The sequence below is a fragment of the Passer montanus genome, unplaced genomic scaffold (genome assembly GCF_014805655.1).
Source record: "Passer montanus isolate IOZ18808 unplaced genomic scaffold, ASM1480565v1 scaffold86, whole genome shotgun sequence".
NCBI classification, from domain to species: domain Eukaryota; kingdom Metazoa; phylum Chordata; class Aves; order Passeriformes; family Passeridae; genus Passer; species Passer montanus.
This window is the reverse complement of record NW_024373923.1, coordinates 1,257,155-1,312,650: the sequence shown is the minus strand read 5'-3', so window position 1 is coordinate 1,312,650 and position 55,496 is coordinate 1,257,155. Positions and strand designations below refer to the sequence as shown.

General features: G+C 44.2%; 3 protein-coding genes and 1 long non-coding RNA gene across 10 annotated transcripts; 2 read left to right on the top strand and 2 right to left on the bottom strand.

The window, feature by feature from the left end:
- Nucleotides 1-1,164: 1,164 nt before the first annotated feature.
- Nucleotides 1,165-4,883, top strand: IER3IP1 (immediate early response 3 interacting protein 1). Its single transcript, XM_039733348.1, has 3 exons — nucleotides 1,165-1,350; nucleotides 3,056-3,157; nucleotides 4,000-4,883. The coding sequence occupies exons 1-3, from the start codon at nucleotides 1,260-1,262 to the stop codon at nucleotides 4,053-4,055; spliced, it is 249 nt and encodes an 82-aa protein (XP_039589282.1). The 5' UTR covers nucleotides 1,165-1,259; the 3' UTR covers nucleotides 4,056-4,883.
- A 67-nt stretch (nucleotides 4,884-4,950) lies between these two features.
- On the bottom strand, nucleotides 4,951-7,496 carry LOC120513696. The gene is made up of 3 exons (XR_005630330.1): nucleotides 7,299-7,496; nucleotides 5,332-6,580; nucleotides 4,951-5,016 (listed from the first exon to the last, which is right to left on the bottom strand). It is a non-coding gene; the product is annotated as an uncharacterized LOC120513696 (long non-coding RNA).
- Nucleotides 7,497-7,521: 25 nt separating this feature from the next.
- Nucleotides 7,522-21,032, top strand: HDHD2 (haloacid dehalogenase like hydrolase domain containing 2). Of its 3 annotated transcripts, none has more exons than XM_039733347.1 (8): nucleotides 7,522-7,661; nucleotides 7,839-7,907; nucleotides 9,641-9,773; nucleotides 12,169-12,377; nucleotides 14,547-14,631; nucleotides 17,828-18,044; nucleotides 18,762-18,825; nucleotides 19,919-21,032. In XM_039733347.1, the coding sequence occupies exons 3-8, from the start codon at nucleotides 9,673-9,675 to the stop codon at nucleotides 20,020-20,022; spliced, it is 780 nt and encodes a 259-aa protein (XP_039589281.1). In that variant the 5' UTR covers nucleotides 7,522-7,661; nucleotides 7,839-7,907; nucleotides 9,641-9,672; the 3' UTR covers nucleotides 20,023-21,032. The 3 variants fall into 3 exon arrangements, with proteins under 3 accessions (XP_039589281.1, XP_039589280.1, XP_039589278.1); XM_039733346.1 differs by having other exon boundaries at nucleotides 7,529-7,661; nucleotides 9,638-9,773; XM_039733344.1 differs by lacking the exon at nucleotides 7,522-7,661 and having other exon boundaries at nucleotides 7,719-7,907; nucleotides 9,638-9,773.
- A 1,824-nt stretch (nucleotides 21,033-22,856) lies between these two features.
- On the bottom strand, nucleotides 22,857-51,976 carry KATNAL2 (katanin catalytic subunit A1 like 2). 5 transcript variants are annotated; one of them, XM_039733364.1, is made up of 17 exons: nucleotides 51,818-51,950; nucleotides 45,857-46,009; nucleotides 45,190-45,260; nucleotides 44,623-44,789; nucleotides 42,556-42,595; nucleotides 42,015-42,138; nucleotides 40,933-41,028; nucleotides 40,314-40,412; nucleotides 39,467-39,544; nucleotides 36,244-36,342; nucleotides 35,597-35,660; nucleotides 34,239-34,357; nucleotides 32,087-32,178; nucleotides 30,463-30,573; nucleotides 24,800-24,962; nucleotides 23,598-23,700; nucleotides 22,857-23,269 (listed from the first exon to the last, which is right to left on the bottom strand). In XM_039733364.1, exons 3-17 carry the CDS (start codon nucleotides 45,252-45,254, stop codon nucleotides 23,130-23,132), a joined length of 1,560 nt encoding a protein of 519 aa, XP_039589298.1. In that variant the 5' UTR covers nucleotides 45,255-45,260; nucleotides 45,857-46,009; nucleotides 51,818-51,950; the 3' UTR covers nucleotides 22,857-23,129. The 5 variants fall into 5 exon arrangements, with proteins under 5 accessions (XP_039589298.1, XP_039589297.1, XP_039589300.1 ...); XM_039733363.1 differs by lacking the exon at nucleotides 45,857-46,009 and having other exon boundaries at nucleotides 51,818-51,970; XM_039733366.1 differs by lacking the exons at nucleotides 45,190-45,260; nucleotides 45,857-46,009 and having other exon boundaries at nucleotides 51,818-51,976.
- Between the last annotated feature and the right edge of the window lie 3,520 nt (nucleotides 51,977-55,496).

The window sequence follows — 55,496 nt, the reverse complement described above, 5'->3', positions numbered from 1 at the left end:
GGAGGAGGAGGAGGAGGAGGAGGAGGAGGAGGAGGAGGAGGATGAGCCTTGCTCCCGCTCCGAATCCGAAGGGCACTTGCTGCACGGCGAGTGGAGCTTCCCACGTCACAGCCTGCGCTGCGAGGTCCACGGGGCTCCGAGGGATCCACGGACCTGAGAAACCCACGGGGCTCCGAAGGACCCGCGGACCTGAGAAAACCACGGGGCTCCGAGGGATCCATGGACCCGAGGGATCCATGGATCCGAGGGGCCCAAGGGGCTCCTAGGAACCCACGCGGATCCATAGCCCCGAGGGATCCACAGGGCTGCACGGGGTCCGTGGACACGAGGGATCCATGGACCCAGTGAGCCCAAGAGGCTCTGACAGATCAATGGGCCCAAGGGATCCAGAGGTCTCTGAATGACCAATGGACCCAAGGGATCCACGGCGTTCCAAGAGATCCACGGGCTGAAGGCATTCACGGACCCAATGGACCCAAGGGGTTCTGATGGAACCACAGCGCTCTGAGGCACCCATGAACCCGAGGGATCCACAGTCCCGACAGACCCAAGGTGCTCCGAGGGACCCACGGGGCTCTGGGGGACCCAGGGACTCGAGGGCTCCACGGGGCTCCAAAGGACCCATGGCCGTGAGGGATCCACGGATCCAATGGGCCCAAGGGGCTCCACGGGACCCGCGGGGCTCCGAGGGATCCACGGAGTCGAGGGATCCACAGGCATCCAGGTGATCCATTGACCTGAGGGATCCATAGATCCGACGGACCCGAGAGGCTCCAGGGAATCCCGGGGGCACCGAAGGACCCAGGGGGCTCTGCCAGGTCCAGGGGCCGGAGGGGTCCGCAGGGCTCCCGGGATCCCCGAGGCGCTCCGCTGGGCTCGGGGTCCCGAGGGATCCGCGCGGAGCCCGCAAGCGCCCGCGGCTGTCCGCACCGAGGCCACGCCCCCTCTAGGCCACGCCCCTCAGGGGGCGGGAACAGCGCGGCGGGGAGGCCACGCCCTAACAAAACCACGCCCCCCATCCACGCCCCCCATTGGGCAGGGCGCTTCGAGCCACGCCCCATGTGTGTCCCGCCCCGTGAAGCCACGCCCCTCCCTGCGCTGCCGCGGAGAGGCCACGCCCGTCAAGGCCACGCCCCAGCGCTTGGGTGAGGCCACGCCCATCCGGCCGCGGCCGTGAGGCGAGGCCCCGCCCCCCGCCCGCCACGTCTCGCTCGGCGCCGCCGCCGCTCCCGGTGCCGCTCCCGGTGCCGTGCCGGGCCATGGCCTTCACGCTCTACTCGCTGCTGCAGGCCTCCCTCCTCATCGTCAATGCCGTGGCCGTGCTGCACGAGGAGCGCTTCCTCCGCCACGGTGAGCTGCGAGGGCCGCCCGGCCTGTGGTGGAGGGTGGGGGGGGTGGCCGCGGCCCCCGCCGCCGCTCCCTGCCGGTGCGGATTTGGGAATCGCGGTGCGTTTGGGCTATGGGGATGAATTCCCGGCCGCTTTCCTTGTACCTTTGTCTCTCTTTTTTTTTTTCCTATTTTTTTATTTTATTTTTTTTTCCCCTGTAATTGTCCTTTTTTCCTGTTCATTTTTAACTGTTTCACGGCCCTTGGTGCCGCGCCTCGGAGCGTTTGGTGTCGTGTAAAGGTTTCGTTTTTCTTGTTGTGCCTGGCTCTTGATGAGATGGCGACTCTCGGTCCGTGGGATTCCCAGGGCTGGGCATCCTTGCCCTTCAAAAGAAGCCAAAGCCCTGCAAAACAGAGAAAATGCACCGACAAAGATCTGCAAAGCCCTGGGGAAAAAAAAAAAAAAAGGCCAATGAGCCACGGTTCCTAGTTCACTGGTGTGGAGAATCCTGACTTCTCCACGTCAGGCTGAGCCAGGATTTTTGGCAGGAGTGCAGAGGGGCATCCCTTCCTCCCGGCTGGATTTGTGTCAAGGGATCTGCTCAGCTGGGGTTTGGGCTTTTCTTTTGCTCTCCTGACGAGCAGCTGGAATTATGAAAGGGAGACGTGGGAGCTGGTGGGATGGGTGAAGCCACTTGTCAGCCTCTTGAGACTTGGGAATGCAGCTCCAGGCTCATCCCAGTGGGAAGCAGCTGCTGGCAAGGCTGGTGAGAGAGAGGACTTGCCCACCACCCTCAGTTTGGTGCCAGGGAGAACAAAAATCACTCAAAAGTGGCCTTTGGAGAAGGAAACTTGGGCAGTGGAGTTTGGTGTGGTGAGAGCTGCTCCTCCCCAAAATGGTAAGGGCTGTGACCAGCAGGTCTTGGAAGTCCCTGGACACATCCCTGGTCCCATCATGCTGTGTCTGGGCATCATAAAACTTCAGGACATCTGCTACACTCAGAAAAGTTCCCAATTTTTCCCCCTCAGAAGTTCTAGCTTTTTTTTTACAGCAGTTGCAAAATCATCACCCCGATTTTGGAATTTGTGCTGGCTGTTTTTGCCTGCTGTGGCCCCTCTCTCAGTGCTGAAGCATCATCGCTTCACACCCAGCACTTATTTGCTGTTTTGCTTCCAGTACTACGAACAGGTTGCAGTTGGTTTAGGGTTTATTTTGACAGCTGTTTTTATTTTTTAAGGCCAGATGAACTCACCTGTTAGTCTGGGCATGCAGGGAACAGTGGTGTATTAAAAAGGTGAGGGGTTTTCTTTACAGAAACATCTCCTAATGTGAGGTTTAACAGCTTTCAGCCACTGTGTTAAAATTTGCTCGTGAAATAAGATTGGGCTGTCTCTCTGTGAACAGGTTGCAGTTGGTTTAGGGTTTATTTTGACAGCTGTTTTTATTTTTTAAGCCCAGATGAACTCACCTGTTAGTCTGGGCATGCAGGGAACAGTGGTGTATTAAAAAGGTGAGGGGTTTTCTTTAGAGAAACATCTCCTAACGTGAGGTTTAACAGCTTTCAGCCTGCTGTGTTAAAATTTGCTCGTGAAATAAGGCTGATTGGGCTGTCTCTCTGCGTTAGTGTAAGCTACATTCAGGATAGATTGCTCGTTAAAATTGCAGCATTTGTTGTGTGGTTTTGGGGTTTTTTTCCTAAAGCGTGTGTCTGTTTTTATGTGACCCAGTTGGCTGGGGAAGCGATCAAGGGATTGGAGGATTTGGAGAGGAACCAGGAATTAAAGCACAGCTGACAAACCTCATTCGATCGATACGAACCGTTATGAGAGGTAAGGGCACAATATTTACCATTATTATTATGATTATGTTGATTGTTGTTATTATTATTATTATTACAATCTGTAGTGTCTTGTTCCTGCACTAATCTTTACTTCCTCCAGGCCTGGACTCTGTGAGAGGGTGCAGGCCTCACTAAAGTGCCCTAATTCTGGTAAAAGTGCAAAAACATTCCCTGGCTCTGGCTTGTGTTTCTCCTGCTGAGCTTTTGCCTTCCCTTGGAGTTTGGCAGCTGGGAGGAAGTGTGGTGATCAACCAAAGTGTGCAATTAGCGTCAGTCACTTTGTCTGAATCCATCTTTGTGGGAAGTACCTGTGAGGGAAAGGTAATTCCAGGGTTTCTGAAAGGCAAGCCAGAAGATGGGGAGAAAATACACTTAATTTGTAAGTTACTGACAGTTCTTCCTTATGAAGGACACCAAAAATTCATTTTGTAGATGATGGTAGAGGGGGAGTAACAAATCTTAGCCTGTCTTGCCTACCACTGAGTAAAACCCAAAACATTTATTCTAAAGCACAGTAAAGCCAAGGATATAAGCTGAATTTTAGATAGTTTACTTTCATTTGGAGAAAGAGTTATTTGTGTTGAAGTGAAAACAGAACTAAAGGCTCTGGGTTAAAGTTAAAACAGAAAAATATTTCTGCTGTTGCTTTCTACCAATGTCTTTCAGCCTGGCTCCTTCCACTGCTTCCAACTTTACACAGGAAAATGAAACTATTTCTAAAATTTTGACTGGTTCTGCTCCTTCTGCCAAGGTTATATGAAGTTCTGTCATTTTGGCAACGTGGAAAGCAAAGTTTTCACTATTAAGTTCTCTTTTTTTCCCCCTCTGCAGTGCCATTAATAGCCCTGAACTCCATCACGATTGTTCTCCTCCTGCTGTTCGGCTGAAGACACCCCTAGAAACCCTCTGGATATCCAAAGAAGCCAGTTGCTGACCACCACTGCTCTGAATTCCCTGGGATCCAGCACGGTTTAGCTGTCAATCTGACGTTCAACTTAAAATAATAAAAGACACTGTTTCTATTTATCCCATTTCCTAATGTTCCCTTGCAGTTTCATTAAGCAGGATCACGGGATCAATGCAACAACGCTGCAAACACGTTGGACTGTGACCAGTTCTGTTGCTGCCTGTTCGTAGTGCTGATTAATTTACTAGAGTAAATGCCATAGGATGTTGCAGTGACTGGCAATGGGATGCAGCTTTTAAATGCTTTGTTACTCAGGGATGAATTTCCTTCAGTACGCTCTCCAATTCGTTTTTAAATTGAGGAAGACGACAACGTGTTTGTTTTCATTTCAATTGCTACCATGGAACTGTTTAAGAGAATATGAATTAGGCTGTGAAAGGGTGTCATAAAGAATACTTGTTGTAAAGGTTTCAAGTCCAGCTGTGATATGGAGGGAGATAAAATCAGCTGGGTAAAGTCCTGATGCAGGTTAACATTGAAAGCTGAATTTTCCTGCTTTGGGGATTTTTGTCTTCAAATCAGTATTTCATACTGATGGTAAAGTCAGTAGAAAATGGGTGCAGTTGCAGTGCAAAATTTAAAAAAAAAAATCAAAAATTAAGGAAAAAAAGCTGTACCTAAAGCTGGGTAACTCTGTGTTAACTTTGGGGATATTAGTGATTAGTATTTGTTACTTTTCTGTCAAGAATTGTTATTATACTTTTTAAAATATGTATTAAACTTCTGCGTGGTGATCACTGTGGTCGAAGTGGGGATCCGTTTGTATTCTGAGCTTCCTGGGAAACGTGGGAGGGCAATACCATGGGAGGTGAGTACCCCGCGCTTTCTTTGGGAAAAACCCACACATTTGGAGCCTCTTGTGTTACTGCTCCTTCCCCCACCTCCATCATCACCATCATCATCATCATAATTTGTTATATTAACAGCTCTGACAGTGCAGCTGTGCGCGTGACTCGGCAGTTCTGCGGAACAGAGTGCTCCTGACTGCTTTCCTACCAGTCCAGTCTCAGTTAGACTGCTGAGTTAGGTCTGAGTTGGAAAAGGTGATTCTCGTGTGTCTTTATAGAGAAGTTAGAACTCTTTGTCTGTTCCTCTGCTAAATGTTTGACTTTAAAGAGGGGAGGCCAAGGGAAACGTGGAAGTTTCATTATTTTAAAGCAGCTTGGTCAATCATCTTTTCTCCCGACGTCCCCCACCTCCATCATCATCATCATCATCATCATCATTTGTTATATTAACAGCTCTGACAGTGCAGCTGTGCGCGTGACTCGGCAGTTCTGCGGAACAGAGTGCTCCTGACTGCTTTCCTACCAGTCCAGTCTCAGTTAGACTGCTGAGTTAGGTCTGAGTTGGAAAAGGTGATTCTCGTGTGTCTTTATAGAGAAGTTAGAACTCTTTGTCTGTTTCTCTGCTAAATGACTTTAAAGAGGGGAGGCCAAGGGAAACGTGGAAGTTTCATTATTTTAAAGCAGCTTGGTCAATCATCTTTTCTCCCGACGCCTTGATGACTAAAGCATATGCTGTTGTATATGAAGAAGAATGTTAAACGTGTAAATGCATTTAATGATCTTCAATCACAGGTTTTTGCAGAGTACATCCAGGAGGAGAGGTTTATGTTGTTTCCATCTTTCTTGTGATTTTTGTAAATAAATCCTGAATTTCCAAGCACTCTCTTTCCCAACTCTCTCTCTCTCTGTGTGTGCAGTGGGGATATCTCAAAACTCTGCTCCATCCTGTTCCAGAAATGTGTAACTTTTCCCTCATCCCTGTGGCACAGGGCAGTATCTGCTGTGGAGCTGTGTTTTGGTTTCTGCAGCAAACCCAGCCAGACGCTGTCGTGAGGCAGAACAGGATCTGCAGGATCCTTTGGTTTAAAAACCCGTGGATCTGTTAGAAGTAATTTTCCCTGTGATGATGTTTGTGTCAGTCAGAGGTGAGGAGGGCACAGCCTGGCTCAGCTGTTCTCACGGGTCTGTCTTTGGTGGAAACGGGGCAATGTGCCCGTGGAACATTTTGTATCCCTGTGAAATTTCATTGGAAAGAAAAGCGGCAGGATGTTTCCGTGGCACTGGGAGCGAGCGCTGAGCGGCCTGAGGCACAGCGAGGCCCTAACTCCATTTCTGCATCAAAACTTAATCTCTCCTTGCTGAAAAAGGCCAGCACTAAAGATTGCAAGCAGCAGCTTGGAAATAAAATGTGTGAAAAGTGATGTTCTCCTTGCTGTGCTTCCAGAGGGGCTGCGGGCACGCGGGCAAGGAGAAGGAGCAGCGGGAACCCCGCGCTGGAGGCAAAACTGGGACAAGCTTCACCTGAGAGAGGAAAAATCGGGATTCAAAGTGGGGCAGCAGCCGAGGATCAGGTGTGCAGGGACAGCCAGGGAATAACCACGCTGCTGCTGTCCCCGGAGTGGCTTCCAGCAGCTCTGGAGCAGCTCTGCGGCTGAAACTGCAGAAAACAAGGAACGTGCAAAATAAAGTTATTACATGTCAGTAAGTTGGTAAAACTATATATAAAATGCATGCGTTTGTAGATTAAAATTCATGTTACAAAAATATATAAATACATGTAAATGTAGAATTATAAATATAGGTTTTAAAATATATTGATATATAGATATAATAATTGGATCATAATATAATATGTATTATGTTGTATTATAACTATGGACATATTATGGATGTAATTTAAAACATTAAATTGTAGTTATATAATGGGAATAATTTCTTCTTAACAGCCAAGATATAGATATGTATTTATATATAAATACATACTAGTTACCGTGGATATATTATGGGTATAATATATCCATATATGGATATGATAACATTTTGTATATAACGTTTATATATATATAAATATCATAATATCGATATATGAATACACTATTATGTATAATATCCATACAGGGCACAATATATCCACAATATAGAGATTATTGATATATTATTGATAAATATTTATGGATATCCGTAGTGTATGGCTACATATAAACATGGCCATATAGGATATAAGGGATATAATTTACATGATTTATGATCATACCACAAAGGGTACGATCACACATTGTATCTATAGGATAAAGCGGCTGTAACAGGTGTAACAAGGGGGATACAAAGGACAGAACGGGTGTAATTTGTGTAATTTATATCATTTATAACCATACCCGCGTCCCGGCGCGCCCCGCGCCCTCAGGGCCCTGCGGGCTGCCCCCGCGCTGCCTGTCCCGGCTGCCGGACGCCGACCGGCCGCGGGCCCACTGCGGGCAGAGATCGGTGTTTATTTATTACAATAATCATTACATTCTGTTCATTTTCTGCCGCGCTGGCGGCGGACGGGCCCGGCGCGGGGCCGGGCGGGCGCGGCTCCGCCAGGACCCCGCGGGCGGCGGGCACAGTCAGTGCCGGGGGAGCCAGCTGCTCCCCCCCTCTCCTCCGCGTGGGCGCGTCCGCCGCCTTCGGCCGCGAACGGGCGGGCGGGACCATCCGCGTCAGGGAAAGGGGAGCTCGCCGCGGTCGGGACTCCCCCGGTAGGGAATGGGCCAGCCCGTGTGCCCGTTGCGGTCTGGCGGGAAGGGGCGGTACCATCCCCGCCAGAGGGGGTTTTGCGGGTCGGGAGGACGCACGCCTGTGCCGTCCGCATCCTTCCACCGAGGGACATATATAACCACCTATATCTGTATAGAATATATCCCTCTTTCCCTTAGGTTGTGTCTTGTGTTCCTCGTGTCCTTGTCCCAGAGACCGGGACTGGGGTGTCCCTTTGTCCTGACAAGGTGAGTTTTCGTTGGGTTGTGATTATAAAAACTGAGGTTCTGGAGGCCTTTTAGGACTTCCGGGCAGTCCATGAGCTTTTTCCTTAAAATCAGGCTGTGCTGGAAACTGGCTCTGCAGATAACTTCCGCATTTCCTGAATAAATGCACTGTGAACAGCAGAACCGATGGAAATGTAGGGTAACAATAAAATAGTAACAGCAAAATAAAAGCAGTAACAGAGGTAATAGTTGTAATAATAATAAAAGTAGATATTTTCATTGAAATTGGTGAAGCTTCTTTAGGAGTTCTGTTTTCAGCTGTGTATCATTAACATTTAACTTTGGCTTTTGTATCAGCAGACATACAGTAAGGGAAGCATTTTTATTTATTTTCATATTGCAGAGAACCAGCAGCAATAATGGTAGTGGAATATCAAAGTTACACGTTGTGTGTGTGTGTGGTGTACCTGAGACCCCAGGCCCACATGACCATTTATAAAACTGTCTGCAAAGATAAAGAAATTTACTAGGGCAGGGTCCAGTCATGGTGTTGTCTACTCTGTGTGCTTTTTTAAAAATGCTACATGCTGTCTGTAACCAAACCAGCTGAATACAAAATTGTGGTCAGTCATAGGGTTGGCAGATCCCAGAGTGGTTTGGGTAGAAGGGACCTTAAAGCCCCTCCAGTTCCTTGTCACAGGCAGGGACACCTTCCACTGTCCCAGGCTGCTCCCAGCCCCATCCAGCCTGGCCTTGGGCACTGCCAGGGATCCAGGGGCAGCCACAGCTGCTCTGGGCACCCTGGGCCAGGGCCTGCCCACCCTCCCAGCCACCAATTCCTGCCCAACATCCCAAAATCTGTGCCTGCCCCCTGGGACAGGGACACATGTGATATTGGGAAGGATATATGGGATTTTCCCTGTGCCCTGTCCCTTCATCACTTGGAAATTGTCCCTCAGGTACTGAAATGCCAAAATCAGATCACCCCCAAGCCTCTCTTCTATAATCCCAAATCCTCCAGCCTTTTCAGATGGTTCTTGTCTAATGAACAGGAGAAAACTGTGCTGTATTGGACATTTTCTGAGAAGCAGCTCCTCAGACTCGTTCACGGAGCAAAATGCAGCACTTCCAGCCCACGTGAGGGGGGAAGTGTTTGTTTCTGGAGACAGATCTTGAGCTGGGGGACTCAAACATCACCCCTCTGTTCATCCTCTGGTGCCCTACCCTTCAAATCATGGCTTTGATTTTGGGCTGAGTACGTGGAATCAGAAAACCTGTCCCTTTTGCATGGAATGAGAGCATGGAATGACCCTTTGAATGGGTCAGGAAGTTCTCAGGGCTCAGGTCATTCCAGGCTAAAAATCTGCAAAAATCCTGACTGAGCCCCCTCAGGGTGGCTGTGGTGTGGTCTGCATAACTCTTACAAAAATAAAATCAACAGCTTCCACTTTGGCAGAGCGTTCTGAGCTTTACAGCCAAAATGCAGCTTTAGAGACACAGCTTTAGAGTACTGTGTCTTTATTTTCACTGTCGATGTCAGCGGAACTTGCTGAAATATTCTTGCTGAGGCCTTGGGCCTGCAGTCGCAGGCCTCATGGCCCTCTCTCCCCCCAGCACCCTTGAGTCCTTCAGAGAACTTTATTTTGTTTTGATGCACTTAAAGAGCAGTCAGCACCTGATTTCCACAGAGTCTTTGTGCGGAAAACACCCCCCCAATCAATTATGTGGGTTTTTTTTTTTTAAATCCTCAGCAGTCCCGGGGTGCCTCGGCCTGTCCCCGGGCGCGATGGCGGCGCGGCGCGCGCTGAAGGCCGTGCTGGTGGATCTCAATGGCACCCTCCACGTCGAGGACTCGGCCGTGCCCGGCGCCCAGGAGGCCCTCAAAAGGCAAGTTTTGCCTCTTTTTTGGTTTGGTTTGCTCTGGGAGGTTGTGTCAGTGGTGTTTGCACAAAGGGGTGGGTGAGTGGAGCGAGCGCGCAGCCGAATCCTTTGCACTGTGTTTGTGCCAGGAGAGCTCGGCAAAGGGTGGAGAGAGATACTGGTGTCACCTGGGCCCCTGCTGCTTTCCTCAGCAGCTCTTCCCATGTTTGCTAAGCCTTTTCTAGACATAAAACCACCAATATTCAAGGTGTCTCCACTGTTTCACAGGTGAGACAGCCACAGCCGAAGTTGAGTTTGGGTGAATTACCCCAAAATCAGTTCAGCTGAGCTGTTCCTCGGTGCTTTAATCATCATTTAGTCAGATATTTTATACCTGTGCTGAGATAAAGTGGGATAACGTTTGGGTGAATTACCCCAAAATCAGTTCAGCTGAGCTGTTCCTCGGTGCTTTAATCATCTGTCAGATATTTTAGACCTGTGCTGAGATAAAGTGGGATAATAGAAAAGCTTGGTCTGGGGAGCAAGGCAACCTCTGCAGAGTTTTCATTTTATTCAGACAACACTTTTCTCAGTTATTACTTTTTTTAAAGTTTCTGCTAGGTACGCAACCTCATTTGTTTTTTATTTCATAGGAATTTCAATGCATTAATAAACAGGACAGTCAAATTAACTCTTGTGGTTGAACGGGATAATAGAAAAGCTTGGTCTGGGGAGCAAGGCAACCTCTGCAGAGTTTTCACTTCATTCAGACAACACTTTTCTCGGTTATTACTGTTTTTAAAGTTTCTTTCTGCTAGGTAGGCAACCTCATTTTTTTTTTTCTTTTGTGGGAATTTCAATGCATTAATAAACAAGACAGTCAGATTAACTCTTTCTCTTGTGGTTGAAGGGTGTCTAAAGACACTGAGGCACAGCAAAGTGATTTATTCAAACCAGATCAGTGGTGAAATAGGACACATAATCCCAGGAATATTTGTGGTGTTTTCCTGGAGAAGACATCTTGCAATGGATGAGGAAAAATCCCAGAGCGATAGCTGATATTGTGGTGAACGAAGGGGGACACTTTAGGATTCTGAGGCACTAAGGATTAATCAGGATATGGGAACAGAACTGAACTCTCTACTGGAGCTGAATGGGCTGCTAAGGGTTTTATAAAGCTGGACTGTAGCTCAGAGGAAAAGTTCACAGAGGGATGAGGAAGCTGCATTTCCCACAGGTGTGCTGTGGAAATGATTATGTCCTTAAGATGTAAAATTGCAAGGAAGTAAAAACTGCTGAAACACTGGGTACTCATTGATTGCCCTTTCACTCACTGCTGGGAGAAACGAGAGTCAATGTTCCTGAAATTCCATATAATACATATGTGCTGCCACAGCTTTGGAGGGCAGGTGGCAAAGAACAGCCAGGCCTTTGGCTCAGAGGTTTGAAAAAAATTGTTATCCCACTCTCTTTTCTGCCAGTCCACATCCCTGTCCTTCCCAAGGAGAAGCTGGAGGGAATGGCATGCAGCTAGCTCAGGGAACACATGGAGAAATGCCTGTTTTAGGGTTGCTGTGTTCACAGTTCCCTATTGAGGTCCAGAGGGAAAAATCAAATTAATTTTTATTTTATTATCAACCAGGGGACTTTTTTAACCAGCTCATACCTGTGAATGGTCAGTGTAAAACAAGAGATAGAAGGAAGTGTCAGGTGGAAGCAAGTCTCCAACTTTATTCTGATGTTCTCCACACAATCCTGATGCCTGTGTTTGTTCCTATAGCAACAGAGAAAGTGATGGTGGGGGAATAATTAAAGGGAATGCTGTTGAAACTGTCACTTAAAATTATTTGATTGTTTGGTAGCATTTACTGTCAGCACAGGGCAATAACATGGTTTTATGTGATGCTGGTGTTCCTCAGGAAAGGGGAAAATGGTTGCAGAAGCTGACATAAAACCACCACCAAGGTAACACAGGCTCCTGGAGCCTCCTGAACGAGCCACAGCTGCTGGGAAATTCACCCAGCAGTTGAATTCAATATTAATTCAGCAACAAACTTCTTTTGTTCTGCTTATTTTGACCAAGAAGTGGGACTGGCTTATTTATTGTGCGGTTTGAATAAAAAGGCTTTTCGAGTTAGTGATCATGGACGTGCTGGCTGCTGCTGTGAAGAGGGAGTTGCAACCACTGTTTTCCTCAGGAATTTTTGTGGTAGAGGGGGAGAGGAGGGGAGGATGCCTTGCCTTGGTCTGGGGGGTGTAATTCTTGCTGTCTGTTCCGCGTCACAGAAGCTTTTTGTGTGGCACCAGTCTCCCGTGTGCTCTTTTCATCTGCAGCCTTTGGGGCTGCTTTTGGCCCCAGAGAGAAGCAGAGGGGTGAGAACAGGCGGAGCCTGTGCCCAGCCTGCCCCTGTGTCCCCCCCAGGCTGCGCAGTGCCCCAGTGACCGTCCGGTTTGTGACCAACACCACCAAGGAGAGCAAGAGGGACCTGCTGGAGAGGCTGACGGGGCTGGGCTTCGACATCGCCGAGCACGAGATCTTCACCTCCCTGACAGCAGCCAGGAACCTCCTGGAGCAGCAGCAGGTGCGGCCCCTGCTCCTGGTGGACGACAAGGCCCTGCCTGACTTCACAGGTGAGGCGCTCAGGAAGCAGCTAATTAATGAACAGCAGTTAATGAACAGCTAAGGAGACGCTGTGCCCTGAAATGTGGAATTCTGCAGGGTCATAAAGGTCCTTTCTTCATGTCAAATCAAACACCAAACAGCCTGAAGTTGTATCTTCTTGAGGAGCAGTGGAAATGGCAGCCAAGGCCTTCAAATAGTTAGTAATTCAGGTAAAATTCAATGCTTTCCATTAATTTCCAGTGTAAAATATGAAGTAATAGTTATCACCAGCTCATTGCTGCTTTATTGGACCTATCAGTGCTCATTTTTTTTTTTATAGCAAAGATGTGTCAATTTGTGCAATACCTGACTTCCAGCAGAGGTTTTACTCATAAAGAAGAAACAGTGTGTGGGCACACACAGCAGGCTGTTTCTCTGTTAATAGATTATTATTAAATAGAAAATCTCCAGGCAATTATTGCTTATCTTATATTGAACATTTAGGTTTCACCCCATGTACTTGTACACCTTCACTGGTGAGAGAAGGTTCATCACCTGGAATCCTCTAAACTGTCATCCCTAAAGACTTGGTTAAAATCTGCTTTGCTGTCAGATGTTTCCATTTCCCTCCCTCAGCAGTCAGGGAAACAGAAAATGATGTGTTCTCACTTGGACATCAAGAGTAGCAAAGATACCCACGTTTTTAACATACTCACATTTGAAAACTGTACGCTCGATATTTTTTATTCAAAGTCAAGGCAGCAGGAGTATGGATGGCTTGCCTTGCCCTTGCCTTACAAACTGAAATCTTTTGGCTGTGTAATACAAGTAGGTTCTAATCTTGCCAGGATCTAGGAATTTCCTGTTAAATTTTGGTGCCATAGGCTGATCAGAAATCTTCAGAGAGGTCAATGTTCAGGAGAAAAGCCTCTGTGAGAGCAGGAAAACCTGGTAATCTGTTCTACCTAACAGCATATCCACAGAAATGTGCCCCCAGCAATATTCAGCAATATTTGTGCCCCCAGGAAGGCTTTCCTGGGTGAGAAACAGCAGAGGCAGCAGCTCTTTCACTGACAGCATTTAAATCAGCTCAGTCTCCATGGTTTGGGGATCTTTCCATCAGTTTTTCAGGAGCTGATGCTAATTTTATAAAAGATGGCAGAGACAGAGGTAACATGGGGCCACGTTGGTGCATCATCTATATAGCTGGGGTCTGGAGTGGGTTGTTTGATTTGTTTTTGCTACAAGGGCTTTGGCTCACATTTCCTCACTGCTGCTTTTGGAACATGTAAGTACAGTGGAGAGTGCTTTAAATTCCAGTTAATATCTGCTGTTGAGCTGTTCTTGGCTAATCTCTCTGTTGAAGTTGGTCACAGGCAGATGAAGGAATCCTGTCCTGGTTTAAGGACTCAGATGCTTTGGGTGATGTCACAAATCCACCGTGGCACCTCTGAGTGGATGTTGTGCTGGCTGAACACCTGAGGGACATGCAGCAGGAGGCCTCAGCCAGCAGAGCCAGCCAGGAGCTCTGGTTGTCCTGCTGAAGGTGCAGAGGGTGTGTTTGAAGGTGGAACAAAATCCTCAGCTGACAACACGCCATTAGTAACCCCTCCTGCTGGTGCTGCTCTGCTTCCACTGCTGGTTCTGTCCTGGGGTGGGACTGCAGTGGAGTTGTTCCCAAGGGCAGTAATCCACTTTGGAAAAAGACCTTCCAGAAAAGCCCAAATTTATCTAGGGTAACAACTTCTGGGCACTGCTGCAGTACCGTCTTTATTGCCAGAATCAGACTGATACATGGAATTTCCTGTGGCTAGAGGGAATAGAAAAACTGGATGGGATTCACTTGAATCCCTGCTTTACTGTCTTACAAAGCACATAAATGTATGTAGAGAGGGACTCCCATATGGCAAGCAGTCATTCAATTAAAAGAGGGATTTTTGTGTCCTGCTGCATTTCACTGGGAGCAGTGGCAGAATCATCCCACAGCTGCTGTTAAGACTGGCCAGATCCTAGAGGATGGAACAGTCTGGACAGACCAGCACCTTTTCCACAGGTGCTTTCTTCATCTATAAAAGACACAAAAGCAGTTTTTGTGCTATGACTGTGTAGGAAAATGCTTGTTTTTGCCTTAAAGTGATTAAATGCACTTTGCTGACTGTGGGCTGCTAAGTGTGAATTAAATCCTGTCTCTTTCCTAGGGATTGGCACGGATAACCCCAATGCTGTGGTGGTGGGACTGGCTCCTGAGCACTTCCACTACGAGATGATGAACAGAGCCTTTCGGTAAGGCAGCCCCTGGCAGGGGCTGGAGTGGGAGCTCTCTTGTGCTGGGCTCTTCTCTTTCTGGGAAGAAAAGGGTGGTGGGAATATCACACATTATGCAGCTTGTGAGGGAGCTACTAATCTTGTGGGATTTGGGTTCTCCACCAGGAACTTCAGGCAGTCCAGACCTCATTTTTACAGCTTTCAGTCTAAATAAACTGCAGTCACAGCTGTCACTGAGGGGAAAAGTTAGCAATTCATCAAGGGGAAATACACAAAACTAGGGACGTGGGGAAGCATTTGCAGAATTATTTGGGTCGGAAAAGACCCCCATTCCACTGAGCCCAACCTGTGACCAATCCCCACTGTGTCACCAGCCCAGAGCATTGAGTGCCACGTCCAGGTCTTCCTTCCTTGGACACCTCCAGGGATGGGGACTCCAACACCTCCCTGGGCATCTCCTTCCAATGACTGACCAGCCTTTCCATGAAATTCCTCCTCATGTCCAACCTGTACCTGCCCTGAGGCTGTTTTCTCTAAGAGTCTCTAAGAAGAGAGGCAGATTCTGTGTTCAAAGCCCAGCCTGCAGAGCCTGTGTGGTATAGGGAAGGAAATCCAGTATTTAGGGCAGATCATTCCTTACCTACCTAATGCAGGATATCCAGCAGTATCTTCTGAAGGATCTTCTGTTCAGGGGTGGCCAGCACAACCTGTTGGGCTGCATGGACTGTGGAGCTGATCTGGAGTGTTTTATTTTTAATGCTGTTTGTGCCTCTAGGCTGAGGGGTAAGTCAGATACTCTCCATTTGTGACCATCCATGAGCCAGGCTGCCCCAGTGTGTGCAGAGCCATATGTCCTTCACACTGGTTCTGGCTTGACTCCACACTCTGTATTTTAACTTGAAAAGCCTTCAGCTTTCACACACTGGATGTGAGCCTGTGGCTGAGCATAGCCCTGCTGATGTGTGGGATGAGCCTTTTCCTATCTTGGCTCACAGAGTGGTGGCTACCACAGTTCTGCACCTTGAAATTCGGTGAAAACCCTGATACCAAACACCTTAACCTGTCTATAACCATAAAGTAGAAGAGGGAGTATCAGTTACTGCCCACCAGTCTCTTAGGGAGGTCTCTTGGAGTGGGAGGTCAATGCTGTCCTCATATTCTGCCAATTCTGGGTTACATCAACACATGTTGACCCAAACTGACCCTGTCTGCCTTGTTAGTGAGCCTTGCCAAATGGCAAGGCCAGTGCCAAAGACATTGATTTTGGAATTTTACTTTGGGTCATGAGTGGACTCTTAATTTCACAACTACAGGAACTTAACCTATTGAGTATCCCAGTGCTTACATAATTTTACTGATCTTTATTTCTGTCCTAAATACATTAACTGTTGAATAATATCCATCTTTTCCTCTGGGCTGAAGACCAAGACACTGAAAAAAAGCCAGGATGGGTTCTGTCTGGCCTGTAACACCTCACTGATTTGTTCTGGGTGTTTTCCCCCATTCTCTATGGGGAATAAACTTTTGCTGGGGTCAGTTCTGTTTGGCCTGATGGAAACACTGGCCACGGGCACATCCTCTTTGTGTTGAGCCTTGCCCTATTCCTTCTCCCTTTACTGCTCAGATGATTAAGTCACTTGGGATTTGCATTGAAAATGGAATTGCATTGGGATTGCAGAACTCTGAGGTGGATCTGATTAAGTGCAGATATCCAAGCGCAGGTTCCTCTGTCTGTGCTGATGATCTGGGCTCTGGAGGGATAAGGGAGGCACTTCAGGGCATTTTTTTACCTAATAGTGCTTAAAATAGGACAGTTGAACTGTGCCCTAGGAGTTGCCTTTTCCTCTGCACCAACTGTGAGGAGCCCAGGCTGACTAATTATGTAGTAGGCAACTATTCCATTGACACCCAACATTAACTTAGGTAAATCTAACCCAACATGAGTCCCAAAACGAGATACACAGAGTCTGGCCGTTCTCCAGGCACCACTTGAAATTACTGAGACTAAATTTCTCTTCCTGTATAAGTGGGATTTTGATGCCATGTTTGAAAGAATTCTCTCAGGTGAGATCTCTCCTGCAAACTGCTGAACATAGTGGTTGTGGTGATGCTGTCAAATTAAATTTTCTGTATCCTAGAGGCATCCTCCCGCCATGAACATGTCTGGCTGCTCACAAAAACACAACCCAGCTCTCTTCTTGTTCAGCTTGCTTTGGAATGCATTGATTCAATAGGAGTGTTTTGTGATAATTAAGTGAAATGAAATATCATTTATGCCCTGCTCAGAGCTTCCAGACTGCTCTGCAGACATCCTCCAAGGAGAATCCAGCTCACCTCAGCCAGCCTCCTACAACAGGGGCAAAGCAAGACTTTGTTTTCTTAAAGGCTTTTGTTTTGTTTTGTTTTGCAAATCAGGGGTTAAGAGGAAAATTAATCCCCCTTTCTGCCCTGAGAGTAACAGCCAGTGTTTTACACTGTTGTGATAAAGATTGGAGTGACCTGCATTACCTGGAGAAAGAGTGACATCAAAGGGAAAATGTTTGGCAGTCCTGATGGCAGTTCAGTGCTTGTTGCACTGAAACCTGGGAGAGGAGGACTGCAATCACATTGCTGTGCTTGGTGCACCAGCAGCATTCCTGTAGTTCCAGGAGCATTCCTGCAGCTTCCCTTTGCTGCAGGACAGGGGCAGGCAGTGTCTGCTGTAAGGAAAATCTGCAGGGCACAAAACAGAAATGTGAGAGCCAAAGATGAGTTGCAGGTTCTGTGGAAGCGGGCCTGCTCAAACTCCCAGGGTTAACAGGGAAATGCAGAGGGACGTGAATGCCTCAAATGGCTTTGAGGTTTTTTTTTTTAATGTAACTTATTACTGTAATTCCTTCAATGCTAGAATGTAAAGGTCAAACGATTCATTCTATACTTAAAGGAAATTTTTCCCTATGAGTGTGGGAGAGCCTTGCACAGGGTGCCCAGAGCAGCTGTGGCTTTCCCTGGATCCCTGAAAGTGTCCAAGTCCAGGTTGGACAGGGCTTGGAGCAACCTGGAATAGTGGAAGGTGTCCCTGTCCGTGGCAGGGGGTGGAACTGGATGAGGTTGAAGGTCCCTTCCGACCCAAACCATTGTGGGATTGTGTGAAAGCCACTTGAGGCCTTCAGTTTTAAATATAGCACCTTTAGTATAATTGTTGTATTCTCTTCTTCATTCATTCATTCTTTAGGTTGATTCTGGATGGGGCGCCTCTCATAGCGATCCACAAAGCCCGGTATTTCAAGAAGAAGGATGGCCTTTGCCTGGGACCTGGGCCTTTTGTGACAGGGCTGGAGTATGCAACAGACACCAAAGCCACCGTGGTGGGGAAGCCAGAGAAGACCTTCTTCCTGGAGGCTCTGCGGGGCACTGACTGTGCCCCCGAGGAGGCCGTCATGATTGGAGACGTACGTGGGCACAAACCCCTGCAGTGCTGCCCTCCGGGGTGGGCAGGGCCTGAGGGGGGCTCTAGAGGATGGAACTGTCATTTCCAGAGAGAAAACGGAGCTGGAGAAGGACCCAGGAGAGGCTGAGGGAGTGGAAAGGGGCTGAGCCTGGAGCAAAGGAGGCTCAGGGGGGACCTTGTGGCTCTGCACAGCTCCTGCCAGGAGGGGACAGCCGGGGGGTCGGGCTGTGCTCCAGGGAACAGGGACAGGAGGACAGGGAACGGCCTCAGGCTGGGCCATGGGAAGTTTAGATGGGATATTAGAGAAAAATTCTCTGTGAAATAGGACTTTGAGCACTGGCACAGCTGCCTAGGGCATTGGTGGAGTCCCCATTCCTGGAGGGGTTTAAAAGCTGTGTGGGTGTGTGGGACATGGGTCAGTGGTGGCATGTGCAGTGCTGGGGGAATGGTTGGACTCAATGGTCTTAGAGGGGCTTTCCAACCTAAACAATTCCATTTAAAAGTTCATAGGATTTATTGTGTTTGGGGTTTTCTCTCTTACTTCAGTCACTATTTTATCAGGCAAACATCACATAGAAAACCACTCCTGTGACAGTGTGACTGATGGGATAGCTGAAAGATCTGACTCTGTGTTGCTGCTTTTAAGTGACGTGCAAAGCAGAAAAGGTTATGGAAATGTCTGTGCCCACTAACCCACTGCTCTCCTGCTGTGTCCCAGGACTGCAGGGATGATGTTGGTGGTGCCCAGCAGGCAGGCATGCGTGGGATTTTGGTAAGGACGGGTAAGTACTCAATGGATTGGTCATTTCAGGAGACAGTGGTGCCTTCAGTGATCTCACCCTGTGCCCAGAAGTGAAGGGACTCTGAGCCCTGGGGCCAGCCCTCACCTTCCACATCCCTGCCTGTGACAGCAGGGCTGGAGCACAGCACAGACCCCCAGCTGATGGCTGGGTGACCAAAGTCATATATGAGGACAGCTGCTCTTGCAGGTGTGAATTTTTGCTCTGACTCAAACATCCAAAGCAGTAATCACAGAACAGAGGGGACTGTTACTGTCACACCTTAGATTGCCAAAATCAGTCACAGCAATGTAACCTCTGATTATGCAGGAGTTCTGGTGACATTCCTCAACAATTACACAGGCTGTTATAAATGTAATTTTGCTTTGTATGGAAGTGGAACCTGGAGGGATTGACAGGTATTGTTTTGTTGTTGATGGACCCACAGACTGGGAAAGGTCTCTTTGAGGTGGCAGCTGCTCATGCCACACAGTGTTGAAGAGAAGTCATCCTTGCTTTTCTTCAGAAGAGTCTTCAGAGAGGCAGTCTTCATCAGGAACTGTAGTGATAGAACAGGGAGTATTGGGTTCAGAATGAAAGACATGAAATTTAGGTTAGAGATTTTAGGAAGAAATCCTTCCCTGTGAGGGTGGTGAAGCCTTGGCACAGGTTTCCCAGAGAAGCTGCCCATAGATCCCTGGCAGTGCCCAAGGCCAGGCTGGACGGGGCTTGGAGCACCCTGGGACAGTGGAAGGTGTCCCTGCCCATGGCAGGGGGTGGCCCTGGGTGCAGTTTAAGGTCTCTTGCAACCCAAACCATTCTGGGATTCTATGATTATTATTATTTTAAGAACCTACAACGTGCACATTTGCCAGTACAGCAGAGTGAACCAGTGCAATTAATGCTAATTTTGATCCTGAGCTGCCCCTGGAGGAATCTCCAGTAGGACTCAGCATTTGTTTAGGGAAGCATTGTGGGATGTTTTTTGGGCATTTTCCTGGCTGATACTGCTATGACAAGGCTGTAATTTTCAAGGGTAAAAATAAATGTACTCAGAGGAGCTGGGTAAAGGCATCTTTGTGTTAATCTGTTACAGGTAAATACCGTCCAGCAGATGAAGACAAAATCAGCCCGGCTCCCTACTTAACCTGTGAGAATTTCCCAGAGGCAGTGGAACATATCCTGAAGCAGATGTTGTGAGAAAGGGAACAGGTAGCTTGAAGAAACATCTGTTTCACACCATTTCCTTAATTCTTGCTTCAAAAATTAAGGTCCCAAGACCAGTGCATGAGTGGCATCAATCAGAAACCACCCTGGGCTGTGAGGGGCAGGGGATCCATGTGGGCCCAGCAGAGGCACACACACAGGGCAATGTTTTCTTATTTTCACTTTTCAAAGACTACCTGATGGAAAGTGCTGTCTGGAAAGCATCACCTTCTGCAGAATAAGCTAAACTGAAAACATCACTGAAAACACTCAAGTAAATAAAGCTCAAACAGAGCCTTAGAGCCTCAGTGGCCTGTAGTGATTTCACTGATGTCTCTGCTCTGCTCTGACTTAGAGATTACACTTAGAAGTGACTCTTAAATGAAAATATCACCATTGCTTAATAATAACTACCGTGGCTGTATTTCATTAGAGCAGATCCTGATGCTTGCTTTTCAGATTTTACATAAAATTAAAAACTGTCAGCATTTTACAGATGTTTTAATTAGATCCTGTTATTAAAAAGAATGATACAGAAACAAAACTCTGGTATTAAATGCCATAGAGACTGTGACTTTTTAAAATTAGGTTTCAGCAGGGTCCTATTAATGCTACAGTTGCAAAATTTCACTTTTGTTGGGGATTTTTTTGTTTCTTTTTAATGTTATGGAAAAAATCCTTCACAAGCCATGGGGACAGATTCCAGTTTTTACAGTTGGTTAGCAGAGCTGTAAAATGAAATTTAATTCTGTAGCGTGCAATGCTTTTCCTATGCACTACATCCCCCAATATGAACCAACTTTGTAATGATGGTAAATAGCTTTTCTGGTCCATTTGCAAACTGCAATAATCAAAGTCCTTTACAGTTGTTTTACAGTGCTCCTGTGTGTTAAATTATTAGATTGTAATTATGCATTACTGGAGTGTTAACCTTATTGAAAATACAGTTTTGTGTTAATGAGCCATGCTTGTTCTTGTTAAACAAAACCATGGTGATGAATGAATTCCTCACGTGTGACAGTGTCTCTCTGCAGCCTCCCTTGGTGGGTGGTTAGAACGTTCAGATTTAGACTCTGCCAGGAACAGAATGGGTGGATGGAGGAGACTTTGCAGTGGAAACATGAGAAGAAATCACAAAATCTCAGAATTAGGCTGGAAAAGTTATCTAAGATCACCGAGTCCAGCCATTCCCCAGCACAGCCAAGGCCACCACTGACCCATGTCCCCAAGTGCCACATCCACACAGCTTTTAAATCCCTCCAGGGATGGAGACTGCACCACTGTGCTGGGCAGCTGTGCCAGGGCTGGACAGTCTTTCCCAGGAAGAAATAATTCCAAATATCCAACCTGAACCTTCCCTGGTGCAACTTGAGGTTGTTTCCTCTCATCATGACGCTTTCTGCCTGGGAGAAGAGACCTCTGAGGAACAGAAGCCATCTTTAGTTAGTGTCTGTGGGCCCTTGCACTGCCAGCTTCAGTTTTTGTGCAGTTTTGCACAAATTCACACATCTGGGTTTTGTGCTAGCCATTCTGAACCTGTTAGTTTCTGCTTGGAAGGATGGATGTGAAGGAGGTGTGTGGCCTGGGGTCACAATCAGGTGCAGGAGGTGGGAGATGTACCAGCAAAATCCTGTGAAGATATCTTCCTTGGAGACTTCTAATAATGTGTGACTGATGCAGGAATAAAAGGGACTGTCAGTGCCTCAGAGGTCCTGGAATGTGCTGGAAGGTATGCACAACCCTGGTGCTTGGAATGCAGACACACACCAGCCCAAGGAAGACAGAGGGACAACTGCATGGAGGGGAAGTGTCTTGCTGAGCAAGGAGGAGTGTGAAAGAGGGCAGTGATAGGACCTGGAGCCTGAAAAAATGACAGAAAATGAAAAAAGGTTGGAATTTCTGATGGGAAGAGTGCAGGACACGTGGCAGTGCTGCTGCTCACCTGGCCACGTGTGTGAGCAGGACAGTCCAGCGTGGGGGACACTGGGCACAGCCCTGCACAGCTCACTGCAGCACCCACGGGCAGGGCAGGCTGGCACAGCTGGGGAAGGGCCTGGAGCATCTCTGTGCCCAGGACAGGCTGAGGGAGCTGGGGCTGCTCAGGGCAGTGAGAGGGCCCTCAGCCCTGGCTGTCCCTGGCTGTCCCTGGGTGCAGGGAGGGGCAGAGCAGGGCCCGGGCTCTGCTCCAGGCCCAGCAATGGCACCAGAGCCAGGGCAGGGACTGACCCAGCAATTCCCATGCACAGGAGACACAACTTCTGCCCTGGGCAGAGGCAGAGAGGTGTGGAGTCTCCCTCACCAGGGATATTCCCGAGCCCTCTGGACACACTGCTGTGTCCTGTGCTCTGGGATGGCCCTGCTGGAGCAGGTCTCTTCCAACCTGACCCATCCTGGGGTTCTGCAGTTCTGCTTTATGGCTGGCTGCAAACCAGCATTGGGTAGCCACCAATACAGTTTCTAGTTAATTATCCTAAATTTGCTGATTTTCTGCAGTTTTTCTCTAATTCCTTGCTTTTTTTTCATTTTGGTAATACCCCAAACCAACAGTACAATAATAACACACTTTAATGCTTTGAACTCAACTAAAAATAGCAACAAACTAGCCAAATTTACATGCCCTCTAAGGTCCTGAATTTCACTGAAAATTCCTACTTTGTGTTCATTAAGAAGGGTGCAGGTGTCTTCTGGGAAAGCTACACTGACTGTAGCTTTCAGAGTGTCAGAAATGGAGAATTAGATTAACTGTCTATCTGCTTTTAAACTTTGCTCCAGTTCTAAACAAAATCTGTCATGAATAAAGACTGAGAATCAATGAATGAATGAATCAATCAATCATTCAATCAATCAATCTTTTATGTCTTTATGCATAAAATTAAGGCTGGAGGCTTTGTTGCATAGGATTGTGCCATCACGTTAACTCCAAGAACTTTTTTGAATAAAGAATAACCACCACCCCTTCACCCACCCTTCCATTTTGAAAGTAAAGATTTCCCTCTGACAGTTGTCACTGCATTTTGTTCCTTGAAACAACAGCAGTTCCTTCCCCAACACCATTTGATCCTTTGGATGGTAAATGGCTTGGAGGTTTTTGATTTTTCCTGTCAGACAGACTCAAATTCCCTCTGCCAAGCCGTGTACTTCTGGCTCAGATTCTTTGCTGATGGCTTGGTGTGGGCGATCACATCCAGGAAATCCGCAGTCGTGATTGTGTCCAGTTGGATCATGTGCAAGTTACTGTTACCTAAAGACAAGAGAATTGAATAACTCCTGTTACTATTACCAAAAGACACTCTTTTGTGTCTATGCCTAGTCCAACACTTAATGTAGGAAAACAGACTAAATGTAGTGAGATAAATTAAAAATTGCATTTATGCTGTGAGCACAGATAACGATGGCTTTAAAAGAAGCCCAGATTTTTAGAAATTTAACAGGGTTTGGAGCTGTAGATTTTAAAACTTTCCCAGGCAGATATCAGAGCTCCACCTGCTGGAGTTAGAATGTTCATTCCAAGAGTTACAGCAGGAAATCAGCATTTCCCAGGCCAGATTCTCTGCTCAGAGCTGAGGTACCTGGCTGATGATTTTCAAGAGCGTCGAAAATTTTCCTCACTGGTCTCATGGCTGCCTCCTTGCACACGAGTTTTATGTCTGAGCCAGAGTATCCATTTGTTTCCTGTGAGGGGATCAGAATGATACATTGCAGTTCACAAATCAGACATAAATGGAATTTGCAGGCATATATATTGTATATGTATTTATACAAATATTTGTGAAGTCTACTCCTGTCTGAAATACACGTTTATATAAACACAGAAACACACACAAATTTTATTTTTTTTGCACTGTCCCCTCAAAATTATGTATATTGTTATTCTTTGAATGCCTACAATACCTCATAGGATTAAGGAACATACTTGGCATTTTCTTACTAAATGCTAGTTTTCTGTAGGTGAAATAAAACCCACCTTTCTGAGTCCATCCTCAGCTTCCAGTTAATAAAATAAATGTATTTCCTTCTGAACACAGAACTGAGCAATACTGTCTCTGTAAACAGATGTAAGAATCTCAGCTGGGTAAAGTAAAATATTTAAGGGCTGGGACCTTGAGCAACCTGGGCTAATTGAAGGCACTCCTGCTTACGGCTGGAGGTTGGAACAAGATTATCTTTGAAGTCCCTTGCAACCCAAACCATTCTAGGATTCTGTTTCCAAAGAATCCAGGATGTGACAAAGGGCTACATGAAGGAAGCTGGGGTGTCTAGTGAATCTCTTCACTGCAAAATGCAGCAGTGGAGCTGTGACAAACCCTCCCTACACAATTAACTGTTCATCACCCTGATGAATTGGAGGTACTCCCAGCTTGGTGAGAGCAGTGATAAAACCTGCTGTTGCTGGATGTCTCCCTGTATTTAAGGCTGAAAAGCTGGCCCAGCAGAGAGGACCAGCACACACCCTTTTGCAGGCAGCGCTGCGTGCAGCCGGCGATTTCCATTTGTGTTTGTGTCCTGCGCTCGGCCCCACGTCCCACCAGTGCCCCTCTGGCTGCAGCCTCGGGTGAACTGCGGTGGTGCCCAGCTCCTGTGTGGCAGTGGCAGCACGGAGGTGCTGTCCCAGCCCTGCCCACCTGGCTCAGCTTCACGTAGTCCAGGTCCGTGCGCAGCTCCACGCCGCCGCTGTTGCTGCCCCTCTGGCTGCAGCCTCGGGTGAACTGCGGTGGTGCCCAGCTCCTGTGTGGCAGTGGCAGCACGGAGGTGCTGTCCCAGCCCTGCCCACCTGGCTCAGCTTCACGTAGTCCAGGTCTGTCCTCAGCTCCACGCCGCCGCTGTTGCTCAGAGGGGGCAGCCAGTGCTGGATCATCACCCGCCGCGCCTCCTCGCTCGGCAGGTCCACCAGGATCCTCTTCTCCAGCCGCCGCAGCATGGCCGAGTCCAGCTCCCTGCAAGCACAGGAGCACAGGGAGCATCTCAGTGTGGAGAAGTGGCTTGGACAGCAGGGAGCTGGACAGCAAAGTCCAGCTCCCTGCAAGCACAGGAGCACAGGGAGCATCTCAGTGTGGAGACGTGGCTTGGACAGCAAGACCCATGCCTGTAGCCATCCCAGAAGTAAAAAAAGGGGTTAATTATCCAGTGTATTCCTATTCTAATTCCTATATGCTAATTGTGACAGGGATGCTAACAGTGACAATCACAAGTTGCAGTTTCCATCCTTCGCCCTGGTACTCATCTGCAGCATGTCTCATCAGCAACCACCTCTCCCTTTCCCCCTCTGCTATTAAGGAGTCACTGCAAATTGCCTGTCTGGGGCACTCTCAGGACTAATTAATTGCTACTTAGTAAGGGATGCTCCGTAGGTATAAAATCCAGACTGAAGGTCTTGGATGTGAGGCCGTGTATTACGGCAGAACAGGACACCAAACTGAGACTCCTCCTGCAATACAAATTATAAATAATTGTTTACATTATTTATATTTTGTTCTGTTTTTATTTATATTTTTATTATTATAAATAAACTGCCACAAAGGACATTATCCTTATTAAAAATATGTGCAGGGTGAACGTGCTGGATAAATGTGTCAGTGAGCCAAAAACTCTAATTCTGTCAACATCAACACTGGTTGTGATGTTTTGTCTAAAAAAAGATAAGAAAAAGGTCCTGTACCAATCTTTCTCTACTGGCCCCATTCAGTGACAGACTCCTTATCCCAGTTTAAAATATTATAAATAATAATATAATTTATAATTTATTATAAAATTAAAATATACCTGCCAAGAAAATCTCATCCAGGGGAAACCCAGTTCAAAGTTTCTTGTGCAGGCAGAACAGAAGCCCTAAGCCTCATTTCCACCTGTGCTGGCTGAGCACGAGGAACCAGCAGCTGGAGGGTTGTACCTGCAACTTGGGGCTGCAGGTACACTTAAATAAACCTGCCCCCATCCTCAATTCCCTGGCTGAATTTTTTTTTTTCCAGCAAAGTCAACATTAAAGCAAAAAATAGAGTTTCTTGTTTCTTTCTAAAAGGAAACTCCCTTTCAGTTCACAGGGAGTTCAAAGCCAGATCAAGATGGATTTGTAGCCCAACACCAGAGCTGATTTCTGTCACCTTTGGTGACTTGTCCTTATTTTTTTTTAAATATCAAGTATTTCTATGACATAGCACATGGTAAAAAAATTCAAAAATGGGCTCCCAAATCCCCACACAGGGGCCTGCCAAACCTTAGCATGCCTGGCTGTCAGCTCTGCAGGAACACAAGTGTCCACAATGTTTTGGTTTGGGAGACCTTGTTCCACATGCACTGATCCAAACAATTAACACAAAAATCATAAAACCAGCAGCCCCAAGGACAACAGGAATTCACTCAGATCCACCCTTGTGCTTGTAATCAAGGCCTCAGAAGTAAATACCAGAATTGGTAAATCAACAGCTGTTGCTACATTGATATTGTCATTATTGCTATATTGATATTTTTATGCTGTACAGTGTTCAGTGCAATGCCTCTGACAGAGGGTCCCACCCAGCACAGACAAAGAACCATGTTAGTCTCCTTTCATCTTCCAAATGTATTTTTCAGCTCAACTTCTTAAAATTGCCTTGCTTGGCTGGAAATAATTACTTTTTGCTGTTATTTACCCACATTAACATTATCTGTGTAAAGAGGGCAAAAGTTCTCAGGGTTTCAGAGGTGCCCACAAAGGTACTTTAAAAAGCCTTTGCAGGTAAAGAACAACCACAGCCAGCCTGCAAATGCTCCAAATGACATTTTCCATCACTCCTTCTGCTTCAGGCCCCCCAAGAACACAGCTTCATGAGCCCCCTTAGCCATGTTCTGTAAATAAGCCTCCAACAGAAATCTCTCTGCTGTGCCCAGAGGAGCTCTGCTCTGTGTCTGTCCCATCCCCAAAGTGTTCAAACACGGGGTGCTTCAGCAGCCTGGCCCAGTGGAAGGTGTCCCTGCCCGTGGCAGGAGAGTGGAACTCCATGTGCTCTAAAGTGCCTGCCAACCCAAACCACTCTGTGATTCTGTGATCCTGTTTATCCAGAAGGTTACTCTGACCTGCTGGCTGAAGAGGGAAAGAAAGAAACAATGTTTTTGTTATCTCGAGTGTTTAGGTTGTTGCTGAATTGTTTTGTCAGTGATCAAATGCAAGGTTAAGTGACATTAACCAGAGCAGATTACAAAGCTCTGAGCCAACCTAAATAGTCTCTGAAACAACAGCCAGTGGAAGTACTGAGAGATGCTCATGAAAATATAAACAAAGCTCTACAGATCCATAAGATGGATGACTTTTTGCAATTAACATTAGGAGGCATCACAGATTCACAAAATGGCTTGGGTTGGAAGGTAGGAATTTATTGCTGTGCACCACAACTTCACCCATCCTGAGGGTAAGGGTGAGAAGAAAAGAGCACTGCAATGAAAACTGAATTAAATGTGCTGATACACTAGGAAACATTCACTACATGATTAAGGTTCTCTATTCCTTCACTAACAAGGCCTTTATTTTATTTCATTACACGAATTAAATGTGCTGATACACTAGGAAACATTCACTACATGATTAAGGTTCTCTTTATTCCTTCACTAATAAGGCCTTTATTTTATTTCATTACATCCAATCATTTCAACAAGAAATGTGTTAATAGAAACACCTTGCAGATGAGCAGCAGAAAGCAGGGCTGGGCAGCAAGAACAGGCTGAAGAGGGGGATCAGTAACTGCAGTGCAGCTTAGGACAGTGTAAAGAGCTTTGTTTAGGCTTCTTTTCATTCTTCTAAAAGCAGCTTGGTACTAATTTTTTTCCCCTGATCAATAAATATCTATGTTAAACAAATCTCTTGAAATCCAGCTTAACAACAAATGTTTGCAAGGGCACAGGGCAGTGCTGTGAAGCCACAGCTTAGGTAGCAGCAGGTCTTTTAAAATTTTGCTGTGAAACATTCCTGTCAAGTCTAGGTCTGACAGTAGGGCTAAATGTCACCTAGCACTCATAAAAATAATCTGTAAATATATAGTTGGGATCCTAAAAGAGGTTTAAAACCTGCTGACCTCTCTGGAGGCAGATGATCCCAAATTCCTCAAGGCTGGAGAACCCCAGTGATGTGAAAGCTCAGGCTTTCACCAGGCTTTCCACCCGTCTCAAACACCTTTCTAAACATTTGCCCAGCCTCTTCTTAAAGCATTTTCTCTGTGGTAGGAACATTTCCACAAGACAAGAGAGAAAGTCCAAAAGGAAGTTCCATACTCTCAGGTATAAAAGATTAAAAAGTGAACATCCCCGCTGCCACTCTTGTTCCAACACAGACTGACTGCTTTCCTTCAGGGCAGGTCCCTGAAAACAAAAAACCTTTTTGTTTTGTCTCAACCTTCATTTTGGATGTTTCAAGGAAGCAATTTTGCAGAAATTAGAACTTCAGTATTATAAAATGATCAAAAATCATATACATAAAGTACTTAAAACTGAATTCTGTGTATTTTACACAACTTCCCAGAAAGCTTATTGATTGTGTAAGGCAGATATAGGGTAACAAAACACGTGGAAAAATCTCTCCGCATGGATAATTATCTCACAGGATAATTTAAGAGACCACAGGTTTAATGCACTGCTCAGAGCTTCTTCTAAAAGGGCAACAATGCTGCAATAATGTAAACATTTACAGTGCATTACTAACAGAGAGACAAATGTATTAATACTGTATTAATTATCTTTGAAACTTAACTGTCCACACAGAGAGCAGTTATTTTTTCCAGCATTTTCTTACACAACTGGAACACAATTAAATCTAATTCAGCTCAGTTCCTTTTGTACAGATACTGTAACAAAATTGGGTGGATTTTGCACTGATTTAAATTCATGAGTTTGTCCAAGACATAAATCCCTGAAACCAACACACAGACTTTGCTATCATGGCTATTAAAAAAAGTCCATTGTGGCTCTGTACTCACACTTTTGGGCCAGGGTAGGGACCAGCCTAACTTAGTACAGCTAACTTCTGTGCAAATTTTGTGTTCACACAGCCATTCTTTCATTTAAAGAGCCTGAAAACCCTGGACAAGACAAGCTAGGCTTACCTACCACATGGAACTGATTGAAAATATTACCTTTGAGCCTCAATTCTCAGGCAAAAACTCCACTTCTGTTGTTTAATTCTATCTGCCTGTTCCCTGACAAAAAGGAGATCAGCTGACAAGAGGAATAAAATATTACCACAGACTTTGTGAGAGAACATTTGATGATATGCACAACCAAAATGTGCATTTGTATGGTCAAAATAATAGATGCTCTAGGACTTCAGACTTTTTTGTAACTACATAAAAGGAAGCAGCTGTGGTTACACAGCCAGTGACATCCAGACTCCAGACACTCAAAACAGTCTGCTGATCACAACCTGGAGCTCTCCAGTCACAAAGAGAGGCTTTTCCAACATTTGTCCCCGTGGAAACTTTGTAAGATTCAGCCAAAAATCACTAATCTTGAAAAACAATCCATAAATGTAGCCTGTGGCTTTGTGGGTGCAGCTCCCAGCTGGTTTTAGGTGCCCTGCTCTGTGTCTGTCACACTGCAGAGCTGGGCAAGTGTCATCTCATTAAACAAAGCACCTTAAAGTCAAATTTCAAGTTTTGCCACTTGAAATACTGCTGAACTGCTGCTCACACAAGGTCATTCCAGGAACACCTCCCACTGGGCTCCAACAAATGACTCCCAGACCATGGCTTGAAGTTCCCTGGAAACAGGACTGCTGTCTTCTCCTGTTCTGACCCAAGCCTGTGCTCTTCTCCATGTGAGAGGGGAATGGACCCACTTAGGTCCATTTGCCTTTAGGGACAAGAGTATCCAGAAATATCTCAGTGCTGTGAGGATCAGCAGCTTCTCTCCTGAGCACCCACAGCTGCCACATTACAAATGTCACCTGCCGTCCTTATCCTCTCCAGCTTGTCTTGTTCCCAAAACACATCCTGCCCATCTCGATGGAACTCCACAGTTCCAGTCTTAAACTGTTTTTTCTTCTATACGAAATTGTGTTGAAGAAACTGGAGAATTTTGTCCCTCAACTTTTCTAAGTCACATTTGATACTAATAAAATCCAACATTCCTATTTATGGAGTATCCTTCTAAGCACCAGATGTTTTAAGCACCTTACAGTTGCAGGCTGAAAACCCTTCTTAGCTTAAACATAGTAAATAACTTGCCTATAAAGTCAAATACTCCATTTTAAATATTAGCAGCTGGTACGACCAGCATATGTTGACTTTATTATGGATTATTCTCATGTGACACAAATAGCAAGAATTGAAGAGTTTAAAAGTAAAAGCTCCAAATTAATCTTTAAATGCTTTAACCAAATATCAAGGCTTTTTCTGCAGAAGTCTAAATAAAATCTTTATCTGTGCTTAGAAGCTCATGAAAATGTATTCAAAATGTACTCTCTGGATCTCTTACCATGGCAGATTGGAAGCTGCTAAAACAAATACAAGATCATCAGATCGGGCCAAGCCATCCATCTGCACCAGTAATTCCGTTTTCATCCGCCGACTTCCTTCATGTTCACCACTACCAAGATTCAGACAAATATTATTTGCTCAGTGCATTAATCATCTTTATTTATACAGTGTCATTCACAGCAACTGAGCCCTTGTCACAGTTTTGCCCCAGTTCAAAGCATGATTAAGCTCCATTAGCTAACATCTAAGCATTAAAATCAAGCTTTCTAATGATTACTTAAATGGACTCTTTTCAGTGCATTAAAGTGAGGAGAATTCACTATTACTGAATCCAAAGAAAATATTTATTTGTTTTTCTCTTCATGTTAACCTCCATGCAAGACCAACATTTACTGCCAAATAGGGCTCCAATTGATTGATTGACTGATTGATTGATCTACAGCAGGGGATTCTTACAATGTGATAGTTGCCATTAAATAACTGGTACACCTACCTCTTCAGGGCAGCATTTTTCTGTGACTGAATGTGAAGTGGCCAAAAGAAAATAAAACTACTACTGAATTCAACATTTTGCAAAATGTTCTATCAAAAAAACCCAGAAAAATACACCATGCTGATATGAATTTGGAAAGGGGCAGAGACCACACAGAAAGGATCCTTCTTCAAAAAAGGAGAACTTAAGCAAAGAGCTAAGAACTCTGGCCCCAATACAGGTAATCTGTTTTGCAGAAAACCAGCTGGAACTCTTGGTTCCAGATGTGAAGCTCTTGGAAACTCCTGGATCAAGCCCAGGGAAAACATCAGGACCTTAGATGGTAAAGGCTGCAGTTCAGGTTTAATGACTTTTTTCTGCAAAGGCATTCAAACATCAATGCCAAGTCAGTATTTAATAAGTACATGTAAAAATAAGTACAGCATCTAGGATAAAAGTCCTTATTAGACTATATAACCCAGTGATGTTAATGAGTGCTTTTAAATGTACATATGAAGGACAAATTTGGCTAAACATTTGCATCTATTAAGTGAGAATGACTACAAGTAGCATCTTTACAATAGGACATACTCCCTTTACAAATAGTAAGCATACAATATAGACATACAATATAATATATATAAAGTGATAATGTAATTCACTGTACATAAAATCCCCTGTAATGGGTTCCTAATGGTTGTAACAATATTTTTATATTTCTCTGGCTTCTTTCCCATCCCTAATCTTCTTAATGTGTTTTTAATTATAAACTGTCTTGAATCTTGGATTCAAGGAACAACACACTCCCAGTCCTGCAGCAGGAAGTCCTGACAATGCCACCAAAGTCTGTCACTAATGGAAATGCCATTCCACCGTGCACACTCCCTATTTTCTGCTATGCCTGTGTTCCAAGTGTCACAAAACAAGCTGCTTCTCACTTACCTCTAACAATTCACCTGTTGTTTCCCTCACCACTGCCCTTAACTTCCATTTCAAATCCCTTTGAAGTACAGCACAACTGGTTATAAAGCCCTGCACCTCTCTCCCTCTAGCTGTCCCTTGCTAATTCTCAGAGAAGCTCTCTTGCTTCTCTGCTGTGACTGACACAAGCACCTCTCTCTTTTAATCCCAAAGTGGTCCCACCAGTTACCCAGGAGCAGTGCCTCTTTGACTCATAACCGACTCCAGCTCATCCAGGAAAATCGTGGAAGGAGCATGGTACCGGGCGAGCTCAAACAACACCTGTCAGAGAGAAAAATGTGAAGGAGAAACTGACACAAGAAGGCACTAAAGTGAACTGGCATGGAAGAAAAACTAACAGCACCCACATCCCAAGGGATATCTGCTGGAAAAAAGCTCTGGGTAGGCTGAGGGTCCCTGAATCCTCTCAAAATCTGAGAGGTTTGCAAAGGAGATATAAAGAACACAGCCTTGTAATCCTGTCTTTATGTGTAAATCTTTCTGTCTAAATCCTATCAGAGTACCCTGAGAATAATGGGATAGAAGAAAATGATCCATCAGAGGATTCTGGGAACTCCTAAATTGTTACTGAGATTAAACATGTGCCTTTTGTTGTTGCTCCATTTGTACTTTTTTTTTTTTTAAAATAAGGATTTCAGGAAAAAAAATGCAGGTCAGCTGAAGCATAATGAAAGAAAATGCACAGATTCTTTTGATAACAATCAAGCACTCATTTTTTTCATGATCAAAACAAACATAAATTGCTTGAACAATCACAATTTAAAAAATGGACTGAAAGCTGAAACAAAAAATGTGGATCTGCTCTTTGGAGAACGAAGTTTTATCTAATTTTCCATAAACATGGAGAGGCCTGTGTTAGGAGTAAGAAAACACTGTCAGTTCTTCTTGAGTAAAGTTTTAGATTAGTGATACTAATCTAAAAACTCTTTTGAGTTTTTAGATTAGTATCACTAACAATATATATTAGTCCAGCACATTTAAAACTGAACACTTGAAAAAAATCAAATTTTAAAAGATACATATTATTTTCATCACTTTGAGCACGAAACACAGGCTTTAAGTCATTTTCACAGAGTAACAAGTAGACCATGACCAGTATACAATTTTACTAGAAATACAATATATAAAATATATAAAATCACAGAAACACAGTGTAGAACTGAGCAAAACAGGATGAGAGGATATGCCTTCAAATGACACAAACCCCATATATACTTTCCTTTCACCAGCCACATGTGATTTTAGGATATAAATTCACACAATACTTTTCTCAGAGCTCTCCCAGTCCACAATATTACTTCATTTTTTGATTCTGCCATAAGTTTAATTAAGAGTAAAATGCCACAAATTCAATATCAATGCATGTGCTGCAGCACGTTCACAAAAGCCTTCTGTATCATGGTGGCAGAAACCAGATTGTCCCCACATACTCCTGCCAGAAAATAAAATTCCAGGAAGCTACTGAGACAAATGTCAAGAGAATCAGTAAGAGAGAAAGGGAATGTCAGAAGAAAAATATGCAATTTTCAAGGACAAAGGAGGCAGGACAAGTAAGTGTGCTGCAGCCATTGCCTACATTTCAAGAGAGACAAACAATGCCATTTGCAGAGAACAGTTTGCTGTGGTTATTTGTTTCCAAGAGCTCTGCATTTACCTGAAGTGCAGCCCAAGAGATGAGGGTAAGGCAGGTTAAGGGCTTGTGGATTTTCACTGAGCTGGTGGATGTTATGGAGAGATTCAGATGGGCAAAGATGCTGCACATGAACACCTGAATTTTTTTGTAGCACAGCCATACAGACTCAAAATGCATTTACCCACTTGCCAGCAAACTACCTTCCTTGAAACCACATTACACCTGGATTTGACTGAAAGATCTTTGTGACATCTTTGCCCATTTTGTACCATGAAGAACAATTAGGAATGTGGGAATCTAAATTACATTTTGCAGGGTACCTAGGAGCCAATGCCTGCAAAATGGATCTGAAGTGCTCTGAAGAGGTCACTAAGCACACACTGGTTTGCTACCCTGACTGTCTGACTCCTGATCAGGCAGTCAAAGATCTTTGCTGCCTTCAGAACATCTGCTCCATCTTACTTTACACAACTGAAGTCCCACAGCAAGAATCCATTATGAGATTTCTGCAGAAGTGATGTTATTCCTGCTTTCAGAACTAGGTATAACCAAAGTCATGTTTTGTCTAAATCAGGAAAGATTATGAGTATCATAGGAACACTTCTTTCCAGTTCTGTCCTGAACCCAAGTTCTTCAAGGGGGAACTTGATATTTATTAAAGTATAATGAATGAGAGAGAAATTCTTACCCGGACAAGTTTTTCTGAATCACCCCTCCATTTGCTGACAATGGTGGATGCTGATATATTGAAAAAGGTTGTATTGCATTCTGTGGCAACAGCCTTAGCAAGCAAAGTTTTTCCAGTACCTACAAACAACAGTGTTTGAGAAATTCACTCTCCAAAGAAGTAAAATGTAGATGTTTGAATAAATTCCCCTCATCCTACTACCACTCAGGTAAAACCAGTCAAAAACTCACAGGATGGTTTGGGTTGAAAGGGACCTTTAAATGCCATTGAGTCCAACACCCTGGAATGACCAGAGACATCTTCCACTATCCCAGGTTGTTCCCAGTCCTGGCCTTGGGCACTGCCAGGGATGCAGGGGCAGCCACAGCTGCTCTGGGCACCCTGGGCCAGGGCCTGCCCACCCTCCCAGACACCAATTCCTGCCCAAGATCCCAAAATCTGTGCCTGCCCTGTGGCAGTGCAGCCATGGGCAGTGTGCTGTCCCTGCAGGCCTTGTCCCCAGTGCCTGGGCAGCTCTCCTGGAGCCCCTGCAGGCCCTGGCAGGGGCTCTCAGGTGTCCCTGCAGCCTTCTCTTGTGCAGGGGAGCAGCCCCAGCTGTGCCAGGCTGCCTCCAGAGCAGAGGGGCTCCAGCCCTCAGAATATTTTGTGGCCCTTTCAGGATCATTTGGAGAAACTCAGGTAATACAGAACTGTAAATGCAGATTCTCCAAATCTTGAAGTAGTGCATGCTGAAATGGTCAGATGCCTTCTGTGGCAGGAACACCTAAACATTCACAGGGAAAAACTGTATTTCATTGCAGAGAGAGGCTTTGCAACCTGACTCAGGTGGTTCTTGTGCCTTCTGCCCCCTTCTAGCCACATCCTGGTGTCAAAGTGGGGCAAAGAGGGCAGGGAAGCTGCACCAACAAGGAAAAAAGCCAGCTGGAAGAAGACAAAGCCTCCACCCCAGTCCCAAAACAACCCCTAAAAGCGGAAGAAACTTTTAACTGTGGAGGTAAGTCCATGGCAGATTTATTGACATATCATAGGTTCATGCCAAACTTGATTAAAATGGTCCAAGCTGAGTAAAAACAGAGATCTGAGTTTTCATTCTCCTGAATTGTTAGTGTAAGTACTGGAAGCACTGTAAGTACTGTAAGTTCCTGGAAGATTTGTATATAAAAATAGCCAAGGCTCACAAGAAAGGCCAGGTTTGACTGTCAGAGATAGACATAACCATCCAACATCCTCTCCTTTTAATTTATGTACAGAACATGTTCTTTTTCAACAATCTGATCTAATTAACATTGCTGATTTATCCACAAGAGAAAACAAGAAGCAGTGACAAACACAAAGGTGTGGAAAAAAGCTCTCCATACCTGGTGGTCCATAGAGCAATAATCCTTTCCAAGGGGACAGAATGCCAGTGAACAGCTCTGGATACTGCAGAAGCAGAAAAGTAATCCAGGGATTAAAAATGTATCATCTAAAAGAAACTGCAAGGGATTGTAGTCCTCACCTTCATTGCTGCTAGCACATTCAAGAGACCTAAGAAATTTGAAGAGAGGCATAAAACTACACCAAAACAATGTGACATGTATGATCTGAGTACTGAGAAAAATGCTGTATTTATTATTTGAAATCTGCTTTCAGTGTTTTTGGTTGGTTTTTTTTTTTTCAAGTGCAATTGATATGACATTCTCTTCTGTAAGTCATTTTTCATAGAATTAATATAGGCCAAATCCAACACTTCTTACAATGCCAAAGGTGCCAAAGAATTCGACCTAGGTCATACAATATTAATATGGAAAGGTAATTTTCCTGTAGTAGAATGCAAGTGTCATTTCAGATAGAACAGGAATAGTTCTGGCATGAAACAGGAACACCAAGAGTTCTGACACAAATGGCCTACAAAAGCAGATACTGAGAAAAAAAAATACTGAGAACCTTAAAACACCACTGTAATTGCAAGGAAACAAGCTAACAAGCCCAACACTGGTTTTGTCAGAACTATTTAGCACCTTACCTTTATGGGGTAAACAACTGCTTCCTTGACCAGCCTTTTAGCTGCATCCAGTCCTATAATATCATCCCACTTCACATTTGGCTTATGGAGATAAATGTCCTGCAACACACATCACATCTTGTTAGCGAAACTCCTGCTGCAGTCGGATAATGACCCCTGGCAAAGTAAAAGGATCAACTCAGGGATAAAAGAGTGGTGCTGTTAAGTGATACAGGCTGTATTATTGTTTAACCCTAGGTACCAGGGACCTCCCAGGAGGGAAGCTTACACAGCAATCACTTCCCCTCCAGTTTCCCCAATGTATTCCTAGCAAATGCAGATGCTGAGCAGATCTTCCTCAGGTCTGTTTTCTGTTGCTTTGATTTAGGAACCAAAAAACATATCAAAAGCAACTGTGATACAAAGGTTCACCAACCCTAATATTTTGTCTCTATTGCTGCAAGTGTTGGATGTTTAAAAAAAGAAGTAAAAGTAATAACAGTGACGCGTTGGTTCAAGTTTACACCCACCAATGGAATTCAGCAATTCAAATTACATCTGAATCTTTGAACTGAAACACCTTTTGACACTCATTCTTCAGTGAATTTTTCTCACCTCTTTTAAACATGTTTATTTTATAGTCACAAGTTCCACAGCTCACTCATGTGCAATGTAAAAAATTTTTTTTTTTTTGAACATGATGCTTAGTAACTTTATGACTAGACCTGTTACTTACCTTTTGGGTTTTTTTAAACTTGATGCTCAGTAACTTTATGGCTGCACCTATTACTTATGTTATTGCATATTATAATGTTAGTACCTATTATTTATGTTATTTCTTGTGTTGTAAGTAACAGTGAAAAATTTCTATTTACTCCACTCTATGCAAGATTTTATATGCTACAAGAAAAGCTGTGAGAAACTCTGCAACAGGAAGAAATTTTTCCCCTAAGAATCTATCAACAGATAGATGGTAATTAGTCTATGCCCTGAAACACTCACTGAATTAATTTCATTTAATTCATCAAACTTTCTAAATCTTCTATGAATCTTTCCATTTGCCTTCATAATATTTTGTGGTTTTGTGTTCCAGGGGCTAATTGTTCTGCAAAAAATCACATCCTTGTTACAAATACTCAGGATAAATTCTGCTTTCCAACAAAAATAGTCCACACAGACTGAAGAAAAATTACATGATTGTATCCAAGGGGAAAAGTTAATACAATTAGAAAAAATTATTTATATAGAATAGATTATACTTTCCCTGTCTATTAACAGTGAATTAAGATGAATCAGATTTCTGCCAGTAAGTAGAGACTTACATAACTGTTTCCAAATTAAATCAGATTGTGTTATGAAATAGATATAACATGCTATTTATTTGTATTGATTTATACAGTGTTGATTACCATAGCAACTAGGAACATACCATAATGGAGCACAATTCAAAAAACACACCATAACAAATAAAAGCAATTTTTTTATTGCTTTTTTTGTTAATGTAGCAGCAAGAACAACATTATTTTAAAGGTCTACCATAAATAAACGACCAGACAGGAATTGAAACAAATGAGAATTTTCTTACTTTAAGGTTGGAAATTTCCTGAGACATTTCTTAAGTTCTACTAAACGTCAAATACAAAACTTGTGGACCAAGAGCTTGGGCCATACACAGATATAAAAATCAGTCAGCAAAAGTCTTACAAGCTTTTTAGAAAGACGATTATAAGCAAGTTTCCTCAAGCTGACACCACTCATGATATTTGTATCCAGAAAGTCACAACACTACCAAACACTGTGGCGCTGTGAATCCTTTTTGACGAGTGACTCATCCAAAAGCGGCGGACGCATTTGTGCCTGTGCAGCCACAGATCCCCAGCAGACCAGGGCCTGTTTGTCAGGCTACACCTCAACCCAGGAGTGACACGAAATGCTGCTGACAAGGCTGTGGCTCCCTCCAGGGGTCAAGCTGCCCATCCTGGAGGAATGCCCAAGTCTGCCCTGGGATATGGTGCATTGTTGATGCTGCTCTGGCAGTGCTGGGATGAGGGCACTGCTTGCAGAGCCAGCAGTTCCAGCATCTCCCCACTGCACCGCCTGAGAATGCTCAGGGAGTGCAGAACGTGCACAAAGCAAGGCACAGGACAAGTGCTAGGCCAATGTCCCAGCCAGGCTGTGACACAGCCCCAGGGCAGGGCCCGTCCCTGTGCTGGCCCTGCTGAGGCACCTCCAGTGCTGGGACAGCTCTGGGCCCTCAGCACAAGAGAGACACTGAGGGGCTGGAGCGTGTCCAGGGCAGGGAATGGAGCTGGGAAGGGGCTGGAGCCCCAGGAGAGGCTGAGGGAGCTGGGAAGGGGCTGAGCCTGGAGAAAAGGAGGCTCAGGAGGGACCTTGTGGCTCTGCACAGCTCCTGCCAGGAGGGGACAGCCGGGGGGGCGGGCTGTGCTCCAGGGAACAGGGACAGGAGGAGAGGGAACGGCCTCAGGCTGGGCCAGGGCAGGCTCAGGGTGTACCTCAGGAGCAATTCCTTCATGGAAAGGTTTATCAAGCCTTGGCACAGCTGCCCAAGGCAGTGGTGGAATCCTCATCCCTGGAGTTTAAAAGCCAAGTTGATGTGGCACTTGGGGACATGGGTCAGTGCTGGCCTTGGCAGTGCTGACCTGATGACCTTAGATGGCTTTTCCAGCCTAAATGATTTTTTTATTCTAAACCATGCAGGAATACCAGGGTTTAATAGTAATTTTGGTAGATGCTCTCTAGTAGATACATTCAGAATTCAGATAGTGCTGTGATACTGGCACACTGCCCACACTGACTACAGCCCTGTGCCTGGAATGGAAACTGCACCTGAAGGGTGGAATTGATTTCTCGCACCATCTGATCACAGCGAGATAAAACATTAGATAATAGCTGGTTTTAGCTAATATATTTAAATCTCTCTTTCCAATGAAGTATTGCACTTTTTCTGTAGCAAAGAGAAAAGCCATGACAGTCTGCACAGCATGATTGAATTACCTGTTCCACATTAGAAAGGAATGTTCTTAATTATTTCCTCCCACTGTGCATCAGAAAGAAACATCATTACATGTTAAGAAATGACTTTTTGGGGAGCTATGTGGACAGAAAAATAACTTGCACATTCAAGAATGAGCACTATCAGTGACAGTAAAAAGAAACAAACAGCATTCCCAGATGCAAAGATAACCAACATCTCTCTACAAATGACATGGAGATCTGCTCTTACTTTGCTTACAACCATTGCAAGTTCCCTCATCTCACCAGTCATGCCAATAAAAGCACTAACAGGTTTCAATAATCGTTCCTAAAAGAGAAAAACGTAGATTTTTGTCAGACTGCAAGTACCTTTAGACAAACTATTATGTATTTTTTTAAAAAAACTGATACATTGTAATAATATAAACTTTTGAATTTGCAGAAATATGTGTAATAATACAAATTTTAAAGTAAACCATATTTGCACTGTCATATTTTCCTCTGACAGTATCTAACCCTAATCAACATTAAAATGAGCAGCTTTCTAATTGCACTTACAGTGCTAAATATGACCTACATAGATTAAGAGGAGTGAAAAATGTAACTGTTTTTCACACTCTCTTTTTGGATAGTTTCTTACAGTGCAGCAAGTTGCCAGGCAGACAAGCACCATGAAAGCTGGATGCACTATTTGAGAAGTTCTGGCTTGTGTCTGGAGTGTTTACACAAAATTTATGTCAACCATGAAAATTCTGTTGTTGTCTTAGCTGAGGCAAATGCTAGAGACATACTGAGCTGAAAGGAACCAGGATTTCACCCCCAGAAGTTCTGCAGGTGTCTGAATTTGTGTTTTTTTTTCATCCTAAGGCCTCATTTTTACTTTTTGCCTGCTTTCATGTCCAGAATAAACTCTCATCAAATTAGACCACTATCAAGTATGGCTGTCCCTTCAAGACAGAAATACACCTCTCAGAAATCCAAGGCCTTTTTTAGCATTTGGGAACAAAACCAAGTAGTTGCACTATTTTGTTTTGCTCCTGGTTGTGCAGAACTCAAGCTCACATTGACTGGATGGAAATATGAACAGAAACACTTACTGATGGATCTGGATCACAATTAAGGCTGTTCAAGGGAATTCCATCTCGTGACAACCTGACAGCATCATAAATCATCTTGCAGCAGTCAACTACTTGGCGCTAAAGGAGAAAAAAATGTTGCTGTGGGCTTTACCATGGTGGTAGCACTCTTAAAAATACGCTGGACCAAATTTTTCTTGCTATTACAACAGTGTGTTTCCTTAATGCATATACAGTCCTAATTATGGCAAAAATTGACCCCAACAACCGTGGCAGCAATGGGGATAGAACACATAACTCAGTCAATTCAATAATTTAATTGCAGACCCTTTCATGATCTCATTCAGGAATTTTAGATGTATCTTCAATTTTAGTTATTTACCATTGGGCTTTAAAAAATAAATATTCCTCTCTGAGTATGTCTGAAATAGTATTTAATGCAAAAAGTACCTTCTATGCAAAGAATTATAAATTTTTTTAATACAAAATTATAAAACTAACTTTTCAGCTGACTATACAGAAACATTTTATATAAAAACAGACAAAACCCCCTACCATTCTATATTTTTGAAAACCTCTGTGCTTTTTTTTTTCCACATACATATTCCTCTGAGAAACCACATACCAGATTTCCACCAACCTTTCTTGGGTGAGAGCTGTCTCCTCCAGTTTTGCTGATTCCTGAGATGCTTAAACCAAAATCAGATTGATCCAGAGTATCTACACCATCACTATCCTGAAGAAAAATGCCATTTAAAACAAATGTGTTGCCAAGTAAACGGATTGAAGGTGTTACATGATAGGTACCATTCCTTCTCTTCACACAGGCCCAGATGATGCTCCAAGAGAAATAAATCATTTAAACATCACTGTAGATTTAATTGCACTTCACCTGACTGGTGACAGCAGTGAAAGCCACAGCTCTGGAGCTCAGCAGTGAAGTTATTCCATGTACTGAGCAGGAAACTGCATTTTACATAAGAAGAAACTCTTACAAACAGTGGAAATGACAGGCCAAGTAAAAGGCACAGCATGTCAACTCAGAAATGAGGAGCTATTTTAGGATTATGTATTCACTTCACAGCAGTTACTGCTGTAAAATCCAAAAGGCAAAGTTTTGGTGTATTTTTAGGGGTAGCAATAGGTCAGAGAAGAGCTCCTTTTGATTCAGAAATATAGCCAGGCCCTTTAGAAAAAGGCTGCAACAGACACAGTGCTTGCCCACCAACCTGCTGTTCCTACCCACCCTCTGTAAAGGGATGATAATAAAGTTGATTTCACAGCAATCTCACCAAAATGAGACTCTCAAACCTAAATATTACAGACCCAAATTACTCCCCCAGTCTCAAACAACTTATGCACTGTGAAGAGGTTTACAGCTGACACCACTTCATTCTTTATTTGTTTTTGTTTTCTGGCACTAAAGGATTAATATACTGATATTAATGGAAAAAAAAAAAAACCACCTCTGATTGCTTTCAGTATATGTTGGATTATATGCCTCCTTTCCCTCTAATTTTTGCCTGTGACTGCCCCCAAACTCATGGCCAAAAATTCTCTCAAAGTCTTGCACCTATAATCCTTAAGTGACAAAATCAGTAAAACCCATTAGTTGCACAATTATTACTTGTGTAACTCCCACCCTCTTGCTGCCTACAGACACCCCAGACAAAATCCCATGAATTTCAACTGTACTACTGCCAAGATAAAACATGTTTAAACCTGTCTGGGGCTGTCCTTGGTGGAGGATTTAGGTTCTCCTGTATTCCCAGGTGAAGTTTTTGATGCTGATCGTTGCACTGTCTGTTGTTTGACTCTTGGTACATTCTGAGAAGAAACTGCTGTCCTAGAATAAAGAAAAAAAAAATCAAGACTTCCCTAACATTTTTTTTTTCTTCAAAATACCAAAAGACTAAAACCCACACCTTTCAAACAAAGTAGGTTTAGGCTAACTTTGCTTCCACTGAAGTTAAGGCGTTAATTTCAATCACAGCAGAGTTCAATGCTTACTTTTTTCAAAAACCCCACCCCACTTTACCCACACTGCTGAAGCTCTGTAAATTGTCTGCCTCTCCATCTGGGAAACAAGTCTCTAGTTTCCTCTGGAACATATAGGAAAAACGCACCACACAGTCAGGAGCATGGCTCTAGGCTTTGGTACTCCTCTGGTATCACAGAGGAGTGATTATCTTAACCACAGTGCATATTTGCTTTTCCTAGGAAAATTTTCTGCCCACAGAAACACCCCACACATATATCTCACCTTCTTGCTCTTCCTCCACTTCTCAGCTGTTGTTTATTTTCTGCGGATGCAAAATTAATATTAAAATGGAAAATAATTAAGGATCTAAAAAGGGCAACTTGAACCTTTTTTTCCCTTTAAAAATATTCTTAAGCACACAATAATGACCTTGGAAACAATAATGCATAAACAGGAACAGCAGGAGTATAAGCACTGCAAGCTTGCAAAAACTTACTGAAAATAAACTGATATTGGTGAGAGTGCTTTTGCTTCAAGGTTTTTACATTTTAGCTCATTCAGTCTTTGGTTTCTCTGCTTACATTTTAAAACCAGTTTCATGTTCACAGTAAAATGGACACCACCAGAAATTAGATTAAGGACAATAATTTAATATATCACACAGAATGTTTATTTAATGCTAATAATTTTTTCATTGCTGAATTGGGAAATATGAATTTGCCTTACTACTCTGAAGGGGAATCAAGTTCAACATAACAAGACAGAATAAACCTCACTTTACAATAGTGTTTATCAAACTATGCTGTCTTTTGCATTTATGTAATTTTAAGCAATTTCTGTCAAAGGAGAGCTTTTTTTCACAAAATGTCAAACTCGCAAAGCCCAGATGTGAACTCATAAAGCCAAGGGTTTGTATGCTACCAGCATGCCCCTGGTTGTTCCAAAACACCTCTCCTTTCAGCGTCCTCTGTAAAATGCTCTTCCATCCACTCATGATTCCCACACAATAAAATAATCCTTCCCAAACAGCTCTTTCCCTGAAGGAGCTTGGGGACATGGTGTGTTTAGGGGCAGCAGAGCCCACGGAGCAACCTGTAACCTTGTGGGTATATATAACACATTTCCAACAGGAATTCAGCATGGAAGTGACCAACTTTTTACTGTAGGACTTGCCAAGAATGCTGTAAAGAATTCAGTAGGAAGCAGCACCACACCAAGGATTTTATTTAGATATCCAAGTCTGGCAACGTGCACAATTAGGGCATGGTGAATGCTGTGTGCACTGCAGGAGAAGAGGCTGCTTATGCTTTAGGGAAAAAGAATGATGCTTCCCTGACAGCATGGTCACAAATCTGAGCTTAGGTAAGAGCAGACCACTCCATGCCTGAGAAGCTTTACTGACCAAAAAATGCATAATGAGAGCTTTTAAATGTCCAAGAGTGGCTTTTTAGGAATTCTTTTTTACTTAGATCATGGATTCAGTCTTGTCTACTGCTCTGTTTGACCATGATGTGAAAAAAATGCTTTATAATATTTTTTCACTCTTGCCTCATAAGAAATCCTTTTTGTTTTGTCCTGCAGGGCAGTTCTTCTTCCTTCTATTAACACCAATCCATATGTTCTAGATGTACATGCCTTTTTCAAGGCAATAATTACTAAACTCTTTAAGCTGGAAAACACCTCTAAGACCATCTAGTCCTATCACTCCTGCAGTGGCCACCACTGACCCATGTCCCACACCCACATGTGTTTTGAACCCTTAAAGGGATATTGCTCCACCACTTCCTTGAGCAGCCTGTGCCAGGGTTTGACAACCCTTCTCATGAAGAAATTTTTCCTGATTTTCCTAAGTCTAATCCAAACCTAGATTCTTCAAGCTCTTCATGACTTATTCTCATACAGTTGTTATTATGGCTTCTCCAAATTACATTTTGTGCTCAAGTGCAAAACCCTTCAGGCTCTCAGGGTTATAACAAAATGCTTATATTCTGATTTGCCTTATTCTGTATCATTCATCCACTATTCTCTCCCCATGAGAAGAAAGTGGATAAATATATCTTTGCCATAATGCTTTGTGCTTAGCTGACATTTTCCAATATCAAAGCAGATTTCAAAAACAGAAAAAGGCCACCTTCTAGTTCCTTTATATAAAGAAAGAAGGAAAAAGAGAAGGGCTCAAAGCCACCTCTCTCAATTCTGGTGTCTTGTGTGCCAGAACTTCAGATCAGTAACTGTAAGGATTGGAACATTAAATGCTGACATACATGACAAGGGCTGTAAGCATAGCAAGGAAATACACGTTTTAGACTTTGGAAACAAAAGATTTGTTTTTGGAACAGAGCCACATACCAGTGTCGAGGACCTTTTTGGTAATTTTAGGATACTTTTGAAATTTTACAAAATAGTAGCTTTCATATTCCATCAAAATTGTCTCAAGATCAACGTTGTCACAAACTTCAAAGCCACGTAAACATAATTTTGTCTCTCGTTCCAATGCATTTGCAGCATCAACATATCTGGCAATTTAAAAACAAAACAAACAAGGATCAAAAAACTGAGAGTCATCATCTTACTCTGATTTCTGAGAGAAGAAGCAAACAATGGCACTAGTAAGCATATGGTGTCTTTAACCTGTCCACAGTCCTATTTTTATAGAAGTATGAACTCTATTTTAATAAGCTTTGTTGGTTAATCTAAAGTATTCTTAAATTATATAGGGATTTTTTTTTTGTTTCAGAAACTGAAACAATTTAGCAAAGCAAACTGTGAGGATACCTCATAGTAGTTTACACTTCCTCACATCAACCCAAAGGCCCACACTGTCCATTCAGCCAACAGAGGACAGAAAGATGCAGTGCAACAGGTCAGATACACACAATCCCACAAGGATAGAGTGCTTTTATTTAAAAAACATACCCTTCCTCGATTAAATAGTGCAAAATTAGAATGAGGAGATTTTTCCGACGAGCTTCTGTTCGCATCTCCTCCTGTGAATTAAGACAGAACTCTAGATCAAATGTAATATTCTCTTTATTGCTGTTAACAACATCTAAATGTAGCCTCTGGAAACAAACAAATTAACACAACAGCATGTAAGAACTGTAAAACAACTCACTGTTAATAAACACAAGGAAAGTGGTTTTCAATCTAATTTTTCTTACACATTATCAGGGCTACTGGATGGGTAGAAACGTTTTCCTAGAGAAGAGAAAATCATTTTAGGGTTGAACAAATAACTCACTTCCCTTACTATGGTTATGGCTCCCAACATGTTCAGACTGCTGTGAATTTCAGGGCAGGACTCTTGCAGACCTCAGTGCTTCAGGGACTGTGCAAGGAAACCTTGTGCTCCATCCTGTCCTTTCCTTGCAACCAGAAACCTGTTCTCTGAGTGCCTGGAGAAGGGGGGCTGGGGAACAGGTCTGGAATCTGTGACCCTGCTGCAAAGACCAGCTCTAACACTTGCTGACACCTCCCATTTCACAGGCCTTGATATATAAACACAACAAAGGAAACACACACACTGGAAGAATTAATGGGTTGGGACAACACCAAACTTGCACAATTTTCACATAGGACTGACCAAAATCGGGAGTCAACATGGAGAAATTCAACATGGAGTCAGTCTCAAGGATGTCTTGGCACAGAGTGGAGAACCCAAAGTCATTCACAAATTGCTCAGCAATAAAAACAAGGCAGCATAAAACATCCTCTTCTTCATTCAGTGAAGCTTCATCTGAGAAAGTATCAGATGCAATATCAAGTAGAGGAAAAGGCACAGTGGAAACAGAATCATGCAGGATGATGGAATAAAGCCTTTCTCTGATGAAACATGCCATATATGCTCAGTGTCTGCAGAAAACTTCTGAGATTTCTGGGTCATAACAGAAGATGTTACAATGAAAGCTCTAGAAATCAGCACATTGCCTTTGGTCTGCCCCACTGGGACTTGAAACTGTCACCACAGTGAAAGTAGGTATGGCCAAACACACCTTTAGATAAATTAATGACTTCCCTTCTCTTTTAGGCTGGGAGGCATTGAGATTTGGACTCGATGATCCTCATGTGTCCCCCCAACTTGAGGTATTGCGTCTTTCCTCTGATTCTGTGATTACTTGTGAGGACCCAGTGTGAACAGGAGGGAGTGGCACTTAATGGATGGGGAAATAGCAACAATTTCTGTTGATTGCACAGCACACACACACCTCTGATCACACTGCACAGTAAAGCTACACAGGCTCCTGCTTCCATCCCCAGCTTACCTCCCTTCTATCCCAACTGAACAGCATCTGTTGTTTTGATTTTTAAGATTTTCTAAGCCTTCTGATGTTTACATTCTTGTAACAATCTTTCTCACACACTTTCTGTAAATAACTTATTGTTTTGCATTCTTTTATGGAGAAGGAGGAATTTGATGGACTGTTGGTTTGTCTAGTGTCATTGGAGAGATGGCACTTTCACCCTCTCATCTACTGTCACATTTGGAAATCTATAAATATTGGAGACAGAAAACAAACTTCCCTTTCCCCATACAGCAGCATGTTCGTGTTGTGTTTTTTCATGTCCTATAGTGACACAGCATCCTCATCCCTGCTCAAGGAAAAGCCCAGCCCAAGTGTCACCCCCTGAGTGCAGGTGACAAATGCAGATTTCTGTCCTCTTCATGCTGCAGACAGAGCCCCACCACCTGTATCAAGGAGCTGGGCTGGTCCCTGCCTGTGCCTGGCACACAAAGATGCCAAGGAACTACTACTGACCAAGGCTGAAGTTTTTAAACCCCACAAGATGTGCAAAAGAAATATATGTACATAAAGACCATTATTCTCTCTGGTCTCTTGGAAGAGAGAACAACCATAGCACACTTCTGGTAGTAGAGAATCACTCATTCCAAAAATCAAAGGTGTTTTTTTGGGTGGTGCAAAACCAATTTACCTCTTTACACACCATTCCTTTGCAAGGTTAGACCTCCCTCTGCTCTGCACACAGTGTTGGGTACCACACAGCATTCCACTGCTAATATCAACACTTGAGAGAGCATCATCAGCTATTGTTTTATTTTAAAATAAAATCTGCCAGCCTGTAAAATGTACTGGATAGAACTGGGGAAAAGTATCCCAGTCCAGCAGGTATTTCCCGGGATGTTTGCTTCAGTCGTGGGGCCATCTAGTGTCAGGACTAAGGAAGAGCTGGGGTTTGCTCTTCACGTTTCCCGCAGAGTCAAAGCGAACTGGCATTGCACATATTGCAAATAAGATTCGTAGAATGTTCATTCATGTTTTCCAGAAAGAAGGCTAAAACTGGCTGGGGAAAACGGAAAAAATCAAACCCCCTTTCTACCTTTGATACCCGCTTGAGAAAGTGTTTCCAAAAGAAGTTACAATACCACTTCACTGGTGGTACAAAGCTAATTTTTCGAACCATTTTGGGGAGAAAGGAGTGTTGTGTAAATGTTTTTAGACTGGTAACTCTTGAGTGAAGCAGATTGGTTCCTAGGAGGTGCTGCAGCAAGAAATGAACCAGTTCTGAGGATTGCCATGTGCAAAGAGAGAACATACACACTTTGAGATTAAAGAGTCTTTTCCTTCTTAATCTTTTGATATGCTGGTGCTTGGATAACATATTTTGAATTGTTGCAATTGTTGCCCCTTTACCATTTCTCCTGGATGACCTGGAATTCTGAAACACATCTGGAGATGCAAGAAGGAAGCTGGAGTCCTTACTTGCTGAGAATCCCATCTGTACATCCTTTGAAATGCAACTGCTCCTGAAGTTTTATGCTGAGAAAGATTAACTGTTGTGTTGGTTAATGTACGAAAGGGCAAGGTTACAGCTACCTCTGAATATTTAAAATACAGTATGCAAATAGAGTGGCCACCACAGAAGACAAACACATCAAGTGTTTCATGTAATAAACATGGATATTCTGACAAGAGAGGAATTACCTCTGCCTGATGGACTGACAGGGTTCATGATCCATGGCTGGAACTTTCCTTGAAAAGAATTTGTGTTCTGGCATGTCATCTGCTGCTGTTCATCCCCTTTTGTTACTTCTGAAATCCCCAAAGCATTTTAAATTCTGGTATAAATAGTGGTAGAGTGATTGGCAACACCTCAAATAATTTAAGTACAGACTTGCTTTGGGGGTAGGATAACATTGTGTCTATGCGTGAACCACCTACTTCAACGTTGACACAGCAATGTTCTTCTGCTTGTGCTGACCAAACAGAGGGAAAAATGAACCTTTACATCCCAAAAGAGCCCCATCTAAAAATGAGAAGAGAGTTTAGACTGAGAGGTTAATTCTGTCTTTAACCACTGTTAAGAAGAATGCAAACAACAATCAACTGACAATGACTTATATTAGGATGGACCTGAAAAACAGAACCAAGACAACTCTGGTAGCTCAGTTCTGTGTATGTTCTATAAACCAAAGAAAAATCTTTTGAAACGATCTCTCAACATGCATCTGTTACCAGGTCATGAATCTGGTGAACCAGTGGCATAGGGATTATTGCCTGAGCAGCCCCACCAATCCTTTCCTGCATTTCACCATTATTTTAGCCACTATTTTAGCACATTCTTATTTCACCATTATTTTAGCACACACTCTTTCCACGAGGCAGATGAGCCTCTGTCTGTATTAGTGTCACCAGCAGCTTTATCTGTCCCCTCAAAGGAGCTCTGTGCTCGCCCTGATCTGCTGTCCTCAGCTCCAGTTTGTCCTCTAGGACTGACCCACTGCACTTATGTCCAAAAAAAGCTCCCTGCCACAGTCCAGGCAGACACTAACACTGCCCAAGGCTTCTGCTGTGCTTAGGGAGGAAATGGCAAACCTCACACAGCATGAAAAACCAGGAGTACTTGCAAGTGCAAAGTTACTTAAAATTCAGTTTAGCTTTATAGTGATCTAGCCTTCCTGTTTAATTAGTATTTAGAATTGCATGTTGTTTATAGCCACTGGTATTTCAATAGATGTTTAAATGTTTAAAGTTTAATAAGCTTCCTTTCTTAAAAGAACAGAAAAACATGTGTAATTAAATTTTCAATTACTATAGGGGGTTTTGGGGTCCATGAAATTAATAAAACCTTAAGGCACTTAAACGTGATCTTGTTTTAAAAACTAAATAGTTGAGCATGTCACTAATTAGCTTCAACACTTACACTGTTATTTTCTTTATTTCTAGCTTAACAAAAGAGTGGCACATATTCCATTTTTTTAGTCATTTTGAATTAAACTCTAATAGAGTTCTGCATCTTAGGTGCAATTGTTTGTTTAGTCATTTCCACACCTTTCACTAAAACGCATTTACATTCTAAATCAACCAAGCCTCTTGTGCAATTTCCTGAAATTGATGTGCCTACTAAAAGATTAATTTAACTCAGTAACATTTCATTATCATTTGACCCTGTATATTCTGCATGAACGTTGCATGCTTGTTGGGATGAAGAATAAAGATCCACAAGAGTGAGGCATCATCTGGGGAGCTCGGGAATGAGAACTGTTCTGCTTCAGTGCAAGCACTCCAAGGGCAAACAACTGGGGCAGTCAGGATGTGTTGGGAGGATCTCTGGTCAGGAATTTGGACAGGAGCAGCCAGGTGGCTGTGCAGTCACACAGGGAAAGCACTGATGGTGGCTCACACGCAGCCCCTTCCCTCTTTGTCCTTGGGATCCCAGGATGTTGACAAATATGGAGTTCCTCATAATCAAGCTGGCACCATGTGCCAGGACAGAGAGGCTTTGATGGGCTCACCTAGTTTTCATCCTCCCTCCCTCCACCACCCTGTATTCCCACAGCTTTGCACCACCCATAATCCTTTGGATATTTGCATCCTTGACAGGCTTTTCAGAAGGATGAATGTTCAGTTCTTGTCTGGCTTGCTGACTGTACTTTCTGAGAAACACAAGCAGAAAATGGAACTGGTGAGTTTTAAACACTGTATAACTTGGCTGCCATTGAATAGAATTTCCCAGGACAAAGAAAGGGCGCTTTGCCCTCCTCTCTCCTCCAAATAATACGAGGCTGCTGCAAACAATAGAGTTGCCAAAGTTTTTCAAGGATTACAATGAACTTTCATAATTAAAGACATACAGTGAGCTCACCAAAGAAGTTGTGACTAGGAACAAGAAGGAAAAAATCCTCTTGGCAGCTTCAGGTGGTTCTTCAAGTCATTAATCAGAAAAAGAGGCTCCAAGCTTCTGCTCCTCTGCGAAACACAAACTACTCCCTCATCTCTATACCCAAATTATTGATACTTTCAAATTCATCCTGCCAAAAAGCTATGGAGAAGCCAGTTTAGCAAAAGCACATCAAACCAAACCCTGCGGCACAGCTGACAGAGCTCTCGAGCTCCAGTTCTCAGTCCCACGAATGATTCTGCACTTAGAATCCAGCACCATCTTTGGGAGAAAGGCCATGCAAATCCCCACTGGTGAAGTTAAGAATCAGGTCCCCTTTTCTCCTCTCCTCCTGTGTGTTGATGCTGTTTCAATACCACACCTTCAGGCTCCATTTGCAGTGGCTGAGGTCTGAATTCACTTTAGGGCTCAGAAGACCATGCTAGAGGATCCCATTCCTAGGCAAACATATCTATCCTATTAACACTTCCTGAAGAGAGGATATTGAGGGGCAGGCACCAAGCTCTTCTCTCTGGTGACCAGTGACAGGATCCAAGGGAGTTTCATAGAACTGGGTCAGGACAGTTTTAGGCTGGATATCAAGGAAAGGTTTTTCCCCCAGAGGGTGGCCAGGCACTCAACAGGCTCCCCCAAGGAGTGGTCCAAGGCTGCCAGAGCTCCAGGAGTGATTTGACAATGCTCTCAAGAACATGGTGCGAGTTTTGGGGCTGTGCTGTGCAAAGCCAAGAGTAAGAATGTGATGATCCTTGTGGGTATCAGAGCAATGATTCTACAAGAAGTTGGTATAACATCTAAAGCTCAGTCTCAGGACTCCTCCCAAAACACCTCTGTTGTGAAAAATCCTGTACTTTTCATTCTTAAGCAAGAAGAGAGATTGGTGTGTGCATGCACAGCACCCAACAGCTGTATGAGAAAGGCTTTCAGCATCCCTGCAGCCTCTTCCCTCTGGTGTAATTTAACCAGCAGATGGAAGCAGAAGAACAGGTTATGAAATTCAGCAAAATCTTGCTGTTTCTTGGCTTTCTACAGCAAGAACCACAGAATCGTTGAACTACAGGATGGTTTGGATTGGAAGTGACCTGAAGACCACCCAGCTCCAAGCCCTGCCATGGCCAGGGGCACTTTCCAGTACCCCAGGATGCCCCAAGCTCCGTCCAACCCGACCTGGGGTGGGGCAATACAGCCGTGACTTTTTCAAAAAAGATGGGATACGGACTGTCCCCTTCGGCCGTGCCTACTGCTCCAGAACCACGCAGAGAGAGGGGCTGTGAGGTAACATGGCCCACCGGGCCCGCCGCCGCCCCCGCCGCCATAACAACACCGACCCCCGCGCATGCGCACAGCGCCCCGCTCCCCGTTGCCAAGGCAACCGCGACGCGCAGCCGCCCGCCCCGCCGGTTCTCACCGCTTCTCTCGCCTGGTGGGTGGTTCTCAGCGTCTCGCAGGAGAGCTCCATGGCAGCAAGGGGGGCCGCCGGGAATGTTACCGGGAACACCGCCGGGAATAACGCACCGAGCGCCCGGACCCGCACCCCGCCGAACCCCAGGGGGAACAGGCAAGCCCCGCCTCCCAGCGCAGCCAATCGAAACGTCGGAAGGTGAAAGATTGATTGACGACCTGCCCAATCACGAGTAGAGGAGCGTGGGTGGAAGGCGGCGCTGGCCAATGGGCGCCGGGCTCGCCTGGGTGGTGCGGGGCGGTTGGGCGGGGCTCGGGCTGAGGGGATGGAGCGGTCCGGCCCCAAAACAATCCAAAACGAGCCAGACCGACCCAGAACAAGGCGAACCAACTTAAACCAAACCAAATCAACCCAAACCATGCCAACCCAAAACATGCCAACCCCAAACCATGCCAACCCAAGCCAAACCAACCCCAAGCAAGCCAAACCAACCCAAACCATGCCAATCCAAGCCAAACCAACCCCAAACAAGCCAAATCAGGCCAAAACAGCCCGAATGAGCACAGCCCAGCTCACTCCGTTGTTAGACACGCCCAGCTCGCCCACACAGCTGAGGTGTGCCTGAGAAACAGCAGAGTGCAGTTTGCCTTTCACATCAAGGATGCACCAGTGGGCATTAAGATGGAGATCAGCACTGTGGGGGAACGCAGGGCTGTGGGAAGCGCTCTCTTTGGAGCACAACTCGGCTGCCTGGTTGCTGCAGCCTCCTGGGGTTCAGGGTGCCAGTTATTCGAGAGGTGAATTGTGCCTGTTGGATGTGGTCCAGCTTCAGTCCACCTGGAGGAGAGCCTAAAGCTCAGTGTCAGGACCCCTACCAAAACTCCTCTTGCATGAGGAATCCCGCGCTTTTCTTGCACAGGGGGAAGATGAATTGATGGACACATGCACAGCTTTGTGGGAAGAGCTTTTGTTATCCCTGTTCCCAAATCCAACAGCTGCTCAGTTCTTGGACAGGGTCACAACCAGGGTTCAGGGTTCTTACGTCGTGCAACACAACCTGATCTACCTGACCACGGCAGGGGGATGGAACTGGGTGAGTTTTAAGGTCCTTTCCAACCCAAAACATTCTGCGATTCTATACCACACTTGCTTGTCATCGCAGGTCCCCAAGTGGGTAATAATTAGCATTGACTCCATGATTCTCAGAAGGCTGATCTATCACTTTATTATACTCTACTCATTAAGAAACCCATCGCCCTCACAGATATTCAAAATAGAGGTTGACCCAACTGGTCCTTCGCTCCAAACACCATCACCATTCACCAATCAAGAAATCACTCTTTGGCAAACAAATCTCACCACAAGAGACGCAGCAAGTGAAGATGAGAATTGTTTATCATTCTTTTCTCTGATCTTCTCACAGCCTTTCCCAGCACAAGGCCTAGGAAAGTTGTGTATTGCTTTTTGTGGCCAGAGAGCTGCTCCCACACTTGCTTAGTGTTTCATCCTCAAAAATATGTTTTTTTCAGACATCCAGATCTTCTTCCAAAAATACTCCTCAGTATAACCGTCAGTACTCCATTATGTCCTTGTCCTTTTTGTGTCACTCTGTTCCCACTCTGGAATGTTTCCCCAGCTCTTTTCAAAAACATTCCCAATCTGGTACATGCCAACACAGCCTTCAGTGTGTGTTCACAGCTCAGGTAGCTGTGCTGTAAATGTATATACATTCATCCTGTCAAGGATGCAATTTAAAACATGTTTTTTACTACATTTGTCCCTTAAAACATGGAGTTTTTCAAAGTGGATCAGATTAATATTTTTATAACTAAATTAGGTTCCCTCCTGTCAGAATGTGTGCTTAATTTTGTGGCCTTAATGTTGTAGTAGAGTGGTAATGCGTTTGTTTTTCCATTACCATGGGGTTCTTTCTTTATGGCTCTGAAAGAGAAATTCCTGTAATTGAAGTTAGAATTCAAGCCATCCCAAGTTCATCACTGTTGGGAGAATAGCTTGGGTTCATGGTTGTGCTTGACTGGAGAGTTTTCCATCATTACTGTTAAAGGGGTAATCCTACATTAACATGTAGTTTCCTATAGTTTTGATGGATAAAGAGACTCTTCAAATCCTTTGAACAAAAATTGAGGGTAATTTTCACAAGAACTGTCCATAGAGGCAAATGCTCACCCACAGTTAGGGAGGCTGTTTTCCAGACTGTGAAATCTAGGCCTATGTCAATAAACATAATTTAATAAAAATAATAATGATCAAGTAAGCAACTTCATAGCAAAATTTAAATATTTTGCCATTGCTCTTATTACCAAAATATAGGTGTATCACTGTGGTATGTTAGGATAGGCAGGCAAAATTAATATTTCATGATCAAAACTTATTAATATATACATACATATATGTATGTATGAATATATTAGGTTTGTAATTTGGATTTTTCTAAACTTTAATATATTTATTGTCAATGAAGTTATATATAACTATATTCATCATATCCCTTTGTTGCCTTTGTCCCAACCTGGAAATGGAACTTGGGATAATTTTAGTAAGGAGGTAATATAAAAGAGGATCTTTAATGAAGGCCTTCAGGGGCAGTTATGGAAAGATGTCCACAAAAGCCCACTCCCCTCAGAAGTGAGTACATTTTATAGGTTTTAGGAAATTAGCATAATTGATAAAAATCACCAATTAGGAGGACAAGTGGTGGTGCAGTTCCCCCCAGGTCAAGCCCCTTCTCTGCAGTCCCCCCCTCAGCACTGGCTGTACTTTGCCCATGAAAATCTTGAAGGGCTGTACTTGGCCTTGGCTCCCAGGAAGAACCAAGATAACAAGGAGCCTTGTACCTCCTCGGCTTGGAGCTCTGGAATTTGTTTTGTCTTTCTGCTTAGGGAAAGCCCACGGGAAAATACTGGGAAAACTAGCTACTAATACAATAAGTGACAGAGTTACAAATACATGTGTAAAGAATACATCTATGAAGAGGACATAGAAAAAAAAGGCAAAACCCAAATGGCATCACCTTGACAGAAGATTAAGTCCCCTCCAAACTCTGTTTTGTCAAACAGCTGCATAGAAAATGCAGATACAATGCAGGCACATAAATAATTTCTTTCCAATAAGCAGAATCAGAGAACCCCAGGATGGTTGGGGTTGTAATGGACTTTGAAGATGATCCAGTTCCAATGCCCTGCCTCAGACAGGGCCACCTTCCACTAAACCAGGTTACTCCAAGCCCTGTCCAACCTGAGTATCCAGCTTAGAGTAGTTTATCTTATAGCCAGAGCCCACATATTTTTTGTCAGCAGCATGATTAGGGTGTCTTTCAGTGCCTCTGCCTTGACAGCTCTATACCTCACACAAGAGGGTTGTAGGCACTGACCACCACTTAAATATTTTTGCCATTCACTTACAGTGTTACATTGAAAAGTACATGACTGTGGGATTTGAGAGACGATGGAGAAGGTTAAGGCTGACCTCATAAAATTCTTTCCTTTAAACACAGTACACGCAAAACAAATCTACTTTCCCAGTCACCTCAGCCCCATCCCTGCCTGCACTTCACACTCTGTAGTCTATTAGCAGCTGGTTAAGCAGCACAGGAGGGGCTTGATGAGGTACAATGCTGATAAAAGCAATTGTTGCAATCCTTCGAGCAGCTGTAGAGTGGTTTTGT

Bases quoted from the DNA above. Each gene is read 5' to 3' on its own strand.
- KATNAL2 (XM_039733363.1), bottom strand. From the start codon at position 51,868: ATGGAGCTCTCCTGCGAGACGCTGAGAACCACCCACCAGGCGAGAGAA. The intron at 40,413-40,932 runs GTTGGTGGAAAT...TTTCTCCTTTAG, and splicing joins ACAGCTCTCACCCAAGAAAG to CGCCAAGTAGTTGACTGCTG. The intron at 23,270-23,597 runs GTACCTCAGCTC...TCTTGTCTTTAG, and splicing joins TCTTGAAAATCATCAGCCAG to GTAACAGTAACTTGCACATG.
- IER3IP1 (XM_039733348.1), top strand. From the start codon at position 1,260: ATGGCCTTCACGCTCTACTCGCTGCTGCAGGCCTCCCTCCTCATCGTC. The intron at 1,351-3,055 runs GTGAGCTGCGAG...TATGTGACCCAG, and splicing joins GGAGCGCTTCCTCCGCCACG to TTGGCTGGGGAAGCGATCAA. The intron at 3,158-3,999 runs GTAAGGGCACAA...CCCCCTCTGCAG, and splicing joins GATACGAACCGTTATGAGAG to TGCCATTAATAGCCCTGAAC.
- HDHD2 (XM_039733347.1), top strand. From the start codon at position 9,673: ATGGCGGCGCGGCGCGCGCTGAAGGCCGTGCTGGTGGATCTCAATGGC. The intron at 9,774-12,168 runs GCAAGTTTTGCC...TGTCCCCCCCAG, and splicing joins GCCCAGGAGGCCCTCAAAAG to GCTGCGCAGTGCCCCAGTGA. The intron at 18,826-19,918 runs GTAAGTACTCAA...AATCTGTTACAG, and splicing joins TGGGATTTTGGTAAGGACGG to GTAAATACCGTCCAGCAGAT.